The sequence below is a fragment of the Sorex araneus genome, chromosome 3 (assembly GCF_027595985.1).
Source record: "Sorex araneus isolate mSorAra2 chromosome 3, mSorAra2.pri, whole genome shotgun sequence".
Taxonomy (NCBI): Eukaryota; Metazoa; Chordata; class Mammalia; order Eulipotyphla; family Soricidae; genus Sorex; species Sorex araneus.
The window spans coordinates 150,630,595-150,702,683 of record NC_073304.1 but is presented as its reverse complement, the minus strand read 5'-3'; the positions used below and the strand labels follow the sequence as shown (position 1 = coordinate 150,702,683).

General features: G+C 40.7%; 1 protein-coding gene across 1 annotated transcript; it reads right to left on the bottom strand.

Annotated features, from left to right (window-relative positions):
* Positions 1 to 32,699: 32,699 nt before the first annotated feature.
* On the bottom strand, positions 32,700 to 45,447 carry LOC101551250 (filaggrin-2). Its single transcript, XM_055132154.1, has 3 exons — positions 45,310 to 45,447; positions 41,011 to 44,215; positions 32,700 to 37,818 (listed from the first exon to the last, which is right to left on the bottom strand). Exons 1-3 carry the CDS (start codon positions 45,445 to 45,447, stop codon positions 33,281 to 33,283), a joined length of 7,881 nt encoding a protein of 2,626 aa, XP_054988129.1. The 3' UTR covers positions 32,700 to 33,280.
* Between the last annotated feature and the right edge of the window lie 26,642 nt (positions 45,448 to 72,089).

Sequence of the window (72,089 nt, the reverse complement as noted above, 5' to 3'; positions counted from 1 at the left end):
TCGAACACCCATCCCTCCACCAGTGCTTGTATTCCACCACCAAGAACCACGGTACCACAGTAAACCTCCCACCCCACCCTGCCCTGCCCCCCCCCGTCCCCCACCCCATCTGTGTAGTTGGTAAGTTACAATAATAGTGAGGTTTTTGTTGTTGTTGTTGTTGTTGTTGTTGTTGTTGTATGTAATCAAGGTAAAAGTGTAGCTTGGTTTAAATTTCTTGTAGGAATCTAATCCTACATCCTTCTTTATTTGATCTGTCTTTGTCCTTTGAATGGCCTTGCTTTTCTAGGTCTCCAGGGCAGGAAATGTTTTTCCTTTATCCCTATGGGTCAAACTCTTTTGCTTCTCACTCAAGTGTGGTCTGTTTCTTTCACTTTACTTCCTTTTCATTTGAGATGACTAGCTTTGGGTGTGGCTTAACAATAATTTACATTGCAATGTGTAGCTTTGGGTTGAAGTTCCAGCACACCCCTAAAACAACAAAACAAACAAAAATAACAAAGGAACCAAATAGAGGAACTCTATTTGAGAGATAATAGATGGGGTAAATAGTAGCTAGAGAGATAATACTAGCTAGACAGATGGTGCTGGGGTAAAGCACTTGCCAGCTGGCCCTGGTTTAATTCCTGGTACATACATTCCCCCAAGCACCTCTAGGAGTAATCCTTAAGCACAGAGCCAAGAGTAAGCCCTGAGTATAACTAGGTGAGGCCAAAAAATAAAACAAAAACTAAAAAGGGGAAAGAAAAGGAAGGCCCAGAGAGGTAGTATATGTATAATTGCAATTAGATATTCATTTCATTATCTGAAGATATCATGCCATTTATACAATTATAAACAAAAATTTAGCAATTTTGTGGAATGTCTTAAGTTTTAGCTTTATTTGACTTGTAATAAAAATTTTCTAAAGTGAAAATAAAGGAAGACTTGTTTTCTTGCCATACTTATAATAGCAGTAAGATTCTCTAAGGATGAGAGAATAAGACCATATACATCTACACAGTGAAATACTATGCAGCTGTTAGAAATGATGAAGTCATGAAATTTGCTTATAAGTGGATCAACATGGAAACTATCATGTTAAGTGAAATGAGTCAGAAAGAGAGAGACAGACATAGGAGGATCACACTCATCTGTGGAATATAAAGTAACAGAATGGGAGACTAACAGCCAAGAGCAGTAGAGATAAGGACCAGGAGGTCTGCCTCACAGCTTGGAAACTGGCCTCACATGCTGGGGGAAAAGGCAGCTCAGATAAAGAAGGGAACACCAAGTAGAGGATGTTGAGAGGACCCATTCGGGTTGAAAGATGTGTGCTGAAAGTAGAGCGTAGACCAAACATGAAGGCCACTCAATACCTCTATTGCAAACTACAACACCCAAAAGGAGAGAGAACAAAAGGGAATTGCCTGCCACAGAGGCAGGGTGGGGTGGTGGGGGATAGGGTGGGGGTGGTGGGAGGGATACTGGGAACATTGGTGGAGGAGAATGGGCACTGGTGGAGGGATGGGTAAATGATCACTGTATGAGTGAAATGCAAACATGAAAGTTCAGAAGTTTGTAACTGTACATACAGTGATTCACTAACAAAATTTTTTTTTAAAAAAGAGGATAAGACCATGAACAATATTGAAATTATAATAAACAAGCACTTTGAAGTTAGATTTTTCCCAATTTTAGCCAATAGTAGTTGAATTTGTTTTTCCCATTAACAAGAAGAGATGAGTAGGTTTATATTTTCTCTTTCCTTCTCTGTTTTCTCCATTTCTAAAGAGGGAGGGGTGTGTTTGGGCTACAGCCCATGGTGCTCAAGCACTGTTTCTGGCTGTGTGCTTGAGGATCACTCCTGGCAGGGCTGGGGACCACATGGTGTGCCAGGGATCATTCAAGGCAAGTGTCCTACGCCCTGTATTAACTCTCCAGCCCTAATTGAACAGCACTGACTGCAGTAAAACATAAAGTCCTTTTTTGAGTCCCAATCGAACCTGCCATATGACTTCAGAAGCTTTATGCACCTATAGCACTGGTCCTGCCAGCTGAGGTATGGGGGGCACTTCCCCATTTTTGATGGATTTTTTTTTTTTACTTTGCTAGTTTCCTTTCCTGTATTCAAATTTCTCTCAGAAATTTGTTTGTGTCTTTATAATCTCTGATGTCATTATTTCCTGCTTTTTCTTCCTGCTTTCTAGACAGTTTCCAGTCACTGTCACTATCACCATCATCCCATTGCTCATCGATTTACTCGAGCGGGCACCAGTAATGTCTCTATTCCTCCCAGCCCTGAGATTTTAGCAGCCTCTCCTTACTCGTCTTTCCTAACAATTGGAGGCTCTTTCAGGGTCAGGGGAATAAGACCTATTGTTACTGTTTTTGGTATATCGAATAACCATGAATAGCTTGCCAGGCTCTTCTTGTGTGGGTGGAATACTCTTGGTAGCTTGCTGGGCTCTCTGAGAGGTAAAGGTCATTATTTAGATGTGTTAATTTTCTGTATTTTATATTTATTTATTTTTCATAGATAGTGCCTCTAGAAAATTTACATTCTTATTTAACTAAAAAACTCCTTTATTAGTGATTTTTTTATACCTTTGGTCAAAGGTGTTTTTCTTTACAGAACAGGAAGATGACACATCTCAAGAATGAGTTATGAGAATTACTAACATAAATTCTTACATATAGAAAATAAAATATTTTCAGCTTCAAAATGTTGATGTTTTATTTTATTGTTTTTCTTTGCTGTACACTGAATACAGTGATCTTCTGTCACTGAAAAAAAGTTTAAAAAATTTACTGTATTTTCTATTTTATTCAAAACTATATATAAATTTAGAGTATTTTGATAGAGATCAATAAACTTTCATTTTAATGTCATGCAATAATATGTATAAACCAAGGAGATACCTTGATCTGTCATAAAAGATATATTTATAAAGTCAGTATTTCAAATTATCTTTTTGTTACTAGAAATTTTGCACAGTGCCATTTTAAGATTTGATATGAGCAACTGGCCTGGTATGTTTTTTCTTTTTTTAAATATAAGAAACTTTCTTATAGTATGTGATATTAGAAAAACTTGAGGGTTTGGGAAAGGGAAAGAATTTCCTTAAGACTGTCTATCTACTAATAAGTGAATAAAGCTGCTTCCATGTGGGTAAGATAGACTAGAATGATGGGGATACTCATGGTCTAGGTTGTATGCATTTCACCCCAGTAGGGCCACAACTTAGTTAGATTTGGCTGACTGCTCAGATCTGCCTGAGAAAGGCTCAGATATAGAAGTTGCTGGAAGTTTCGCTTCAGAGAAAATAGAAATCCTGGGATTGTGTGTGTGTGTGTGCGTGCGTGTGTGTGTGTGCGTGCGTGTGTGTGTGTGTAATATTCCAATTTCTAAACATTGTTCATATATTATATAGTGTGGACCAATTTCATTCTGGCCAAGTGACACCCATTAGTAGACACTCACACTACCTGTGGTTTGTTAATCACTTTGAAGTTTTTGATCTCTTATAGAATGGCCTGGTGCCATTTTTTTTAAACAGGCATCATTATTTATAGTAGTACTAATATTAATATTTTAGGCATACAGTGTACCACACCCATCACTTTGCCAATATTTCTGCACCTGGATCTCTTTTTACCACTCACACCCCACCCATGACAAACTCAGTTCTATTGGCAAAGCTCTGGATTTGTTTATTTTGGTCATTATCGACTCCCTTGCATGGTTTCTTTATATTCCACATATAAGTGAGATCATTCAAAAGTTGTCCTTCTCCTTCTGACTCACTTAATTTAGCCTGACACCAACCAATTCCATAGACGTTGCAGTGTGTTAGGAAATGTACACTGGTGAAGGGACAGGTGTTGGAACATTATATGACTGAAACCCAATCATGAGCCACCCCGTAACTCTGTGTTTAACTGAGATTTAATTAAAAATACTAAATAAAGCATTTTTTAAAAAAGAAGTTACAGTAAAATTCAAGATTCCATCTTTTTGTACAGCTGAGTAGCATTCCATTGGGATCTATACCACTGTTTCTTTACTCATTGGTTGTTAAGTGTATGGGTTGTTTCAAGACCCTAGCTATTGTAAATAGTGCTGCAATAGGTGTGCATCTATCCTTTTCAATTCAATGTTTTTGTGTTCTTGGCATAGATCCTAAAGAGGGGAGGCACTGAGTGAATTTCAGGGAAACTCTACTTTGAATTTTTGAGAAGTCCTCATACTGTTTTCCACAGTGGCTTGACCACATGACAGTGCTCACAACAGTGATTGAGGGTTCATTCCTTTTCCATTGCATCCTTGCCAGGACAAGACTTCTTTTTGGGGGCTGGAGTGATAGTACAGCAGCAGGGCGTTTGCCTTGTATGTGGCTGACCCAGGTTTGATTCCCAGCATCTCATGTGGTACCCCGAGCACCGCCAGGAGTAAAGATTTCATTTTGGTTTGAAGATTATGAGCAGAAGTGCTCAGGGACTAGTCCTTGAGTATCCCAACAAGCAGTATTTCAGAGACAATACGATGCCTACTAGAGGACCTGGGACTCCCACATACAAAACATTCCTTCAACTCTTTGAACTTTCTTTGTCTCTGGCCTTATTTCTGCCTGGACTCTTAGATACAGGCTATTGTCACTGATGTGAGGCAACATCTTATTGCACTTCCCTAATAATGGCTGGATCCAAATTTAATACCATATTAATTATGTCTGGCAAAATGTATTCTCTCACCTGTTTCATTTTCCACTCCTGACAAAGTTGCTCTGTCTGTTGATGACTCAAGAGACTCAAGACAGAAATCAAATCTAACCAGCAACTTTTTCTCCCTTTGTTACTATATACCTTCTAGCCACAGATTTTTTTTTCAGAAGTGTGTCATATATCCAACCTATTTTTTGTAGTAGCTCCAATGTAATCTCTGCCATCTTGCCATCTCTCTCTCTCTCTCTCTCTCTCTCTCTCTCTCTCTCTCTCACTGTGTATGAGTGAGGGGGTCCAACATAGGGCCTCACACATGTAAGGCAAGCTATATACTTCTGAGTTACATCCCCAATGTAGATAGATGATGACCCTATCTGCCATCTTTCACACATATTATAGGAATCACCTTAAATATTATCTCTGTTACAAAAATATTTTTATAAAATTAACACATGTTTATATGATCTTTTAAGAAATTCCTTTGAGGATTCTTTATTGCTTATAGAAAAAGATTAAAATTCTTAGAAAGTCTTGTAAGGCTCATTGTGAGCCAGCCTCTGCCTGTTGCTTTGGCATTTTTTCTCACCGTGTGTCATATACAACTGTGTCTTATGCTGGATTATTCCGTGCTGTCATATATAGCTGTCTCTTATGCTGAATTATTCTGTGATGTCATATATAGCTTGTGTCGTGTATTGAATTATCTCATGTTTTCATATGCAGCTGTGTCTTATACTAAATTTTCCCTTGCTGTCACATACAGCTTGTGTATTATACTGAATCATGTTCATATTTCCTGATCTGCCCATGTTTTTTCCCTGTAACATTCTTCAGCACTTCTCTATCTCCCTCTTTCCCTTTGTTCCCCACCTCCCCCCCCACACACGCACATTCACACAAATGCCTAATATAAAAATATAAAGTTCCCCAAATAAATCTGGATCAATCTTGGATATTTCTGGCAATCCACTACAAAATTATTTTCTTTACTCTTCGTATTTATTTGAATGTTATTTCCTAATTTTAAGTCATGGTTAGTTGATCACTGCACTGCCCAGACAGTCCCATGATAGAACACTAGCCACAGTCTTCTGTGCTATTTTTTCATATGTTGTGTTCTCCCAGATGAAACTGTGAAATTTTAATGGGGATATTTCAAAATATCAAAATTTGATCTCTTCCAAATAATTCTTATAAAGTTATTTGTAACTTTAGTTTTAAATACAATGTCTATTGATTAAGAAATTATTGATTTCTTTCCAGTGAATCTATGAGTGTGAACTAGTGACCCTGCTATTACATTGCACCACCCATATCATCTGGATTATCTAGATATTGTCATCAGACTAATCAGAGGGGATACTTGATCAGCCTAGGCCACATTCTTTGTTTACTTGTTGAAGAAAAACTCGTTGAAGTAGAAATGTATTTTGTCACATATAGGTGGAGCTCAGTCATCTATTCTTACAGGCTTGTCTAGCTCAGCCTGACAAAACTTGTCAGGAAAGGTATTAAGAAAGTGAGGCTTGGGGCTGGAGTGATAGCACAGCGGGTAGGGCGTTTGCCTTGAACGTGGCCTACCCGGGTTTGATTCCCAGCATCCCATATGGTCCCCCAAGCACCACCAGGAGTAATTCCTGAGTGCAGAGCCAGGAGTAACCCCTGAGCATCGCTGGGTGTGACCCAAAAAGCAAAAAAAAAAAAAAAATAGAAAGTGAGGCTAGGATTTGGAGGGAAAGAGCACTTGGAATTAGGTGTACTGTTGCTGGAAAATAAAGGTTATTGGGTTTTGCCCCAGCTCCTCCAAATATTCAAATCATGATTTTATGCAGTGTACTTTAAGAAACAATATAACCTTTGTTCAGCCCCTGAAACTGCCCCATTTGGAAACAACTGCAGGTTGTATTGCGTTTTTAATGCCACTTGTGAAGTTGGTGACCCCCACAGGTATGTGAGGCAGAGAGCAGAGAGACACCACTTTCTTCCTATCTGCCTCTGCCATCTTGGGACCAGCTGGGTCTGCAATGAGCCCCTGTGCAGAGGTTGAGTCCTGCTAGTCCCACTAGGTGGCTGTCAAGCCACAGTTGGCACCCGCTTGACACTCAGCATGAGAGTTAGTCCCCACCACCTGATTTCTTGAGCCATAGACTCAGGCTGGAGTGAGGAATTGCTTTTTTGCTGGAAAAGAAAGCTGGTCTTAGGTCTTATTCAGGGTTTCCAGATCTTTGCCCTATCTCCGGAAAAGAATTTCAAGAGTAGGTGAGCAGTGAAATTAAAACAGATTTTATTTGGAAGATGTGAGGAAGGGGAGGGAGAGAAAAGGGAGATAGAGAGTGAAGTGCTTGAGAGAGTAAGAGGACTTCTCTGAAGGTGGAGAGAATCCCAGTATACATCTCAGGGAGGCAGATATGAACAGTACATGTGCTCAGCCACGTGGACACAAGCAGCACATGCGCACAAGCAGTATATATAAGCCTTTCCTTTGTTCAAGTTGACTTTTATAGGGTTTTTTTCCCAAGTTTCCCAACATGGGACTTCTAGCTACGACAGTTGCTAGGGTGGTTGTTAAGGAAGGTAGAGTTAGGATGGTCTTCTTTGAAACTCCTTTTCTTGACCTTTGTTTCCACTGGATCTTCTTTTGGAGGGTGGGTCCTGCTTTCCGTGGGTCCTGATGACCTTAAGGCTAGTGGTTGTTACTACTCCCCAGGAATTCTATTGTGATGGGAGGCCCTTCCCTAATTAGCTGTCTATAGCACTTGAATAAATTGCTTTGAGCAAGATGTTACTTTGTTTGTTTATTGGTTTGATTTTTTTTTTTTTGACAACACCCTCTCAAACAAGCACTTCAACAAACATCAGAGCAGATAGAATTTTTCCCTTGATAGATTGAGGAAGAAGAAAGGTTGAGTACAGGCTTGTTAAAGCCCTCTTGAAAAAACAGAGAGACAACTACTGACTGAGGCATGAAGAAGACTTAAACATTCAAATATTTTTAAACTACCTGTCTTTCTATCATAACAATGACCTATCAGTGTAAAAGGAGAAACATGAACTATTCTAGTGCAAAGCAAAGAAAGAAAATCAACAGTTGAGGCATGCTTTCTGGGCCGTGGCATTGAGTGGTCTGAAGAAAGGTACTAGCCTGGGCATTTGGGTGAGTGAGATATAACTTTCAATTGCTGCTATGCTGCTTTCCAGCAATGTGAATTTGAGTTAAAAAAATTAACTTCTAGGGGCTGCCCACTTCTAGCACAGCGGGTAGGGTGTTTGTCTTGAACGTGGCCTACCCGGGTTTGATTCCCAGCATCCCATATGGTCCCCCGAGCACCACCAGGAGTAATTCCTGAGTGCAGAGCCAGGAGTAACCCCTGTGCATCGCCAGGTGTGACCCAAAAAGAAAAAAAATTATTTTTTTTGACTCTCAGTTTTGTCTTTAAAGTGTGGATAAGTTTTTATTTGGAAGATTGTTGTAGGGAAAGTGAAACATATTAAGTAGACAAAATTAAATATTCAGTGTTTATATAAAGTCCAAAAGAAGTACTCTCTTAGTTTTTGTTGTGTTTTTTTTTTTTTTTAATTTCTAGCTCTTGAAGTCTGTAGCCTTGGGGACACTTTGCCTATACTAGCTTCTGAGCTCTCACGTTCCTTAGATCTTTTTGTTATAGAGGGGTTCTTGTTTGCTTGTTTTCAGCTGAAGCACATAATTTCGTTTGTATATTTGTCTGTATTTCCTCTTCTTTAATAGTGCCATTATAGGAAGCAGTTTCCAGTCTTTGTGTCTCTTTCTAGTAACCATAAGGCTTTAATCCTGGCGAAATTGGTAAAGCCATATATACCTCAAAATGATTTGGAACCAGAGGTTGATATTCCACTTTGCTCTTTTCCTGATCACTGTATTTTGTGGTAGAAAGTAGGAAGATACAAAATTTCATCAGTGTTTATCATGGAGAAATGAAAAGAGAAAGCAATGTGAAACAATTTAATATATATGAATGACATTTTAGAAGTTCACATATTTCCTTTGAAAAGTCCTATACTTTTCTGTGCTACATGGTTTTATAATGCAAAGAAAATATCATGGTCTCTTATTGGAATTCTTTGTAGTTGCAAGCAGAGCTTCATTCACTTTCATTTGTAGTGTGTTCTAAAGATCAGATAAGATATTGCTTAAAGCAGTTTTCAGTCTGGACTAGTAGCCTTAAGGAGGGAGGCACACCCAGTGGTGCTCGGGGTTTACTCAGTGCTTACTCCTTTGTGTTCTAGAATAAGTTCTAGCAGTTCTCAGGGAACCATATGTGGTACCCGCTATTAACTGAAGGTCAGCAGCATGCAAGACAGCCCCTTAGCCCCTGTACTAGTGGCCTCAAAGTCTGTGTTAGTAACCCTTTTATTCCTAACCCCAAGAAGTCTTTTTTTTGCCATTAAAAAAAATTAAACACCTTGTTTTACATGTTCATCATACAGTTGTTATGGGCATCCAGTGTTCCAATTTCAATCCCAGCACAAGAGTGACCTTCCCTCCACTATTGTCTCCATCTTCTCACCCATCCCCCAAGCCTGTCCTCTTAGCAGGCACACAAGAATTTCTTTTATATTGTTTTGTTACAGCTAAATGTCTAATGGAATTATCAAAAACACTTGTGAAAATTGTTACATCTCACCACAGGGTTCTGAAGCCCATGTCTGGGTTTACTCAGCTGTTTGTTGCTACTTGAGCCTTCTGTGTTGTTTTTTTTGTTTGTTTGTTGAGTTTAATTGACAGCTATGTTACCTTCGCATCTAATTCTTTGTGCTTTGACTGGGATACCAGTATTGTGGAAATTGGAGAGTTTTGTGATCTAGAAACTTCAGGGTGTGTAAAGCTGAGCTGATGGATGAGTCTGTAATGTGGGCAAGGCAACGTGGTGGATGGGTGAGGCTGTCCACCCCATTCCAAGAAGACTCCAGAGTTTCTAGCCTGAAAACCTGTGTACCTGGACTTTTTGCAGTTTGGTATCTGCAGAGATTAATCATGAGACAATTGAGATGGGCTGTAGGCATGGTAGCAGCTGTGGGATATGAATGCAACTTCAGGGCTTCGACAGGACAGGGACTTGACCTGCTCCCCTCTCCAGATGGCACTCCAGAATTTTCAGTATCTTTGAATTTTAGCATCTTGGCTTATATCCCCTCAGAGAGTAGGTAAGTAACATGTTGGTAGGTGAGTCAACATGGTGGCAGCTCTGGAGTGGATATACTGCTGGACTTGCATATGAATGACCCAGATCCCCAGGTTCAATATGTGTTGCATGAACATTTGTTCAGTTGGAGGCGCTAATACAAGGAACGCGAGAGAAATTATGTCATGGAGGGTCCAGGTTCTCTCAGACCTGTGACAAAGATAGAGAGCCCCGAAATCTCCTTTGATTACCATCCTACTGTTCATACTCTAAAGGGCTCAATACAGTGATGTCATCAAAAGAAGTTACAGAAAGAACATTGAGCCCGGCAAAGCATGTATTGTTTCCTTGTATCCGAAGGCCAGTGCATTTTGGCCTAAGGAAAGAGATACACAACCTAAACTGAAACATTTCTTGGGCTACAAGTATTTGGGTTTGCATCCCGAAGACAAACTGGGACTGCACCTGAAATCTACATCCCAAAGACAAACTGGGCAAGCATTTAAAATTTGGATCCCAAGTAGTAGGCTGGGCCAAAGCCTGGAATCTACATGTCAAGATCAGGCTGTGCTGCTGTGAGAGAAGGAAAAACTGACTCTTTCAATATTCTGAAATTTATGAAATTATTTACTGAAGGCAGCTTAAAGAAAAAAGATGTTCAGCTTCATCCAAACCAGTCAGGACACATGAGAAATCTTGCCCATTTTCATGGGTCCCTCTGTTCCTGCCCGTTGTGTGCTACAGTCTAAATGGGCTCATGCTGACAGCTCAGTACACCCCCAACAAATATGTAACGCTGCTGTCTGATCTCCTCCTGTATATGATGACCAGGTCCCATCCCTGTATCACTCTCTATCCCGTGGACTCTTTCTGGTCTGAAATTGTGTCCCTGGGCATTTCCTGGACTATACCCTAACTGTTCCCCTGACATGCTGTCCTGGCTTTCTTAGTTTCACGCCTACCACCATGTACTGCTGGGTGAGATCCCTGTGCTCTGTATCTGTCACTGGGCCTCTCTCAACTCTCCCCCAGCAGTTTCTGTCATTCTGTCCCTGCTTTCCTAGTCTCTGGCCACAGCCATGGTGCACATGGGTGTCCCTGCCTGGATGCCATCTGTCTGAGTGCACAAGTGTCCTATTTGACCCTGCAGTCTGCCTGGGCATATCCCAAGTAGCCTTTTTATAGAGCCAAAATTATTATTTGAGAGGAAGCTATCCACTGCAGGCTTGATTCATTTTCAGTCAAATCCAGCACTGTATCAATTTTTATCCTTTCTCATTTTTCTACTTTCTCTGGCTTGTAGCCCCATACAACTTTTATAATCACTTTTTATTGGATTAGTGGGAATAATACAAGTTATACTCAGAATGTTACTACATTATTTTAGGGTCCTATAGAGTTGTCAAAAGTCTGCATTCCAACAAATCAATCAATGTATGTAATGTCAAACAGACATTAAATTTCTCATATCCAAAGATTAACTTAATCTAGGGAAATTGGAGGAAGAAGAAACAAATTGGAGGAAGAAGTAACTTTATCTTTGTATCTCCTAATTTGAACACTCAGAGAACCTTCTCAATGACATACTCTCTTCTCTGACAGGACACACATGCTATGAAGAATACTTTGAAATCATTTGGTATCTTTGGCACAGAGCTGTCTTATCTGTAGGATACTGGCACACCTGTGTTAATAGAGAGGAAACTACTTGTACACACACCCCTTTGTCTCTTCCCATCTGAATAGCATATAAGAAGTTCAATTGTTCACTGGAGTGCCACTGGGAGGCGTCTCAGTTCCAAACCTTTTTCTTTGTGGTTCATACTCACTACCTGGATTTTATCTTTTCTTCCTTGGAAAGGGAATATATCATTCATTTTGAGTACTTTTAGAATATGGTACAATTGATAAGGAAAAATTTACTTAAATTAATTATTTTGTTTTTTTGGACTACACCCAATGGTGCTCAGGGTAACTCCTGGCTCTGCATTCAGGAATTACTTCTGGTGGGGTTTGGGGATCGTATGGGATGCTGGCGATCAAACCTAGATTGACTGAATGCAAGGCAAGTGACCTACTCCCTGTGCTATCACTCTAACCCCATATTTAATTAAAACAAATTACTGCAGATCTTAGCAGTCTGAAATATAAACCTCTTTATTTATTATATTTAAACTTCAAAAAAATTTGTTCCAGGATTATGGGAAATCATTAATTTACATGTAAATATAAGTGTACATATACATTAAAGTGCTCAGAAATAAATACAAATCAATATTGATTCAGGGTCTGGTGAAATTTTATTTCTATTGGTGTTTTTATTTTATTTTATTTTATTGAATCACCGTGAGAACAGTTACAAAGCTTTCAGGTTTAAGTCTCAGTCATACAAAGATCAAACACCCATCCTTTCACCAGTGCACATGTTCCACCACCAAGAACCCCAGTATACCCCCCTCCCACTCCTCACCCTGCCTGTGTGGCAGATGATTTTCACTTTACTCTCTCTTTACTTTGATTACATTCAATTTTCAACAGAAAACCCACTATTATTATTTGAAATTTTCCCCCAACAATCAGACCTGCCAAAAAGGCATCATTAGATAATCTGTTTTCTATTGCTGATAATGAAGAGTGTATGATGTCGCATAGCCATGACAGCGGCTGTGCAGTTTTAGAATTCTGGTATTTTAGTAATTAAATCCAGAGGTATTTTTGACAGCAGCCGCTGCATTCCAAGATTGGTTTGTGTGCCTCTGGGATCATGGCCATTCAGGAATGGAGGAACCGTTCGTGGGCAGCTGCTTGGGGTCTTGTTTGGGCAGGAAGCAGGTCTATTGGTGTTTAGAAGTTAAATAACATGAAATTTCAGAGGTTTGGAATAAATTGAAAATACTTCCTCCTCCTTCCCTAGCCGACTGGAAAGAACCTCGGGTTAAGAATCAGAAAATCTATGTCTAGGTAATACTAATGGCTTCAGTTAGCTGCTTGATACCAGCAAGTTAGTCTCTTTGGCCTCACTTAATGCAATAGAAATAGAATAAGAATGCATATAATATTTAAATTTACAATGATTCTCTTTATTGGTGGTGGTATGTGGAGGTTTGAAATCGAACCTTGGTGGTGCTCACAGACTACTCCTAGGTTTGTGCTCAGGATTCTCTTCTGATAGTAGTGTTTGGAGGACCCAGCTGGATTTGCCACATACAACCTCAAACTGTTGTGCTATCTCTCTGGGTCTCTAATGATTTTTCTGAAAATTAGCATTTATTTAATAAATGAATGAAGGGTATATTTGTATAGGTACTATTTTGAGTTAAGGGGTTACTCCTGGTTCTGCACTCAGGAATTACCCCTGGTGAAGTATGCAGAACCATATGGGATGCCAGACATTAAACCCAGGTTGACTGCTTGCAAGGTGAGCACCTCACCCGTTGTATTCTCACTCCAGCCCCAATAGGCAAAATTTTAAGTTTGGTTAATATAGTTTGGTTTCATGCATGAAGTGTTATTTACTTTGTAATTTAGATATATACATATATCACTATCCCACCCCCATGCCCTTGGCCCTGACCCTGTTACCTCCCATCTGCTTCTTCACCTCTTGATTTCTTTCCTTTCTTATCCTTCTCATTTCTATAATCTAGGGTCATGGGCAATCTAAGTATCACCCCTTTGATACCTTGTGTTCCTTTGTCCTGTTATTATACCACACATAAGTGAGTTAGTTTGGTATTTGTTCTTTTTCCTCTGGATTACTTAACCTAACATGGTATCTTACAGTTCCATTCAAGTTAAGCAAATTGCATGATTTCATCATTCCTTGATGCTAACTTACTACTCCATTGTGTATATATGCCATGGCTTGATTATTCACTGATCAATTGTTGGACACCTGTGTTGATTCCATATCATTGGTATTGTGCTAAGTGCTGCCATGAATAATGGTGTGCATATGTCTTTTTAAATGAATATTATTGTGGCTTGGGGTAGAAACCAAGAAGTATAATTACTGAGTCATATATCAGTTCAATTCTTTTAAAAAATTTTATTTTCGGTGCTGTTTTACAGACTATTCTTTGTAGGTCTTCATGCATAAAACATTCTGGCACCACTCCCTCCACCAGACTGTCAGCTTTCCTTTATTCTTGTGCTATTATCTCTTCTTCTCCTTTCCTCCCAGTACCATACTATTTTGATTACTAATCACTGTATCAATGTATCACTGTCAACCCATTGATCATCGATTTGCTTAAGTGCATGGCAGTAACACCTCCATTTGTTCTAACCCTGAGATTTTAGCAGCCTCTCTTTACTCGTTCTTTCCAGTGGTGCTGCATTGGAGGCTCTTTCAGGGTAAGGGGAATTAGACCCATCATTGTTACTGTATTTGGCATATCGAATACACCATGGAGAGCTTGCCAGGCTCTGCCATGCAGGCAGGATGCTTTCTGTACCTTGCCAGGTTCTCTGAGAGGGAGAACTAGGGTATAAGAGGTTGTGTGGCTGCAAATGTGGCATCATGCTTCTGGGAGCTTTGTTTTGTAGTCTCTGGATCTTGGCCATTGATGGGATTACATGGCTAGCTGGAGGCAGTTTGTGGGTGTGGCTGCCAAGCTACTGGAAAATGGGGAGTCTGGGTGGAGGAGGCCCAGTCCCAATCCGAGCAGGCTTGGAGATCTCAGCTGGTTCCTCTGCTGGTTCCTTCATGTATGAGGCTTGTCTGAACGTGTGGAGAGGGGCCTTGAGCATGGCTGTGGCTGGGTTCTGAAGGTCTTAGGCTGCCAGAGTTCTGCTTGGGGCAGGGAGGGAAACTCTGAGGGGCCCCAGTGAAGACAGCCAGACATGGGAGCAAGAGACTCTGCATCATTCTCTTCTGGAAGCATTGTTTTTTAGTCTATGGATCTTGGCCATTGATGGGATTACACAGCTCCGGGACAGTTTGTGGGTGTGGCTGCCAAGCTACTGGAAACACTATTTTCCCCAACTAAACTATCTTATCAAAGTCACAGATTAATTGACTATAAATCCAAGAGTTTGATTATGGAATACCATATTACTTGTGTATCCTATGTCAATACCACAGGGTGTGTTTGCTGTAGCTTTGTAGTAAGTTTTGAAACAGCATATTGTAGTAATAAATCAGTAGAAGGGCAATCCATTTTAATGTATTGGTCTCATATACATTACACTCAATATACATAATAGTTGTGTGTGTATGTGAGTGTATTCATCCATGTTGTTGCAAATTGACATGATAACATCTTTTTAAATAACTGAGTTATCACTTGTATCACTTGTCATCCCGTTGATCTTCAATTTGCTCGAGCTTCACCAGTAATGTCTCCATTTGTCCCTGTCACATGCTAGTGTAGCCCAATGATATCTGCTCACTCCAGGAACAGGAAGAGCCTCAAAACATTCATTCAGGGTTTTGACAAATAAGTCTGACCATCTCGTTGGTGGGCAGCCATGTGGTCTTTTGACATCCCATGGAATCCAGTCAGTAACAGCGCTAGTTCAGCGGTTGTCTCTGAATCTCATTACATGTCTGGCCCATCTGATTTTGATACCTTGGCAAACGAGACGGCATCCCTGATTCTTGACCGTCGATGGTGGTTAGAACTCCGGATTCCTTCTCTCACTTGAATGAAACGTGATACTACAAGCATAGCTCTTTCGATTCCTTTTTGGGATACCCGGATAGCGTTCTCATACTGTTTTTGTAGGACACAAGTCTCTGAGGCATGTGTTAGTGCAACAAGAATGGTGGAGTTGAACAAAGCAGTAACAATTAAAACAGCATGGTACTGGAACAAAGGCAGAGCCGTAGACCAATGGAACAGGGTGGAATACCCTTACACACAACCCCAAATGTATGATCATCTAATCTTTGATAAGGGAGCAAGAGATGTGAAGTGGAGCAAGGAAAGCCTCTTTAACAAATGGTGCTGGCACAACTGGACAACCACATGCAAAAAAAATGGGCGTAGACCTTGACCTGACACCATGCACAAAAGTCAGATCAAAATGGATTAAAGACCTCAACATTAGACCACAAACCATAAGGTACATTGAAGACAAGGTCGGCAAAACCCTCCACGATATTGAAGATAAAGGTATCTTCAAAGGTGACACAGAACTAAGCAATCTAGTAAAAACAGAGATCAACAAATGGGACTACATTAAACTAAAAAGCTTTTGCACCGCAAAAGATACAGTGACCAGAACCCAAAGACTATCTACAGAATGGGAAAGGATATTTACACAATACCCATCAGATAAGGGGTTGATATCAATGGTATATAAAGCACTGGTTGAACTCTACAAGAAGAAAACATCCAACCCCATCAAAAAATGGGGCGAAGAAATGAACAGAAACTTTACCAAAGAAGAAATACGAATGGCCAAAAGGCACATGAAAAAGTGCTCTACATCACTAATCATCAGAGAGATGCAGATCAAAACAACCACAAGATACCACCTCACACCACAGAGACTAGCGCACATCCAAAAGAACAAAAGCAACCGCTGTTGGAGAGGATGTGGCGAGAAAGGGACCCTTCTACACTGCTGGTGGGAATGCCCACTGGTTCAGCCCTTCTGGAAAACAATATGGACGATTCTCAAAAAATTAGAAATTGAGCTACCATTTGACCCAGCAATACCACTGCTGGGAATATATCCCAGAGAGGCAAAAAAGTATAATCGAAATGGCATCTGCACATGTATGTTCATCACAGCACTGTTTACAATAGCCAGAATCTGGAAAAAACCCGAATGCCCTAGAACGGATGACTGGTTAAGGAAACTTTGGTACATCTATACAATGGAATACTATGCAGCTGTTAGAAAAAAGGAGGTCACAATTTTTTTATTTAAGTGGATCGGCATGAAAAGTTTCATGCTAAGTGAAATGAGTCAGAAAGAGAGAAACAGACATAGAAAGATTGCACTCATCTATGACATATAGAATAACAGAGTGGGAGACTAACACCCAAGAATTGTAGAAACAACTACCAGGAGGTTGACTCCATGGCTAGGAGGCTGGCCTCACATTCTGGGGAAAGGGCAACTCAGAGAAGGGATCACCAACTATAATGTAGTCGAAGGCCATGTGGGAGAAGGGAGTTGCGGGCTGAATGAGGGCTAGAGACTGAGCACAGTAGCCACTCAACACCTTTATTGCAAACCACAATAGCTAATTAGAGGGAGAGAACAGAAGGGAATGCCCTGCCACAGTGACAGGGTGGGGTGGGGGGGAGATGGGATTGGGGAGGATGGGAGGGATGCTGAGTTTACTGGTGGTGGAATATGGGCACTGGTGAAGGGATGGGTTCCCGAACTTTGTATGGGGGAAGCATAAGCACAGATGTGTATAAATCCGTAACTGTACCCTCATGGTGATTCATTAATTAAAAATAAATAAATTTATTTAAAAAAAAAAAGAATGGTGGAGTTGAAAAGATGTGCCCAGAGCCACAGGTTCTTTGTCCTCTTAACCACTTCTTCGATGCTCTTGAAAGCGTTTCATGTTGCTCTCTTCCACCTGCACAGTATTCGCACCAAGTTGTTCCTCATGTTGAATTCTCGACCCAGCTACACATAGCTGCTGCATTTGGAGATGTTAGTTCCATTGAGAGCAAATGGAACATCAGGGGCTAGTTCATTTTTCACGAACATCGTCTTGCTGAGGTTCAGCTGCAGTCCAACATTTCCACACTCGTGGTCAAGTTGGCCAGCATTTCTGCCACTTGGCTAATGTTTGGTGTTATGAGAACGATGTCATCAGAGAAGCGGATGTGGAATAGTTGCCAACCGTCTATTTTCACTCCCATTCCTTCCCATTCCAGTCGTAGCATGATGTTTTTGAGGGTGGCACTGAAGAGTTTTGGTGAAATGGTATCACCCTGCCAAACCCCTCCAATGATCACTTCCTTGTAGAATGGGGAGATCCTGGTGGTGAATCTGTGACACAGCTCGCGGAGGATCTTGATATACTGAGTTTGAATGCCCTGTTTGGCTAGGGCTTCGATGATCACTTCAATCTCAACAGAACTGAAGGCCTTCTATAATCAATGAATATTAGACAGAGAGGCATCTTGAACTCTCGTGAAACTTCAATGAGTTTGGTCACTGTGTGGATATGGTCGATCGTGCTGAATCCTTTTCAGAACCCAGCTTACTCGCATGGTTGTCCTTTGTCTAGTGTTCTGCTGATTCTATTCAGGATCACTTGAGTGAACAATTTGTAGATGACAATAACATGTCGATTGGGCGATAGTTGCCGAAGTTGTGGATAGTTGCCCTTCTTTCTGCTGGTTTTCCATTGGTATAGAACCTTGCATACAGACAAGTATTGTGTGAAGAGCGGAGCCAGTGTATTGATGAGTACTGGCGGCAGATTCTTCAGGTGTTTGGGCCTGACCTTGTCTGGACTGGGTGCTGTTCGTGTCTTTACCAACAGAATGGCATGTCGGATTTTGGAAGGGAGGACGTTGGGAATGACATATCCATTCTGCAGAATTTGGTATGTGGGCAGGTGGACATGGCTGTCGAAGAGATCCAAGTAGAAATCATGAATAATCCTCTCCATTGCCCTTCTGGAAGATGTGATAGATCCATCAGGACGTAGGAGGGCAGTCATCTTGGTCTTGTAGTTGGTGAAGGACAGGCGAGCATTGTGAATACTTTTCCTGGCTTCTGCCACATTGGCCAACACTGCTGCTCTTCTCTCTTTGAGCTCTTCCTTTATCATTTTCTGCACATCTTTGCGAGCTTGGACATTAGCTTGTGGTTGCCTAAGGCTTGTGCCAAACCATGTTGGTGAATGAGCTTGAGAGTTTCCGAAGACAGGTGTCTGTTTGTGGCTTTCCCACTCTCAGCATTCCTCGCGCTGTCATGGAGGTGCTGAACCAGTCGATTGTATTCCTCATCGATGTTGTTAATGATGGCATCTTCCCACGTTGCCGCAATAGTGCCAAAGAGCTCCCAGTTGATGGTCATTCTTGGAGTTCTCTTCTTAAACTTAAGCTTTGCAGACCTTTCTCCCCGCTCTGTGAAGTAGAATTTTGCACGAAGGAGACGGTAGTCTGATCCCGTTTGGAATTTTGGGACAACAGTGACATTGATCAGGCAAAACCTTCGATTGAATATGATGTGGTCAGTTTTGTTCTGGAACTGTCCACTGGGAGACTCCCATGTCCAATGTTTAGATTCAGCCTTCTGGAACTGTGAGTTACCATGGATGGTTTTGGTCGACATGATGAACTCAGATAGTCTTTCACCCTGTTCACTCCATTCTAGGCCATGGGACCCAATGTGGAGTTCTTCGGGCAACTTCTCAGTCCTATTTTGGCATTAAAATCACCAACAATGATCTTGTAGAAGGTGTGGTCTTCTTTATAGAACTTCTCCAGCTCCATGTAGAAGTTCTCAATTTCTTCTTCATCGTAGTTCGATGTTGGTATGTAGACGATGAAGACAGAAACTACCAGCAGTGAGCCACATGTATTCAAGTGTAATCATCCAATTTAGGGTGTTAGGCATTTGAATGAATCAATACCTCCACTACCCAGCCACTGCCATGCTCCAGGCTACTTTCTGGACACTCAGGCTGAACCTTACTCATGAGTGAAGCCCCATAGAACCAGGTAAACTAGGTAAAGCAGAACTTTGCTAACTTGGACTTCAGGCTCAACGAGACCCAGAAATAACATCCTCTGTCTGCCTCCTCCAATCTCCAGTGCCCCGCCCCAGGGATCAAACCCAGATGACCCACCCTACGAGAGCCAGATAAATACTTCACCTGCAGACTTCCACTTCCTCCATTACCCAGCCACCACCACACTCCAGGCTGCTTTCCAGACACAGTATAAGACACTAAATATACATTTTTCATAATTTCGCACCATATTTGATGGGCTTCAAATATGGTGTGAACCATAGGAGCACCTGTAAGGGCGATTGGAGGCTGCCCTAAAAGCCTCCATCCCTCTCGGAGAGCCTGGCAACTTATTGAGAGTAACCTGCCTGCAAGGCAGAGCCTAGCAAGCTACCTGTGGTGGATTCGATATGCCAAAAACTTTAACGCAATGGGCCTTATTTGCCTGACACTGAAAGAGCCCCCAATACAGCAGCGTTAAGAAGGATGAGCAAGGAGAGGCTGATAAAATCTCAGGGATAAACTAGACTGCCAAAATGAAGAAAGACTAAAATGACTGTCTGTACTTTCAACGCACGTATGCTGGCATCAGAAGCGTCCATAGAGGACCTGATGGTACAAGTGCAGAAGATCAAGTACGACATCATTGGTCTGACTGAAACAAGAAGGCATCAATCACATCACGCCATTTTTGACACTCTCCTGGAGAACTGTTCCTCAGAACATGCAACATCAGAGGCATCAGTGGTGTCGGTGTCCTTGTCAACATGAACTTATCCATGAACTGAGTTATATTCCATTGAATATATTCCACAAGTTTGGTTTTGTGTATGTGTATGGGGGTGGGGGTTGGCTCACAACATGCATGCTCAAGAGATATTACTGGTTCTGTGATTAGGAGTGATCCCTGTTGATGCTCAGGGTACCATAAGTGATATCAGTGATTTAAACCTGTGTTGGCAGGATGCAATGCAGTTACCTCTATCTTTCTGGCCCACACCTTTCAAAGTGGGGAGCAGTGAGGAGAGTTCTCAGTCAGTGCTTAGAAGACCCAAGGACCCCACCAACAATCCAGAAATTCTCAGCCAATGCTATCAGTGGTTCAATGTGAGGGCCCCAGGATGCAGTGCTGCTCAAGCCCCGAGATGCTAGTGATTTACCTAGACCACTCCAGCAGTGCTGGGGGCTCCCAGGCCCCCACCTGGAAATGTTCAGGGATCTCTAGGGCTACACCTAGTGATGTTCACGGGACTATGGGGTGCTAGGAATTATGCGCAGATCTGTGCCCTAACTGTTCTACTATGTCCTGGCCTTCATACAACAATTTCTTTAGCTGTGTGTTGATGAATATTTGATTCTGTGTTTTGGTTATTGTGAATAAGGTTGTTATGATTATAGGGGTATATATATATGTGTGTGTGTGTGTGTGAATCACTGTATCACTGTCTTCCTGTTGCTCATCAATTTGCTTGAGCAGGCACCCGTAACGTCTCCATTGTGAGACTTGTTGTTAGTGTTTTTGGCATATTGAATACACCATGCAGGCAGGATACTCGTTAGCTTGCTGGGACAGAGGAATCGAACCTGGGTCAGCTGTGTGCAAGGCAAATACCCTACCCGCTGTGCTATCGCTTGTGGGGGCTGGACAGAGCACTGATATATATATATATATATATATATATATATATATATATATGTATATATATACATATATGTACATATGTATATATATTCTTTTAAATGTGTTTTCATATCTTTCAAGCAGATTCCTAGGAATAATATTGAGGGATCATGTGATATTTCAATTTTAGGTTTTTGAGGAATCTCCATATACTTTCCACAAGGCAGTACATATTTGCTCCTAAAAATAGTTCCTGTTTCTTCATATCCTCACCAACATTTGTAGTTTATAGTCTTTTTTTATCGCCATTCTAATAGATATGGGATAACCTCATTGTGGTTTTCATTTGCAAGACAAACACACTGCAGTACTATTGCTTTGGTCCCTGAATTTCTTTAATGATTGAAGTTGAGCAATTTTTCATCTATTTGTTGACCATATATATGTTTTCCTAAAAAAAAATCAAAAAACAGATCCTTTGTTCAATTTTAAAAGTTATGTTGTTTGCTTTCTTTTTTCCCTGTTGAGTAGTGTGGATTCTTTACATATTCAGAATATCAACCTCAACAATATTCTGATATATGATGTCTCTATATATCTATATCTATATCTATATCTATATCTATATCTATATCTATATCTATATCTATATCTATATCTATATGCGGCCGAAGACTTCCGGAGCCTAGACACAGCCATGCTCAAGGCCCCTCTCCACACATTCGGATGAGCGTCACGCATAAAGGAACCAGCAGAGGAACCCAGGTGTGTGGGACCCGGGGCTGGGATGTCCAAGGCTGCTCGGATTGGGACTGGGCCTGCTCCACCCAGATTTCCCATTTCCCAGTAAGTAGGTGGTCACACCCAGAGACTGCCTCCGGCGTCGTGTAATCCTGTCAACGGCCAGCATCCAAAGACTTAAAAGCAAGCTCCCAGAAGAGAGTGGCCACTTTGCGGCCGTTCGATGTCTTATAGCTTACTTCTCCCTCTGGGAGATCCTGGCAAACTACTGGGATTTTCCTGCCCACATGGGAGAGCCTCACAAGGTCCCCATGGTGTATTAATATGCCAAAACCAGTAACAAGCTGGGTCTCATTCCCCTGACCCTATAAGAGCCTCCAGTTTCAGGGCTTGGACAAATGGAGATGTTACTGAGACTGCTCGAGAAATTCGATGATCAATGGGATGATGATGATGATGATGATGATGTCTATATAACATATGTATTACTGTATCACTGTCATCCCATTGCTCATCTATTTGCTTGAGCGGGCACCAGTAATATCTCCATTGTGAGACTTGTTACTGGTTTTGGCATATTGAGTATGCCACAGGTAGCTTGCCAGGCTCTGCCATGCAGGCGGGATACTCTCGGTAGCTTGCTGGGCTCTCTGAGAGGGGCAGAGGAAACTAACATCAAAAGAAGTGAAAACAAAAACAAGACAAACTGCAAATTAGAATCTATTTATACATCATATACATATGTTGGGCTGGAGTGATAGCACAGCGAGTAGGGCATTTGCCTTGCACGCGGCCCACCCAGGTTCAATTTGATTACTAAAGCTTTATAAAATAGCTCAAAGTTGGGGAGAGCGAAAATTCCCCATCTTCTTTCCTAGCATTGCTTTATCTGGGGTGGTGATAATGGTAGTAGTAATTATTCCATATAAATTTTAACAGTGTTTGATCTATGTCTTTTTAATACTTTGGGCAAGGTTGTAATTTTGAATAGGGGATGTTTTTCCATTTCCTTATGTCCTTTTATTTCATGTGTTTTTAAATATTTTGTTTGTTTCATTGTATTTTGGGCCACACCTGGCAGTGCTCAGGGCTCTGTGCTCAGGAATTACTTCTAAAGGGCTTGGGGGGCCAGGGTTGCTGAGGATTGAACCCAAATAAATCCATAAAAGGCAAACACGCTATCTGCTATACTATCATTGCAGCCCCAAGTGTTGTTTTATTTCTTTCAGTAGTGTTTTGTTGATGGAGACGTTACTGGTGCCTGCTCAAGCAATTTGATGAACAACAGGACAACAGTGACAGCAACATCGACAGTGTTTTGTTGTTGTTGTTGTTGTTGTTGTTTTCTTTGTATGTCTTTCACCTCTTTTGTTAATATTATTCCTGGTTACTTGGTTTTCTGAGGCACAGTTGTGAATGGTGTTTTTAAAAATTTCTCGCTCCCACCATATTAGTTGCATATAGGAAAGCCATAGATTTTTGTGCATTGATTTTATACCATGGAATTTTATTGTACAAGTCTGATTTTTCTATGAATTTCTTGTAAAGTCTTTAGTTTTTCCTAAATATAGTGTCATGTGGCCTGCATATTGTGACTTTGACTTCTTTTCTGATCTGTATTCCAGGGATCAATGTGCCTTGCTTTTGGTGTATGATCTATGATCTTATTTTTTTAATTTACTTTACTTTATTTATTTTTTAAGTTTTTTAGTTTTTTTATTTTTTAGTGAATCACCATGAGGCACAGTTAAAGACTTACAAACTTTTGTGTTTACATTTTAGTCATACAATGATGGAGTACCCACCCATCCACCAGTGCCCATTCTCCACCATCAATGTTCCCAGTATCACCCGCCCCCCACCTATGTGGCAGGCACATTCCCTTTTACCCTCTTCTTTAGGGTGTTGTGGTCTGCAGTGCAAGTATTGAATGGCCATCATCTATAGTCTTTCAGCACTGATAGCATAATTTTTTTTTTTTTTTTGCTTTTTGGGTCATCACACCCGGCGATGCACAGGGAACAGGGGTTATTCCTGGCTCTGCACTCAGGAATTACTCCTGGCGGTGCTCAGGGGACCATACGGGATGCTGGGAATTGAAGCTGGGTTGGCCACGTGCAAGGCAAACGCCCTACCCGCTGCGCTATTGCTCCAGCCCCTGATAGCATAATTTTTAATTAATTATTTTTTTAATTGAATCACCATGAGAACAGTTACAAAGCTTTCCAGTCTAAGTCTTGGTCATACAATGATCAGACACCCATCCCCTCACCAGTGCATACTCTCCACCATCAAGAACCCCAGTATGCCCCCCATCCTAACCTTCCCCCCCCACCTACGTGGCAGATGATTTCCACCTTACTCTCTCTCCGCTTTGATCACATTCAATATTTCGACAAAAGGTTCAACATTATTATTTGGAATTTTCCCCAACATTCAGACCTGTCAAAAGGCATCATTAGATAATTTGTTTTCTATTGCTGATATGAAGAGCATTTTGGATTTCTGAAATTTTAGTAATAAGTCTGGAGGGATTTCTGCCAAAAGCCACTGGATTCTGAGATTGTTCTGTGTGCCTCTGGGATCATGGCCATTCAGGAGCCAGGAGCCGTTCGTGGGCGGCAACTCAGGGCTTCGTTGGGGGCAGGGAGAGGGGCCGGTTCCACCCCCCATCCCATGAGGCCCCACATGTCATGTCACTGCAGTTTCATAACTGGCTGTCCAATAGGCTCTGAAAAGGTGGCAGTCACTGCACTGCTGCAGAGAAAAGGCAGAAGGGACAAACACCTTTCCCCACCCAGGATGGCTGGTGCCATAGTTTAATGCTCAGTCCGGATGCATTTCTGCCAGAAACTGCTGGTTTCCAAGATTTTTTTGTTTGCCTCTGGGATCATGGATGTTCAGGAGCCAGAAGCCGTTCATGGGAGGCAACTCGGGGCCTCATCGGGGTGGGGAGAGGGGCCGGTTCCACCCCCCCATCCCTAGAGGCCCTATGTGTCACTGCTCTCTCTCTAGTTTTGGGCAGGGGCAGACGCTAGATCATTTATTTTCCATTGCTCACTTTGTATGTCCGGAAAGGTTGCGCGGCCACATAAGTAGCCGCGAGCTTTGGAGGAATAGTCCTGTGGCCACGTACTGGAGTGATGAGTAGAAGCTCATGGTCACCAGGATTCCATCTGGAGAAGGCGGGGAGACTGCACCTGCTCCATCTGGGGGTCCTGGAGATATTGGCTCGGTATGGAGTCCGGAGAATTCTCCAGTGTTGTGCCCACTGGGTTTCTTCACTGCTGAGTGCAGCAAGATGCCATAGCATAATTTTTTTTTAATTTTATCAAAAACTTTTACTTTGAGATACCTTGGATAGCATAATTTTTAATTACCTCCTAAGACCTTCTTCCTCCAGATCTTGTAGCTGGTAAACCACAGCCTGACTTTGAAAAATGACGGTACTCAGGAGAAACAGTGAGTAGTCAGAATCAAGATGGGCTTCTGTTATAGGACCCTCACCAAGTAAATTCGTTATTTCAGTTTACTCCCTTTGGGCTTTGTCCTTCTTGGTCTTGGTCCTCTTCTTGAGGGCCTCGAGTGCAAGCGCTTCCACTTCATGGCGAGACCGGTAACCACCCGGCGCGCCTGCACACTGAAGTGACAGGGGGGGCGGGGGAGGCTCCGGCTCCCGCCAGGGCCCCAACTCAAGCCCGCACACACCCTGCCCCCAGCCTGGGGCCCCATGTTGTATGATATTTTTGATAAATGTCGGATTTGGTTTGCTAACATTTTGTTGAAAATCTTTTCATTTATGTTTATCAGGTAGAGGTCTGTAATTTTCTCTTTTGGCGGTGTCTCTGTTACCAAATACTGCTTGGTAATATCTGTCTTATAGAAAGTGGGAGGATTCCTGTGTTTTCAGCTTTCTGAAAGAGTGTGAAGAGTCTGAAATCCTTCATTTAAGGTTTGGAGGAGCTCACGTCGAGTCCACCTGATCCTGGGATTTTGTATTTGGGGAGAGTTTTGATTAGCATTTCAATTAATTTCCTTGATAGTAAGTGGCCTATTCAGGTGCTTTGTTTCCACTTGATTCAAATTTGGAAGGTTTTAAGAATCCAGAATATTCTCACTTCTCTGAGTAATGTCCATAATTGTTTCCACGGGAGTTGTACCGGACAATAATCCTATCAACCTATCAACGGTGCATAAGCTTTCCTATTTCACCACATATCAAGCACAAACTGCTCTCAGGGTAATTGTTGCTTTTTTGTGTTTAATGTGACATTTTTGCTGGTGTAACATGATACCTTATTTTGATTTGCATCACCCTGATAATAAGTAATAACACACACTTTTTCATGTGCGTGTTGATGGGCCATCTGTCTTCTTCAGAGAAGTATCTGTTATTTTCTTGTATCCATTCTTGAAAGAGTTTTTGGAATTTGTGTTTTTTACCTTTGTGCTTTATGTATCTTGGATATTAACCCTTTATTTGATGTTTTGAGTACAAATATTATCTCTCATTCTATTGAGTGTCATTTAGTTTTAGTCTATTTCTTATGGCAGACAGAAACCTTTTAATTTTATGGGATTCAATTTTTAAATTTTTGTTTCTATTGCATTTTACAGGGGAGTGATATCATTGAAATCACCTTTGAGGTCCAGATTTTTGAGAATTCTACTATATTTTCATTTATCCTATAATTTTAGAGCATTCTGCTATATTTTCATTCATCCTCTATTTTCCCTAGTGTATTTTTTAGGTTCTGGTCTAATTTCAGGGTCTTAGTTCCATTTTAAATTGACATATATTTTTAAAATTTTTATTGAGCCACCATGAGATACAGTTAGGAGTTTTCATGTTTGATATTCAGCTATACAATGATTGATCACCCATCCCTCCACCAGTGCAAACTTTCCACCACCAATATCCCCATTATTCCCTCCACTTCCATCCCAGTCCTTACCCTGCCTCTACGGCAGACAATTGCTCAGATACTCTCTCTCTAGTTTGGATCATTATATTTTGCTTGGATATTCCCACCACCATCATTCAAGTCTGCCTTCCAGGGGCAGATGCTAGGTCATTTATTTTCCATTGCTCATTTTGCATATTCGGAGGAATAGTCCTGATACCCACATACTGGAGTGATGCTTGTAGAGAAGCTCATGGTTGCCAGGATTCCTTCTGGAGAAAGTGGGGAGACTACACCTGCTCCATCTGGGGTGTCCCGGTGATATTGGCTTGGTATCAGCCCGGAGAATTCTCCAGTGTTGTGGTGCCCGCCTGGACTCTTAACTGCTGTGTGTGGCAAGATGGCACTGGGGGCAGGTTGAGGGCATGATTTCTGGCTTCAGGGGTGGACAGGGAGCTGGGATGGACTGTCTGGTTCCAGTTCCACCATGTGGTTTGCAGGAATAGTCCTGATACCCACATACCAGAGCCATGCTTGTAGAAGCTCATGGTCACCAGGATTCCTTCTGGATAATACGTAAATTGACATATTTTTAAGGTGTAATACATAGATCTAGTTTCATTGTTTTACAAGTGCTTGTCCAATTTCCTCAACACCTTTTATTAAGGAGACTATCTTTTGAGTGTGTGTGTCAGTTGTTTGGGGGCCACAGTAGTGGTGCTCAGGGCTTATTCCTGGATCTGCACTCAATTATCACTCTTGGCAGCCTTAGGGGACTGAATGGGGTGCCAGGGATCGAACATAGGTAGTTTGTATGCAAGGCAAATACAATATCCACTATACTGTGGCCCTTAAGGAGTTTATCTTTACTCCACTTCATGAATCCAGCTCCATTGTTAGAAATAATTGACCATAGATCTGGTAACATAAATAATAGCCTTAAAATATTAAAAGATAGATAGAATATGTTCTGAAATTGATCAGAAGAATTAATTTATATACTATATGACTCAGAACAATTATTTTATATTTCCTTTCCCAGTTGAGTCTTGTAATCTTATTGGTAAATTTATCTTTAAGTTGGATTCCAAAGTGATTGTGGAAAAGGTAGCTTGAATTTGTTAAAGAAGAGAAGAGGCAGACAGAGAAGGAAAAAACTCAAGGTGGTGGGGGCAAATAATGGGTTAACAGACTTCAGTTATGCTGGTGATATGGATGAATGGCATAGCCATATATCCAAAATACAGATTGAGCAGAACTGAAAACATGAGCTCTAAGCAGCAACCACTGAAACTTTGTAATGTGCCTGTAAAGTTGACAGGTGGAGGTGGGAAGGGAATCTAGAAACACTGGTGGAGGGATTGGTGTCAAATTATTGTATGCCTAAAATTGAACTATCAGTAACTTTGTAAATCATGGCTCTTTAATAAAAATTTTAAAAAATAATTTAAAAGAAAATATGATGAAATAAAATTTTCTAATTGAGAGAATACTAGGGTTTTTTTGGTTACTTACATGTTTTTCTTTAAATCTTTTATTCTGTAAATTGAGGATACTATCTTTATTCCTTTTATTAAGGCATTGTTATTTGTAGTTTTTAATAGTTGAATTTCAGGCATACGATGTTTCAGCACCAATCCTTGCCAACAGTGTTAACTTTCTTCCACTAATGTCCCAAATTTCCCAGTCAGCTTCCTTGGCAGGAACTTTATTTTACTTAAGTTATTGTAATTTGTATCTCATCATTTCAGTTTTATTGGTTCTATGGTTCAGATACATAGATACACCACATCTCTACACAGCCAGTATGTCCATGGCCCCTGACCCTTACTTCCCCCTAAATCTCTTTCCTTCCCTGTCCTTCTCATCATGTTATCTAGGGATCAGGTATCTAGGTATCTAATCTAAGTATCACCCTCTTTTATTATTATTTTAATTGTTGAATCACCATGAGATAAACAGTTATAAAGTTGTTCATGATTTAGTTTCAGTCATAGAATGTTCCAATATCTGTCCCATTACTAATATACATTTCCTACCACCAATGTCCCTAGTTTCCTGCCTGCCATAACCCCATCTCTCAATCCAATAAAAATACTAATATTACTAATTCTTCTTCTTCTTGCTCCTGGTCCTCCTCGTCCTCCTCCTCCTCCTTTCCCTCCTCCTCCTCCTCCTCCTCCTCCTCCTCCTCCTCCTCCTCCTCCTCCTCCTCCTCCTCTTCTTCTTCTTCTTCTTCTTCTTCTTCTTCTTCTTCTTCTCTTCCTCCTCCTCCCCCTCCTTCTCCTTCTTCTCCTCCTCCTCCTCTTCCTCTTTCTCCTTCTTCTCCTTCTCCTTCCTCCTCCTCCTCCTCCTCTTCCTCCTTCACCTCCTCCTCCTTCTCTCTCTTTCTCTCCCCACACCCCTTTTCTTGGGCATTATGGTTTACAATACATGTGCTGACAGGTTATCATGTATATCCCTTGATCTACTTTCAGCACTCAGTTCTTGTTCAGAGTGATAATTTCCAACTATCATTGTTGTAGTGGTCTATCCTAACTGCTCCTCCACCTGCTCCCACTTGTGGCAAGTTTCCAACCATGGACTAGTCCTCCTGGCACTTGTTTCTACTGTCCATGGGTATTAGTCTCATATTACTCTTTTTCATTTTCTACAGATGAGTGAAATCATTCTATGTCTGTCTCTTCTTTTGACCCATTTCACTCAGCATGCTACTCTTCCTGTCCATCCATTTATATGCAAATTTAATGACTTTGTTTTTCCTGGTGGCATAGTATTCCATCGTGTAGATGTAAGGTGTCTCCTTTTTCTTTACTTTTTTTTTTAATCAGTGAAACTCTTCTTTTGCTGCAAGCAGTTTCTAAGATATCTTTAGCAATAACAGTTGAAGATTTTTAGTTTAAAAACACTTAAAACCTCCCACACTAGCATAACTTTTAGTGATTCCTTTGTTGAATTTCTTTTCCTTCCTTCCTTCCTTCCTTCCTTCCTTCCTTCCTTCCTTCCTTCCTTCCTTCCTTCCTTCCTTCCTTCCTTCCTTCTTTCTTTCTTTCTTTCTTTCTTTCTTTCTTTCTTTCTTTCTTTCTTTCTTTCTCTCTTTCATTCATTCTTTTTTCTCTTTTCCTAAAAGTCACTCACAATAATTTGTTACATTCATATTTCAACACTAATCCCATCACCATTACATCTTCCCACCAAAATTATTTTGAATTTTTCTGCCACTACTCAAGTCTGCCCCAAAGGCAGATGCTAAGTAATTTATATTGTATTGCTTGTTATAAATAACCCACTTAAAAGGTCCAAAAAGTTTTCCTTAGAGAAAAGTGTGTGAAAATTGTTGTATCTCACCTTGGAGTCATTAAGTCCCTGTATAACAGATCACTAACCACTAACATGTTGTTACAGCTTGAGACTTGTGTGTTTATATATATGTGTGTGTATATATATGTATATATAATTTTTTTATCAAGATCAGTAGCCTTCTACTTTACACCCCATCAGATGTTGTGTGCCCTTCTTGATATATCAGTGCCATAAAGTATGAGATATCACACAGCTGCGAAAGTGGCCACATGCTCCAGGATTTCTGAAATTTTAAATAGGATGCTAGAGCTGGAGTTAAATTTTTAATTGGATGGTGATTTGGGGTCTGGAGGCATCTCTGCAGCATGCTGCTCTCTTCCAAGATTTATTTGTGAGTCTCAGGACCATGGCCCTTAATGAGCTTATACTGCACCCAGAGGCAGTATGTCTTTGTGACTGCCAGGCACCTGGAAGCACAGGGGGACGGAGGGAGGGAGCTCATTACCAACTCCATGTGAGCCTGGAGGTTTCAGTCACAAAACCTGCACTCCTGGGGTTTTCAGCAGATTCGTTCTCATACGTAAGGGGTTTGTCCTGAGTCTCTAAAGATCGGTTCTGAGCATGGGGGCGATTGGGTTCTGGAGTTTGTAACTGCCTGCGTTCTCTTGGGGAAGGCAGAGGGATTCACCCAAGGTACCCTGCTGATGAAGTCAGCCTGGAGTGAGATGAGGAAACATCTCTGCAGCATGTAGCTCTCTTCTGAGATTTTTTGTTTTGCTTTTTGGATCACACCTGGCAAGCATAGGGGTCACTCCTGGCTTTGCCCTCAGGAATTACTCCTGGTGGTGCTCAGGGGACCATATGGGATGCTGGGAATCGAACCCGGGTCAGCCATGTACAAGGCAAACACCCTCCCCAATGTACTATCGCTCCAGCCCCACTCTCTTCTGAGATTTATTTGTGAATCTTTCATTTTTTGGAAACTTGCTACAAATGTGTGGGTGTGTGTGAGTGGGAAGAGTAGTTAGGATAGAGAGGGGACCACTATGACAATAATAGTTGGAAATGATTACTCTGGACAGGAGCTGAGTTGAAAGTAGGTAAAATTAGATAGACATGGTAACTTTTTATATCTTTATTGCAAACCATAATGCCCGAAAGGAAAGAGAGAGAGAGAAGTACCTGCCATAGAGATGGGGAGGGGGTGTGGGAGGGAAACTGGGGACATTGGTGGTAGGAAATGTGCACTGGTGAAGAGATGGGTATTGGAACATTATATAACTGAAACCCAATCATGAACAACTTTGTAACTGTGTATCTCACTGTGATTCAATTAAAAAAATAAAAAATAGGTATCTCCCTCTGAATGCCTTGCATTTCCTTGTCTTTATATTCTATATACCATAGATAAATCAAATCATGCAGTACTTATATTTCTACTTATGATTTTGCTTACCATGGTGTCTCCCATCCAGTTGCAGTGAACTGCATTATTTCAAAGGATATGATCTTTAAAGTCCTTAGTTGCTCTTACATTCTGGACAGTTTCATTGCATACAATGTAACTAAACTTTTGTTGTTTTGTAAGAGGGGTTAACCTGACTGTGCTTGGTTATTTAGCTCTGTGCTTGGGAGTTATTCCACTGGTACTCAGGGAGCCACGTGGTGCTTTTTTTTCCTTTAGGGTCACACCCAGCGATGAACAGGGGTTACTCCTGGCTCTGCACTCAGGAATTACTCCTGGTGGTGCTCAGGGGACCATATGGGATGCTGGGGATCAAACCTGGGTCGGCTGCGTGAAAGGCAAATGCCTTACCCGCTGTGCTATCGCTCCAGCCCTGTGGTGCTGAGTTTTGACCAAAATCTCCCACATATGGAGCGTTCATCAGTCCATTGAACTATCTCTCTGAGCCTAGAAGAAAGCTTTCTTTTTATTAACATCTTCATGTCTTTTGTACATACTTTCTTATATCTTCATATACCTTTCCTCAATCAAAGTAACTCATATTTTTTCCCTCTAGGCAGGGATATGGGCTGGAACGCCCACATGGCAGAGCCTGGCAAGCTACCCATGGTGTATTGGATATGCCAAGTAACAACAAGTCTCACAATGGAGGTTACTGGTGCCTGCTCAAGCAAATCAATGAGCAGCAGGACAACAGTGCTACAGGCAGGGATATATATCTTTTCTCTTTGATTGGAAACTTCAGGACTAACTATTATATTCCACTCCCATTAGCCTGCGTTGGTAAGAGTATTTTGATTACTATAGTTGAGAGAGAAAATCCATGGCACATAAGTCTTATTTCCAGAGTTTGAATGATCTCAGTCAATAACCATTTGACTATGTTTTCTATAATAATCTTGAGTTGATCTTGATATCAAATCTTTCACATAAAGCAATTTTTCCTATAAAGGCTTTGGACAGTGACTCCATTGAGGACATAAGATGTGGTTGAATTTTGCCTTATTTGGGCGCCTTTTATTGGCATCTAAATGTTTCAGTGTCATATAAATAAATGTCTAGAGGTACAATAAAAAGATGTGCATATGACACTCTTGCAGGGACATGTGTTTGTGAAAATGAAAGAAAAGAAGCTACATACATTGATGAACATTTTATTATCAATTTGTATGCAATACAATTTTCTGGATTTATAATTAGCATGTTTTATGAAAAATAAAAGTAACGGTACAACATTACAAAGGTGCTACAAAAATGCAATTATTATGAAACTTTAGTATGATAATATCCTTTGCTCAGAATATGGAATTTATTACATTGTTATTAGAGAAATTTTGGCTCTTAAATCATGTGTCAGCTCCATGGATAGCCTGGTTAATAATCACTTTAAAATATCTGGAAAAATCAACCTGATTCCCAGAAAATATTTTAAGTGTTCATTTCATTCCAAAGCACCAAATCACTTTGTTGTACAGTTACAAATATAAATCAAATATAAATCGATTATTATTCATTTCATTAATTCAACATTTTCTAATCAAAGAGTGATTATGAGTTTTATGAAAACCTTGCACCAAACAAAAGCTTTAAAGTTAAAAGAATAGAGATATACCTCCACTCCCAAAAGAAAGGAATTGCATTGTCTAGTTTTATTCCCATGTTAGATATTTCATTTTGTCTTAGTGAGCTAGTTTGTTGTCTATTGGTTTCAAATTGTTGTTATTCAAAGTAATAGTACTTCTGTTCTTGGACATATTCATAGAGTGGAGTGTTACTATCCAAATGAACAGAATCCCATTCTTTTCTCTGCTTTTCATGACAATGTATGCCTTTATGCTTATCACCAATATCCTGACTATACTTTCCAATGCTCTCTGAAAGATTTGATGCTATTTCTTGCTTTTGCTTTCCACCACTCCACACTGTTGTACTTACTGATGAATACCTATGCTTATGATCTTCTATTCCTGTGGGGTCTAGGCTCTGAGTAGTTTGACTAGATATGGAGTCTTGATTTCTATGTCTGTTGTCACTTGCCTGTGCAGAACTTTTTCTTGATTCATCACAGAAAAATGCTTGTCTTCCATCTGACTTAAATACAGATTGACCCTTGTCCTCAGATTGGCCAATACTTGATCCTTCTCTTGCTAAATTTGTGCTGTATCTTAACTGTTCATGGGAAGATACAAACCCCAAATACTGTTGGATGGCTCCATAACTAGAATTGGGTCTTCCTTTTGTCTCAGTTGCTTCTGATCCAGTTAGGTAAAAACTTGGAACGGACTGTTTCTGACCTGAAACACGCTGACTTGTGACTCTATCTGATGACCTCAATGGACTAGGATTGCGACTGTTGGCTCTGCTGCCAGATGAAGGTATATAACCATGTTGTCCATAGTCATACTCGGCTCTTCCATAGCTACCATGTCTCCAGCTTTGACCCGATCCTTGTGTATGTCCTCCACTAGACTCGCTGTGATTAGTCCCCTTACCGACACCTGTGCCCGAGCTGGAATTTGTGGACTGCCCATAACCAGAAGTAGAATGTCTGGAGGAATCCGGAGAATATTCATGAGTATTTCTCTGATTACCTTTTACAGAAGAACTGGATTCTCCATGTTCAAATTGTGTTTCTTTCTGAGGGGATCGAGAGTGTCCATGAGGACTACCAGAATGCTGGCTACTGTACTGGGAGTCATTGTGTGTAGATACATTTCTATCAATACTACTGGAACTGGAATGAGTGTACTGCCGACGACCAGACTGGAAATTTCTAGAGGAGTCTCCATACTGTCCATGAATAGATCCCTGTCTATCTTCCACCAAAGATCCTGACTCTCCATGTTGAGATGCTGTCTGTCTGTGAGTTGATTCTGAGTGTCCTTTAGAAACCCTGGAATGTCCCTCAGTCTCACTAGAGTCACTCTGAGTAGAGCCTCTCCGAACTACTGGGCTCGAGCTAGAATGGGACGGTTGGCCATGACCAGTCTGGGCATGTCTGGAAGTGTCTCCAGACTGTCTCTGACTAGTTCCCTGTCTCCCTTTCACTGAGGAACCTGACTCGCTGTGTTGAGATCCTTTTTGTCTGTGAGTTGATCCTGAATTACTGGGAGAAACCCCTGAATGTCCCTCCGTGTCACTAGACTCACTCTGAGTAGAACCTCTCCGACCTCCTGTGTTAGAGCTAGAATGGGACGATTGACCATGACCTGCATGGGCATGTGTGGAAGTGTCTCCAGCCTGTCCATGACTTGATCCCTGTCTCCCTTTCACTGAAGATCCTGACTCTCCATGTTGAGATCCTGTCTGTCTGTGAGTTGATCCTGTTTGTCCCTTAGAATTCCCAGCATATCTCTCACTGTCACTGGACTCACTCCTTGTAGATCCTTTTCGGCCACTAGTACTAGAGCTTGAATGGGAAGATTCGCTATGACCAGTCTGGATATGTCTGGAAGTGTCTCCGGACTGTCCATGACTAGATCCCTGTCTTCCTTTCACTGAAGAGCCTGACTCGCTGTGTTGAGATCCTGTCTGTCTGTGAGTTGATCCTGAGTGTCTGTGAGAAACCCCGGAATGTCCCTCCGTGTCACTAGACTCACTCTGAGTAGAACCTCTCCGACCTCCTGTGCTCGAGCTGGAATGAGAAGTTTGGCTATGACCAGTCTGGGTATGTCTGGAAGTGTCTCCAGACTGTCCATGACTAGTTCCCTGTCTCCCTTTCACTGAAGAGCCTGACTCGCTGTGTTGAGATCCTGTCTGTCTGTGAGTTGATCCTGAATGTCCTTTAGAAAACCCGGAATGACCCTCAGCGTCACTAGACTCACTCTGTGTAGAACCTCTCCGACTTCCTGTGCTCGAGCTAGAATGAGAAGTTTGGCTATGACCAGTCTGGGTATGTCTGGAAGTGTCTCCAGACTGTCCATGACTAGTTCCCTGTCTCCCTTTCACTGAAGAGCCTGACTCGCTGTGTTGAGATCCTGTCTGTCTGTGAGTTGATCCTGAATGTCCTTTAGAAAACCCGGAATGACCCTCAGTGTCACTAGACTCACTCTGAGTAGAACCTCTCCGACCTCCTGTGCTCGAGCTGGAATGAGAAGTTTGGCTATGACCAGTCTGGGTATGTCTGGAAGTGTCTCCAGACTGTCCATGACTACTTCCCTGTCTCCCTTTCACTGAAGAGCCTGACTCGCTGTGTTGAGATCCTGTCTGTCTGTGAGTTGATCCTGAATGTCCTTTAGAAAACCCGGAATGACCCTCAGTGTCACTAGACTCACTCTGAGTAGAACCTCTCCGACCTCCTGTGCTCGAACTGGAATGAGAAGTTTGGCTATGACCAGTCTGTGTATGTCTGGAAGTGTCTCCAGCCTGTCCATGACTTGATCCCTGTCTCCCTTTCACTGAAGAGCCTGACTCGCTGTGTTGAGATCCTGTCTGTCTGTGAGTTGATCCAGTTTGTCCCTTAGAATTCCCAGCATATCTCTCACTGTCACTGGACTCACTTCTTGTAGATCCTTTTCGGCCACTAGTACTAGAGCTTGAATGGGAAGATTGGCCATGACCAGTCTGGATATGTCTGGAAGTGTCTCCAGACTGTCCATGACTAGATCCCTGTCTTCCTTTCACTGAAGAGCCTGACTCGCTGTGTTGAGATCCTGTCTGTCTGTGAGTTGATCCTGAATGTCCTTTAGAAAACCCGGAATGACCCTCAGTGTCACTAGACTCACTCTGTGTAGAACCTCTCCGACTTCCTGTGCTCGAGCTGGAATGAGAAGTTTGGCTATGACCAGTTTGAGCATGTCTGGAAGTGTCTCCAGACTGTCCATGACCAGATCCCTGTCTCCCTTTCACTGAAGAGCCTGACTCGCTGTGTTGAGATCCTGTCTGTCTGTGAGTTGATCCTGAGTGTCTGTGAGAAACCCCGGAATGTCCCTCCGTGTCACTAGACTCACTCTGAGTAGAACCTCTCCGACCTCCTGTGCTCGAGCTGGAATGAGAAGTTTGGCTATGACCAGTCTGGGTATGTCTGGAAGTGTCTCCAGACTGTCCATGACTAGTTCCCTGTCTCCCTTTCACTGAAGAGCCTGACTCGCTGTGTTGAGATCCTGTCTGTCTGTGAGTTGATCCTGAATGTCCTTTAGAAAACCCGGAATGACCCTCAGTGTCACTAGACTCACTCTGAGTAGAACCTCTCCTACCTCCTGTGCTCGAGCTGGAATGAGAAGTTTGGCTATGACCAGTCTGGGTATGTCTGGAAGTGTCTCCAGACTGTCCATGACTAGTTCCCTGTCTCCCTTTCACTGAAGAGCCTGACTCGCTGTGTTGAGATCCTGTCTGTCTGTGAGTTGATCCTGAATGTCCTTTAGAAAACCCGGAATGACCCTCAGTGTCACTAGACTCACTCTGACTAGAACCTCTCCGACTTCCTGTGCTCGAGCTAGAATGAGAAGTTTGGCTATGACCAGTTTGAGCATGTCTGGAAGTGTCTCCAGACTGTCCATGACCAGATCCCTGTCTCCCTTTCACTGAAGAGCCTGACTCTCTATGTTGAGATCCTGTCTGTCTGTGAGTCGATCCTGATTGTCCCTTAGAATTCCCAGTATGTCTCTCACTGTCACTGGACTCACTCCTTGTAGAACCTTTTCGGCCAGTAGTACTAGAGCTTGAATGGGAAGATTGGCCATGACCAGTCTGGATATGTCTGGAAGTGTCTCCAGACTGTCCATGACTAGTTCCCTGTCTCCCTTTCACTGAAGAGCCTGACTCGCTGTGTTGAGATCCTGTCTGTCTGTGAGTTGATCCTGAATGTCCTTTAGAAAACCCGGAATGACCCTCAGTGTCACTAGACTCACTCTGACTAGAACCTCTCCGACCTCCTGTGCTCGAGCTGGAATGAGAGGTTTGGCTATGACCAGTCTGGGTATGTCTGGAAGTGTCTCCAGACTGTCCATGACCAGATCCCTGTCTCCCTTTCACTGAAGAGCCTGACTCGCTGTGTTGAGATCCTGTCTGTCTGTGAGTTGATCCAGTTTGTCCCTTAGAATTCCCAGCATATCTCTCACTGTCACTGGACTCACTTCTTGTAGATCCTTTTCGGCCACTAGTACTAGAGCTTGAATGGGAAGATTCGCTATGACCAGTCTGGATATGTCTGGAAGTGTCTCCAGACTGTCCATGACTAGATCCCTGTCTTCCTTTCACTGAAGAGCCTGACTCGCTGTGTTGAGATCCTGTCTGTCTGTGAGTTGATCCTGATTGTCCTTTAGAAAACCCGGAATGACCCTCAGTGTCACTAGACTCACTCTGTGTAGAACCTCTCCGACTTCCTGTGCTCGAGCTGGAATGAGAAGTTTGGCTATGACCAGTTTGAGCATGTCTGGAAGTGTCTCCAGACTGTCCATGACCAGATCCCTGTCTCCCTTTCACTGAAGAGCCTGACTCGCTGTGTTGAGATCCTGTCTGTCTGTGAGTTGATCCTGAGTGTCTGTGAGAAACCCCGGAATGTCCCTCCGTGTCACTAGACTCACTCTGAGTAGAACCTCTCCGACCTCCTGTGCTCGAGCTGGAATGAGAAGTTTGGCTATGACCAGTCTGGGTATGTCTGGAAGTGTCTCCAGACTGTCCATGACTAGTTCCCTGTCTCCCTTTCACTGAAGAGCCTGACTCTCTATGTTGAGATCCTGTCTGTCTGTGAGTTGATCCTGAGTGTCCTTTAGAAAACCCGGAATGACCCTCAGTGTCACTAGACTCACTCTGTGTAGAACCTCTCCGACCTCCTGTGCTCGAGCTGGAATGAGAGGTTTGGCTATGACCAGTTTGAGCATGTCTTGAACTGTCTCCAGACTGTCCATGACTTGATCCCTGTCTCCCTTTCACTGAAGATCCAGACTCTCTATGTTGAGATACTGTCTGTCTGTGAGTCGATCCTGTTTGTCCCTTAGAATTCCCAGTATATCTCTCACTGTCACTGGACTCGCTCCTTGTAGAACCTTTTTGGCCAGTAGTACTAGAGCTTGAATGAGAGGATTGGCCATGACCAGTCTGGATATGTCTGGAAGTGTCTCCAGACTGTCCATGACTAGATCCCTGTCTCCCTCTCACTGAAGAGCCTGACTCACTGTGTTGAGATCCTGTCTGTCTGTCAGTTGATCCTGAGTGTCTGTGAGAAACCCCGGAATGTCCCTCCGTGTCACTAGACTCACTCTGAGTAGAACCTCTCCTACCTCCTGTGCTCGAGCTGGAATGGGACGATTGGCCATGACCTGCCTGGGCATGTGTGGAAGTGTCTCCAGCCTGTCCATGACTTGATCCCTGTCTCCCTTTCACTGAAGACCCTGACTCTCCATGTTGAGATCCTGTCTGTCTGTGAGTCGATCCTGATTGTCCCTTAGAATTCCCAGTATATCTTTCACTGTCACGGGACTCACTCCTTGTAGATCCTTTTCGGCCACTAGTACTAGAGCTTGAATGGGAAGATTGGCCATGACCAGTCTGGATATGTCTGGAAGTGTCTCCAGACTGTCCATGACTAGATCCCTGTCTTCCTTTCACTGAAGAGCCTGACTCGCTGTGTTGAGATCCTGTCTGTCTGTGAGTTGATCCTGAATGTCCTTTAGAAAACCCGGAATGACCCTCAGTGTCACTAGACTCACTCTGTGTAGAACCTCTCCGACTTCCTGTGCTCGAGCTGGAATGAGAAGTTTGGCTATGACCAGTTTGAGCATGTCTGGAAGTGTCTCCAGACTGTCCATGACCAGATCCCTGTCTCCCTTTCACTGAAGAGCCTGACTCGCTGTGTTGAGATCCTGTCTGTCTGTGAGTTGATCCTGAGTGTCTGTGAGAAACCCCGGAATGTCCCTCCGTGTCACTAGACTCACTCTGAGTAGAACCTCTCCAACCTCCTGTGCTCGAGCTAGAATGAGAAGTTTGGCTATGACCAGTCTGGGTATGTCTGGAAGTGTCTCCAGACTGTCCATGACTAGTTCCCTGTCTCCCTTTCACTGAAGAGCCTGACTCGCTGTGTTGAGATCCTGTCTGTCTGTGAGTTGATCCTGAATGTCCTTTAGAAAACCCGGAATGACCCTCAGTGTCACTAGACTCACTCTGTGTAGAACCTCTCCGACCTCCTGTGCTTGAGCTGGAATGAGAAGTTTGGCTATGACCAGTCTGGGTATGTCTGGAAGTGTCTCCAGACTGTCCTTGATTAGTTCCCTGTCTCCCTTTCACTGAAGAGCCTGACTCGCTGTGTTGAGGTCCTGTCTGTCTGTGAGTTGATCCTGAATGTCCTTTAGAAAACCCGGAATGACCCTCAGTGTCACTAGACTCACTCTGTGTAGAACCTCTCCGACTTCCTGTGCTCGAGCTGGAATGAGAAGTTTGGCTATGACCAGTTTGAGCATGTCTTGAACTGTCTCCAGCCTGTCCATGACTTGATCCCTGTCTCCCTTTCACTGAAGATCCTGACTCTCCATGTTGAGATCCTGTCTGTCTGTGAGTCGATCCTGTTTGTCCCTTAGAATTCCCAGTATATCTCTCACTGTCACTGGACTCACTCCTTGTAGAACCTTTTCGGCCACTAGTACTAGAACTTGAATGGGAAGATTGGCCATGACCAGTCTGGATATGTCTGGAAGTGTCTCCAGACTGTCCATGACTAGATCCCTGTCTTCCTTTCACTGAAGAGCCTGACTCACTGTGTTGAGATCCTGTCTGCCTGTGAGTTGATCCTGAGTGTCCCTTAGAAAACCCAGAATGTCCCTCTGTGTCACTAGACTCACTCTGAGTAGAACCTCTCTGACCTCCTGTGCTCGAGCTGGAATGGGAAGAATGGCTATGACCTGCCTGGACATGTCTGGAAGTGTCTCCAACCTGTCCATGACTTGATCCCTGTCTCCCTTTCACTGAAGATCCTGACTCTCCATGTTGAGATCCTGTCTGTCTGTGAGTCGATCCTGTTTGTCCCTTAGAATTCCCAGTATATCTCTCACTGTCACTGGACTCACTCCTTGTAGATCCTTTTCGGCCACTAGTACTAGAGCTTGAATGGGAAGATTGGCCATGACCAGTCTGGATATGTCTGGAAGTGTCTCCAGACTGTCCATGACTAGATCCCTGTCTCCCTCTCACTGAAGAGCCTGACTCACTGTGTTGAGATCCTGTCTGTCTGTGAGTTGATCCTGAGTGTCCCTTAGAAAACCCAGAATGTCCCTCCGTGTCACTAGACTCACTCTGAGTAGAAAATCTCCGACCTCCTGTGCTCGAGCTGGAATGGGAAGAATGGCTATGACCTGCCTGGACATGTCTGGAAGTGTCTCCAGCCTGTCCCTGACTAGATCCCTGTCTCCCTTTCACTTGAGATCCTAACTCTCCATGTTGAGATCCCGTCTGTTTGTACGTCGATCCTGAGTGTCCTTGAGAAATCCCAGAATGTCCCTCACTGTTACTTGACTCACTCTGCGTAGATCCTCTTGAGCCGGTAGTACTAGAACTTGAATATTTAGATTGTCTGCTACTGGTCTGGGAATATTCATCAGTGTCTCCCAATTGACCATTTGTACATTCTTTTCTATCTTTAACTGTTGATTCACTCTTTCCATTTTCAGATTTATTCTGTCTTTTAGGGGATCTAGAGCCTGAGGATTGACCCAAACTTGATTCCTTTTGGCCAAGTCCAGAAGACTGGCCTAAGCCTGATCCTGACTGCCTAGAGCCAGATAACTGTTTTGAACTTGATTCATGTTGACTAGTGCCAGAAGAGTGACCTGATCCAGACCCATTATTTCTAGAACTGGAAGATTGACTTGAGCCAGACCCATGTCCAGAACGAGAAGATTCACCTGAGCTTGACTCATGTTGGCCACTTCCCGAAGTCTGACCTGAGCTAGACATATGTTTACCAGAGCCAGAGGACTGACCTGATCCAGACCTATGTTTAGAGCCAGAGGACTGACCTGAGCTGGACCCATGTTGTCCAGAACCAAAGGACTGACCTGAACTGGACCCATGTTGTCCAGAGCCAGAAGACTGACCTGAGCTAGACCCATGTTGTCCAGAGCCAGAAGACTGACCTGAGCTAGACCCATGTTGTCCAGAGCCAGAGGACTGACCTGAGCTAGACCCATGTTGTCCAGAGCCAGAAGACTGACCTGAGCTAGACCCATGTTGTCCAGAGCCAGAGGACTGACCTGAGCTAGACCCATGTTTTCCAGAGCCAGAGAACTGACCTGAGCTAGACCCATGTTGTCCAGAGCCGGAAGACTGACCTGAGCTAGACCCATGTTGTCCAGAGCCAGAGGACTGACCTGAGCTAGACCCATGTTTTCCAGAGCCAGAGGACTGACCTGAGCTAGACCCATGTTTTCCAGGGCCAGAGGACTGACCTGAGCTAGACCCATGTTGTCCAGAGCCAGAGGACTGACCTGAGCTAGACCCATGTTGTCCAGAGCCAGAGGACTGACCTGAGCTAGACCTATGTTGTCCAGAACCGGAGGACTGACTTGAGCTAGACCCATGTTGTCCAGAGCCAGAAGACTGACCTGAGCTAGACCCATGTTGTCCAGAGCCAGAGGACTGACCTGAGCTAGACCTATGTTGTCCAGAACCGGAGGACTGACTTGAGCTAGACCCATGTTGTCCAGAGCCAGAAGACTGACCTGAGCTAGACCCATGTTGTCCAGAGCCAGAGGACTGACCTGAGCTAGACCTATGTTGTCCAGAACCGGAGGACTGACTTGAGCTAGACCCATGTTTTCCAGAGCCAGAGGACTGACCTGAGCTAGACCCATGTTGTCCAGAGCCAGAAGACTGACCTGAGCTAGACCCATGTTGTCCAGAACCAGAGGACTGACCTGAGCTAGACCCATGTTGTCCAGAGCCAGAGGACTGGCCTGAGCTAGACCCATGTTGTCCAGAGCCGGAGGACTGACCTGAACCAGACCCATGTTGTCCAGAACCGGAGGACTGACCTGAGCTAGACCCATGTTTTCCAGAGCCGGAGGACTGACCTGAGCTAGACCCATGTTTTCCAGAGCCGGAGGACTGACCTGAGCTAGACCCGTGTTGTCCAGAGCTAGAGGACTGCTCTGATCCAGAACCATGTTGTCCAGAACCAGAGGACTGTCCTGACCTGGATCCATGTTGTCCAGAGCCAGAGGACTGACCTGAACTGGACCCATGTTGTCCAGAGCCAGAGGACTTCCCTGATTCAGACCCATGTTTTCCAGAACCAGAGGACTGCCCTGAGCTAGACCCGTGTTGTCCAGAGCTAGAGGACTGCTCTGATCCAGAACCATGTTGTCCAGAACCAGAGGACTGCCCTGATCCAGACCCATGTTGTCCAGAACCAGAGGACTGACCTGAGCTAGACCCATGTTGTCCAGAGCCAGAGGACTGCCCTGAACTTGACCCATGTTGTCCAGAGCCAGAAGACTGGCCTGATCCTGACTCATGTTGTCCAGAACAAGAGGACTGACCTGAGCCAGACCTATGTTGTCCTGAGCCAGAGGACTGACCTGAGCCAGACCCTTGTTGGCAACATTTTGAAAATTCATTTGAACAAGACTGTTTTTGATGAGAATTTGTAGAGTGTCCACAGGAACCAGATCCAAATTGACCAGAACTGGAAGATTGTCTTGTTCCAGAACCATATTGTCCACAGCAAGATGACTGAGTTGAACCTGACCCCTGTTGTCCTCCACAGTTCTGTGGTTGACCACACATTCTAGACCCATTTCCTCTTTGACTAGAAGACTGACTACAGGAACTAGACTCATATTGACCATGTCCACAGCATTGACTTCTTGAGTTACATCCATGACTTTGTCCTCCACTACTTCCTGATTGACAACTTGACTGAATACCGCTTGATTGTTTTCCTTGCCCTCCAAACGTACCTGCCTGATAAGAACTAGAAGCATTTTGTGGCCTCCCACATCCACACGAATTGCCAGAACCACCGGCAGAGCTTTGCTTTCCATTATCTGCTGAATCTTTAGAGCTGGAGCCAGGCTTTTTTCCTCCACTCTTTCTTGACTCAGTAGAATTTGATTCCTGATTGTTATTCTCCAATTCCCGTGACAATCCATCATTACCTTTCCTTCCCTCACTCTTAGATTCTGATCCAGATTCATATTCCTCTCCAGATTTCCTAGAGGGTCTAACATAGGACTTGTTACTTCTTTCCTCCAGATCTCTGGAGTTGGAACCATGATTTTCTTTTCTACTATTCCATGAGTGACCAGAGCTAGACACATGGTGTCTTTTCTCAAAACCCTCTTGGCTCTCTGAGCTAGATGAATCACCTTGCCTTCCCCGTCTCTTGGAGACAGACCCATGTTTCTGTTTCACACTTCCCCTTAAGCCCTCAGAATTGTGACCATGCTCCTCTCCTTCACTCCAACTTGAATATCTGTAACCTGAGTTTTGTCCTGCTGTATCCTCTTCTTCCTCTTCTGTTTCACTTTCTTGCTCTTGATGCCGGCGACCATGCTTACGCTTCTTTGACCCTGAAGCTTTGCAGTATTCTTTGCCAAGAACTTTGTTGCAGGCCATTGCCAACTTGAATACCATGAGAAGAAATTCGGTAAAGTCCAATCGCCGATCATGATCTCGATCCAACATATGCATGATGATATCCACTGTGTCTGGATCATCTGGGTTCTACATACAAGCAATATATCAAAAGAAACCTAGTTATCCTAATCCACATACTCAGCTAAAATATTCAGGGCTGCATCATTATAGATCTTTGACATTAGGTGTTTTTAATCCAATTAAAAAATTGTTTAGGGGCTGGAGAGACAGTATAGCAGATAGGGATCTTTCCTGCACGTGATTGACTCAGGTTCAATCCCTGGCACTACATATGGTCCCCACTCACACCAAGCCCTACCAATAGTGATCTCTAAGTTCAGAGCCAGGAAGAAGCCTGAGTAGGCCTCTGTGTATGGCCTCTCTCAAAAAAGAAAATCAGTCTAGGCTAAGTGTAAAGAGCTAAAGGAAACAGACTATTGGGATTCCTGGAAAAATCAATTCAAGAATCTACCTAATCTAGAATGCTAGGTACTCATATAGCATACAAGTTTGGTAATTTCTATATTTTACTGTTACACAAATTAAGAACATACAAGCTAGTATGCTATGAACTATAATCTTTAATTTGAGTTCTATATAGATGGAAAAAGTGCTTGTATTTTGTTTTCAATTTTGGTCATCTTGGTTTTGTCTATACTCTTGTAGATTATTTCAATGCCTACTTTCACCACCTTTTTAATAGAGTAATATATTTATTCATATCCTGGCACAAATTTGTTTTCTGCTATTTTTTTAGCAGGGAAAACCTGGGGGCATGGAGTCTATGTAGTGGGAATACACAAAAAGCAAGGGAAAATAATCAGTTTTTAAAAAATAGATATTTCCTCCACAGATATTCTTTGCAATGTTTCCACAAGCTCTGCTCATGGATTTTTCTCAAAGGCCAGTGAGACTGCACTTTTGGGGTGGTGTGTGTGGCGGGGAGAGGGTTTTGGAAGTTTGGGCCACGCTATGCTCAGGGTCTACTTCTGGCTCTGTGCTCAGAGATCACTCCTGGAGTGTGGTGCCAGGGATTGAACACCTGTAGCCTGCATGCAAGGCAAATGTCTCATCTGCTTTACTTTCTTTCTGGGACTATGTTATTTTCACTTAATATTTGTTCAAATAACAGAGAATTTACTGAGCACTAGTGGTTTCTCATCCTGGAGCATGGTACTTACCTTCAAAATTGGACGAAACTCTTTCTCAAGTAGTTCCTTTAACTCATCCTTGCTTAAAGTGCCACACTCTCCATCTTGCCTGGTGTATTTGTAGAAGACATCGATGACAGTGACAACACTTCTCAAGAGATCTGTCATCTTCTTGCAAGTTTAAAGTGAACCTGAAGAGAAAATTAAAATGGCCTTATTATTCATTTTCTTTACTTTATAAGCAGCTCTGATTTTAGTAGTTACTGTTTCCCAAATATCTTGTCCTTTTTATGTTTTTTTTCTTTCTTTTCCTTTTTAAATATAAAATACTTTGACAACTAAGCAGGGATAATGAGATGAGATGCACCTTTTATGTAGTGTGAGCTAACTTTATTATTTTCTTAAATTTACTTAGTCAAAATCATCTTGTTATACTGTTGGCTGGGATAGATCTTAGATCTTCATATACTGGATAAATAATTTTTTCACGTGATAGCTTATTATACTTTGTGTACTGTGGTGTTTGTGTGTTGTTCAGGAACATCCAAAATTTCCAGTCTCTATTGCTAGTTTCACTGTTTTGTGTCAAAAACAGCAGTTTCTCTCATGCTTACCTACAGCCATTCTGGACAACATAAGTTAAAGTTAACATTATTAAAAACTCCATAGAATTAGAAATGGACCTAGTCAACCAACATTATCTTTTCAGAGTAAGAGATTGTCCTATCTTAATCTCAACATTAACCAAACTCTGTTTATTTTCATTTATGTTATAAAAAATAATAAGGTTAGCTTGCATTACATAAAGGTGTATCTCATCCCATATCCCTGCTTATTTGTCAAAATTTTTTAATGTTTAAAAAGGAAAAGATATTTGGGAAACAGTAATTACTAAAATCAGGGAATCAGAAATGCAAGCAGTGATTTGACTAGTGGACAGTTTGAGTTTTAGAAACTGACATGGAACAAGAAAAGGGCTTTGTAACAGTGCTGGCAGATAAGCCAGAATAGATAGCACAGAAAAGATTAAGGAAAGAGTCTGGAATGGCCAGTAGAAGGCAAATTTCTATTTTCAGTATTCTCCACAATAATAGTTTTACTTTCAAAAGGTCAGAGAGTAAAAAAAAAAGAAAAAATGAAAAGAAAGACCAAATACCAAGTAACTTTGCCTTAGTTCATACTCATGTATTTCTGCTATGATAGAAATAGCCATTAATACAGCTGGATAAATTGTCTCTCACCTGGTTCACCAAAGGAACAAGTAGGATAAAGCCTTATGAAGCTTGCAGGGTGAGAATGGATTGAGAGAGTGGCCCTTATATAGGTTATGGATGCTGCCCTCTGTGGGATGGACTGACTCACTTCCTCATATTTACCTTCTTACTTCTTCACATTCTATCTGAGATGATTGCCGAATGGCTGGTACCTACCCACCTTCCCTATATTACAGGAGACTTTGTCAGGGTCATATGCTTGTGTAAAGCAGAGACTGTGTCAGAAGGCCTTTTGTTGTACATCCTCTTTATCTAGAGCTCACAAAAACTGAACAATACTTGGTTCATGTGGAATAATTACTTACTTAATTAAAAATTAGGCTTATCTATTAATTTTTTTCAATAATAACAACTACCATGTATTTGGAACTTATAATGTGCTAGAAACTGTGCTGAGTAATTTTTATGTATCATCTCAATAAGCTTTCGCCAAAAAATCTCTAGGACATTTTTATAATTTATCTAATTTTCAGATGAAGAATCAGGGTCTGAGAGCATAAGAATTCTCTTTAAGGTCACACAGTTCTTAGATGGAGAAATTAAAATTCCAACCTGTCTCTCTATCATAATTTCCTTTTTCTAAGACATTACCTCCTTGCATTAACTGGATGTGCCTAGTAACTAAAGATTTTTGCACTGTTTGAGTTTTACTAGGTTCACCAAAACACACAAAAATATGAAAGAAGAATATAAAGGATTCTCTTGGCCAGGAAAAGAGAAATATATATTCACTGATAGGAAGGCTTGTTTCTAGGCTAGAAAAGTATGCTAAAAATAGAAAATTCATGTTTTCAGAAAAATTCATGTTGAATTTAGAGAAAACTTTATTTTAGCATCCTGTCATTACAGTGAACCTAGTCATACTCCTGGTAAAAAGCCATTTCTATACATGAAATATGCCAGATATCACACATGAAGAAAGCAATGGTAATTAGAAAACTCTGTGGGCTCAAAGAGTCAACTTTTCTATACTTTGCAGTCAGAGGGTGCTGCTGAGGTTGCTGAAGATAACAACTCTCATTGATTAAGTGCTTACTGTTTTTTAGACATGAAAGTATTACAAGCTTATCTACTTATTCTTCACAAAAAATCCTGTAAGGTGTGTATTGTTGTCATTCTTATTTTATAACTAATCAAATAAAATATAGAAATGCCACAATTTATCCAAAATAATAACTCCAAAGTTACAGCACTAACAACTTCTCCCTCTCTAGTGCTAACATCTAGCTCTTGTTCTCACATGTATCGCATACATATACTTGATAATATTTGGGTGCTGTGGATTTACTTATGCATTCTTGAGATGACTACTGTGTTTGGAGGAATTTCAAGCTGATAGATTTTTTTTTCTTTTTGGGTCATATTCAGCAATGCACAGGAATTGTACAGGAATTACTCCTGGTGTTGCTCAGGGGACCATATGGGATGCTGGGAATTGAACTCGGGTTGGCTGCATGCAAGGCAAATGCCCTACCCGCTGTGCTATCACCCCAGCCTCTGAGATACATTTTTTTTTTGCTTTTCAGGTCACACCCAGCGATGCACAGGGCTTACTCCTGGCTCTACACTCAGGAATTACTCCTGGCGGTGCTGGGGGACCATATGGGATGCTGGGAATCAAACCTGGGTCAGCCGCATGCAAGGCAAACGCCCTACCCACTGTGCTATCACTCCAGCCCCCTGAGATACATTTTTAAGGTCATCTTTGCATAGCACCTCCAGGATTCTAAAAGAACTTGAAACTAGGTCCATAATATATCTCTCAGAACTACTCCACTGTATGTATTCATTGTATTCATTCAAAAAGATATGTTCAGATCTTTTTTCTTTTTTTTAACTTTCTAATAGATTAAAAGTATGTACTCAAAAAAGTACATACTTTTATAATGGATAAAATGGATATTATATTTTATAATGGATAAAAGTACGGAAATTAGGAATTGAAATATTTGAGTTCAGATCTCAGCTGTATCTTCCTTGTTGTGTTCCTTGGGTCTCAATTTTCCTATTTTTATGATGCTAATAATAGCACCTACCTCATGGTGGATATTATTTAAGATAAAGGTGAAATTAGTACCTGCTGGGTATATAATAGATGTTTAGTAGAATATATATCATTGTCATATCTTTAAAAATATTTCATAGCATTTAGTAGACTTTTATACATATAATACACCCATTCATGTTTGGAAAAAAACAATTAGGGATCTTTAATAATCCTAGATATTATTTCTACATCAAAAGCATTGCCTCAAAAAATAAGACCTGCTTCTTTAAAAAATAGTTTTATTGATAGGTAACTCACATACCCTAAAATCTAATCTTTCAAAGTGTACAGTTCAGTGGTTTTAGTATAGTCACAGTTGTACAATTAAGTCATAATTATAGGGTGTGTATCCTTATGTTTCCTCACTTCTAAAAGCCTCAATTTTCCCTTGTAATAACTACAGGTATTATTAGTGTAAGGATACAAGTGGAAATATAATTCAGCTTCTATTATGGAAAATAGTTGTGGTTCTAGTAGGGACCAAATCAATATTTGGGAAGGCATCAAAATGATGGTTTCTCAGAATGGATTTGATGACATGTGCAGAGACTTTGCCTACCTAAGTTCTGTGATACTGTTTAATTTAATGAGATCGAAACCTATAGTTGAGAGTAAAGGCACTTTTAACCATATTTTTAACCATCTCTGGGCTGGGCCTACTTCTACCTCATTTAACTCATTTCATCAACTTCTGCTCACAGACTCATCTTGCTTTCTCAGGACTACCAAACTCTTTTATTTTAGCCCATTTGGTGAAGCTTGTGCACCATTGGACACGGGATGGTCTAGAGGAGAGAGCTGTATTTTCTAAAGATTTTTAAAAAAAAAAACTCTAATTGTATTCACAAATGTTCCTGCTTTTGATCTTTTCACTAAGTTTCAGCTGAACTTTGATTCCGCATCTCATCCTATTCAAACAGGTATTTTTTTCAAGTTAGTTTGCTTTAGTTTATTGTTATGTTCAAAGGAAAGTATCTTTGGGTCAAAGTCAGTCTGTCCCCGGGGGCTGGAGCGATAGCACAGCGGGTAGGGCGTTTGCCTTGCACGCGGCCGACCCGGGTTCGAATCCCAGCATCCCATATGGTCCCCTGAGCACCGCCAGGAGTAATTCCTGAGTGTAGAACCAGGAGTAACCCCTGTGCATCGCCGGGTGTGACCCAAAAAGCAAAAAAAAAAAAAAAAAAAAAAAAAAAGTCAGTCTGTCCCCAGCATAAGGACTAAACAGGGCTGAAGCTATCGTCTCGGGAGCAAGGCACTTGTCTTATATACCATTTGCCCTGGCTTGATCTCTGACACTGTGGGGTTGTGGTTCCTTGAGCATGGTCAAGCGTCACCTCACCTCTCTAATTTCTCACCACTGACACATAAACAACAATGAGAACATTAAACATTTTCTCTGTGCTGGAATTTTAGGTCTTTAATTTAGGATTTCTCAATGAACCCAACATCAAACTTGTATCTGAGAATTTATCAAGAAACTCTGATACATAGTAAATGTCTCTTTTAATTAAAAGGTCACCTAAAGAGATGTTTTTGGCTCACATTTTGTTTTAGTAGAAGGAATGTTGACTTGTAGTAAAGATTATTTTTAATTCTAGTTTCCCATTAATCATACTTATAATAACCCTGGGCAAGTTTCTAAGTCTGAATCTCTATTTCCACTTCTGTGAAATGAAGGCAGTGTCAGGCAGGTAATATTAGATGAGATAATCCTGATATAATGTTGAGCACATGGGAAGAATTTAGTGTATTTTCTTTACTTTCTCTCATATCCTCAAGATTGATTTAATTGTAGAAGGTTATCACTATGATTTGGGTGTGCTGGTTCCTGGAGAGATGATTTTTAACTCACTTCTTTCCTGGCAGTCTGTATAATCACAGTATCTCCTGGCAATCAGACACCACCTGTGTTGAATTCTTACCATACAGCCTCCAAAAGGAACTTACAAGTTCTTTTATGAAAAGGCTGTGCAAACTATGGAAACTAGCTCCACCATCTGAATACATTATCCCCACCTCTAGATCCCATATACATACGTATCTCAAGCTCTATGTACTGAAGAATCTCACCTATTGATCCACCATGCTTTCAGAATGTAATGTGAAGCTTAAGTACCACTTTTCTTCAGATCAGAAATATGCCATCTGAGACTTCCAGATGCTTGTTGAAGTCTACTTGAGCTCATTTTTTAAAGGTTGATGGTCTTTGCAGTCTCACTACCAGTAACCTGGGATGATAATGTGGACAAGAAATTGCTCCTGGAAAGATTTGCACATGTACTGGCTAGGTAAAGGTGATTGACATAGGGAGAAACTCAGGTTACCATTAGATATTTTATGGGATTATTACTGAGGTAGATTATTTTTCCTCAAAAGAGGCTAAAGCTGGTACAATCAAAGTAATTTCCAGTAATGTCCTTGAAATTCTCTAAGTATCTGCTCAAAATGTTGGGTGTGGGGGAGTGGTCTTTCTTGAGAGTCTTACACCCTGTTGAATAATATTTGGAAGCTGAAAAGGCCATCATTTTAAGCCTGAATTTTATTTTCTTGAGTCACATTGTTTGGAACCAAATTTGGTAAATAAAGAAAATGAAACACAAGTTTTTAAAAAGAGAAGGGGAACTTACTGTAAATTCTGAATTCAGAGTAACCAGACAAATTTCTTTGGCCTATGTCTCTCAGCTATTCATTTTATTCCATGAATTGTGGCTTTTCTATCCCCTGACCATTTTCTTTCTGGACATGTTCTTTTAATAGTGAAGTAGTCCAAAATTATGAGAAGCTATCATTAAGCTAAATAAGGACTGAAGCATGGGTTAGGATATGGGGATTAAGAAAAATGTTGAAGATTCATGTTATCACACAAAGATGTACACTTATTATCAATCCTCTACACATACTCCCACACAAAGGTAACATGAGTTATAGAAGATCTATAGCGATCAAAGCCCAAATTTGTGATTCTGGAATTTTTCCATCAGTTATTTTCTTTTTTTGTTTTGGTGTTTGGTCCATAATTGGCTGTACTCAGGACTTATTCCTGACTGCACTCAGGGACTGAAGGACTATATGGAATCCTGGGGCTTGAATCCAGGTCAGCTGTATGCAAGGTAAATGCTTTGCAATCTGTATTATCTCTCTGGTCCTAGCTACCACTTATTTTCAATGATCTTGATATTTTACTGTTTAAAATAGAATTGAGGATTTGCCATTTAGGGTTTCCTAGGATACATGTATGTACATGCATTTAGCAAAAGATGTGAATCTCTGTCTAATTGAAATAATAATTTTTTTTCTATTGAACCATGCTGACATAGGTAATTTCTATACTTGTTTTCTACTGTGAAATAAGCTGCAGTGTTTATGTCATGTTTTCATGAGTTGTTACATTATTTTCAATCAATATTTTCTTTAAAAAATTTTTATTATAATTTTATAAAGTAGTTCACAATATTTGATTACATTTTATATTCGAACACCAATCCCACCACCATTACACCTTCCCACCACCATATTTGGATGCTTCCATCCTGAACCCCAACCCCTGCCCCAAAGCAGAACTGAAATAATTTATTTTGTATAGTTTGTTATGAATATATGCTGAAAATGCTCCAAAAAACTTTCCTTAGAGGAGAGTGTATGAAGATTGATGTATTTTTACCCAAGGGGCATTAAGCCCTTCTATAAGAGATTACTAATATGTTGTTAAGGTTGAGCCTTGCGTGCTTTTATATATATATACATACATATGCATATGTATACATACATATGTATGTATATATATATTTATAAAATCATATTTCCTTCTAAGATTGGTTGTCTTATACTTTAAACCCCATCAAATGTAGTGTGCTACTCTTGGAGTATGAGTTGTGTGAGGTATGAGATGTCCAGGAATAGGTATACTCATGGATGAGGTTTAGCCTGAATGTATGGAGAGCAGCCGTGAGCGAGCATGGTGGTTGTTGACTTCTGGAGGTTTTTGGCTGCCAGGGCTGGGTCCTCCCTTGGAGTGGGGAGGGGCATCACCCACCCTGCTCTGGGGTACCCCGAATGAAACAGCCTGGAGCGGGTCCAGAGGCATGGTTATGGCGTGTCATTTTATGCTCTCTTCCAAGAAAGAAGGAAAATCTCAATCAATATTTTCTTAGCTTAAAGACAATATCATCAATTTTATATTGGTCTCTAATTAAATCAGTTTACAAAAGAGTAAAGAACCATAATCTATTTATGTAGCTTTAGTTTCTTTAATTTTTTGTTTTTTCTGTTTTGTTTTTTTAAGGGGGCGGAGTGATAGCACAGCAGTTAGGGCGTTTGCCTTACACTCGGCCAACCTGGGTTCGATCCCTTCGTCCCTCTTGGAGAGCCCAGCAAGCCACAGAGAGTATCCTGCCCACACAGCAGAGCTTGGCAAACTACCCGTGACATATTCGATATGCCAAAAACAGTAACAACAAGTCTCACAATGGAGACGTTACTGGTGCCAGACGACAGTGCTATAGTGCAGTTTTTTAAGGAGGGGCACACCCAGTGATGCTCAGGGGACCATCTGGTATGCCAGGGATTGAACACGAGTCAGCTTCGTGTAAGACAAGTGCCTTACCTGCTGTATTATTGCTCTGACCCCAGTTTCTTTAATTTTTCTCCCCCACACACTTTATTTAAACATCATATTTAAAAAGTTATTTGTGATGATTGTTTTACAGGCATTCAGTATTCCAACACCAATCCTACCACCACTGTCACCTTCTTCCACTACTGTCTTCATTTTCCAAACTACCCTCCAAGTCTGCCTCTGTTGCAGGCCCACAATAATATTTTTTAAAAAATATTGCTTGATACCACTGAATGACTAATGGAATGATCAGAAAGTATTTCTGTAGAAGAAAATTTGTGAAAATTGTTGTATCTTACCATGTTTTATTATGTCCTTATCTGAGGGTTTACTAAGCAGTTTTTGTAAGTTTAGACTTCTGTGTTAACATTTTTATTAGTCAAGATTGGTTGGCTTGTAATCCAGTCTGGTTTGCCACTACTGGGATGTCAGTGTTGTTAAGTTTGGAAATGTTACTCCAGAAAATCCAGAATATTAAATTGGGTAGCCTGGCCACAGGCACGGCAGCATCTTTGGGGTGTGGGAGCAGCTACAGGGCCCTTTTAGGGCTGGGGCTGGCCCACCCTCTTTGAGATGTGGAGGTCTCAGCTGGGAACAAATGTCCAAGAAATTTTTTCAGTTAGTTGATGCCTTTCAAGGTTTATATATGAATCTTTGGAACAATATAAGCTCATCTACGTGAGGATGAGTTTACATGGCAGAGGCCGTGGAAGATGACGTGACTTCCAATGCTTCGGGAAGTATGGAATGGTGGGGGAATGTCGCCCACCCTGACTTTGAGAAGGCCGGGCATTTTTAGCGGCAAGACCCATCTACCTGAAGTTTGGCAGGTTAGGTTCTCTGAAGAGCTCAGTCCTGTGCTGGGGGAGTTCCACTGGAGGCATGGCACAATCTTTAGGTTGTGGAAGTAGCTGATGGGGCTTTGTTAGGGTGGGGACTGATCTGACTCCCTCCAAGATCACCCAGGAGGTTTCGCTCAATTTCTTTTGTTTTCATCAGAAAGATCTATGAGATTTTTGTTATTACTGTTATGACAAATTTAGATATGTCAGGAATGTATCACATCCATGCTCTAGGTAGTAAGATGAATGAAATTATATTAAGGTTGCTTCTGACTTTTTTAGAGGAGGCCATACTTGGCTATGGTCAGTGATTACTCTGGAAATAATGATTTTAACTAGGCACAAAATTGCTCAGTAATTCCCAATAAGGCTTTTTTTTTGGTGACTTCTGATGATGAGGGGAAAATCAGCACCAAGTTTACCTTGTGTTGCTTCTGATGATAACTTCAAACCATAAGAGGCAAATAGGGATATCTAGGGAAAACCAAAGCCAAGGTGTCTCTGAGTTATAGCTGATAGGTTTGGGTAATATTAATCTTGAATTTATTCACTTTTTCATTGTTGCCATTATATATGATAATTTTTCCCTTTAAAATTAATTGTTCATTATTATAATTAGTTACCCTCACCTATGCGCTAATTCCTTGCTTCTGGCACTATATATGCTTCAGTATTGGTCTTCTAGGACTAGTTAGTTTGAATCACCTTTGAATATTCAGACTATAAAATGAAGGATAGTAAAGTGGGACCTGAAAAACTATATTCACAGTGACTTACTTTTTCTTAAGTAGGAGGTTTTCTTCCTTAGGGACAGGTGTATTGAATTAGGGAGACTAGAATAATAGCTTAGCTAGATAATTGCAAAAAGGCAAATTGAGTAATTATTTTAAGTAACTATAATAGAGTGACTAAGTCTCGGAGATTGACAATGTTCTCTAGTCCAATTGCCCTGCCCATTGTACCAAGTTTTATTTAGGTGAAAGGAGAAGAATCTGAAACCTATTGGTCCAAGATCCTTGGCCTATACTTAGATTTTTTGGAAATTTTCCACTCACTTCTGAGATAGATGTGATTTGAGAGACAGATATATCCATGGAGGGTGAGACCTAAAACTTTTTCTCTAAAGAAGAATATCTTAGTTTAATATTCTACTAGGATTTTTCTCATACCTGTTTCCTAAGTGTGGTTTGCATAAAATAATTCAGGGTATATTCAGGGTAGAACTATTAAAGTAATATATTTCTTGGCCTCTATCTAAAATTAAAACAAAAGCCTATAGCAATCCTGTTTGGTTCAGAATTTAAGAACTTAAAACTTCAAATATTATAGGTCTGATCTGGAAGTTTACCTCTTCCACTCACTGGTTATATGGCTTAATATTTTTATAAATGTTGGGAGTTTTCTTTATAGGATTGCTATGAGGCGTAGAAGAATTAAGCCAAGTGCCTGGAACAAAAGAGCCATTCAATAAGATATAGATATTTACTTTTCTTTATTAAAATACTATGTTGGGTATGTGGTTGAAGTACTCTTATTATCTGTGTTTTATGGATGATACTGTCATCATGAATGTCACTCTTACAAATTTTTGTTTGTTTGTTCAGGAGACCACACCTGGCAGTGCTCATTGCTCATTTCTGGTTCTGTACTCGAGGATCATCCCTGGCAGTGCCAGGGACCTAACCAGGGTTGGCTGTGTGCAACCGAAGTGCCTTAAGCCCCATCCAATGTCTCTGGTCCTGACAAGTTTTATTTTGAAAGCTAAAACCCTATCAGACTTTGTTATTGGGATTGATTAGCATACCTGTGAATCTAATACTGTACCAAACAACTTGTAATTTGGTGTGCTCAGAAGAGAATTTTAATTCTTGTTCAGTTGGTTTATGGAGCACATGATTAAAGAAAATTAGGATGGCAATAATATTAATGTTGTATATTTGTTGCTGATGACAGTTCAGGAGATAGAATCCTGAGATCAGATTTATTTCTGCAGAATGCACTGATTATCTTCTTATTTCTCTTCAGTTTTGACCAGTATTTTGCAAGGCCTTGAGACTTAAGGGTTGGGAAATCTGGTGATTTTATCAGATTTTTTTTCTAATTTGTAACCTTTCTTATTCAAGTTATACTCTCCTTTTCTGATAATCTGTGTGATAATCTTTGGTTCTTAGGTAACTCATTACCACCAGGAAGACTGACTCTTCCCAAATCCATAAGTTATTTGGAAGTTTTATATAGAGAAAAATATTCCTATCTCTTCCCTCCCTCCCTACCTCCCTTCCTCCCTCCCTCCCTCCCTCTCTCTCTCTCTCTCTTTCTTTCTTTCTTTCTTTCTTTCTTTCTTTCTTTCTTTCTTTCTTTCTTTCTTTCTTTCTTTCTTTCTTTCTTTCTTTCTCTCTTTCATCTTTCTCTCTCTTTCTGTCTTTCATCTTTCTTTCTTTCTTTCTTTCTTTCTTTCTTTCTTTCTTTCTTTCTTTCTTTCTTTCTTTCTTTCTCTTTCTCTCTTTCTTTCTCTCTTTCTTTCATCTTTCTCTCTCTTTCTGTCTTTCATCTCTCTTTCTTTCTTTCTTTCTTTCTTTCTTTCTTTCTTTCTTTCTTTCTTTCTTTCTTTCTTTCTTTCTTTCTTTCTTTCTTTCTCTCTCTCTCTTTCTTTCTCTTTCTTTCTTTCTTTCTTTCTTTCTTTCTTTCTTTCTTTCTTTCTTTCTTTCTTTCTTTCTTTCTTTCTTTCTTTCTTTCTTTCTTTCTTTCTTTCTTTCTTCATTTTAGGGCCACACCTGGTGGTCCTCAAGTGTTACCTGTGGCTCTACACTTAGGAATCACTCTTGATGGTTCTTGGGGAACCATATAGGATAGCAGGGATCTAACCTGGGTCAGCCCCATGCAAGACAAATCCCCTACCCGCTGTACTATCATACTATTGCTATAGCTCCCCACACTCTCTCTCTCTCTCTCATCAAAAGAAGCTAGAGTCCCAGCAGTCTCTAATGTATTATGAGTGGATTATCCATTACCTCCTGTCCTTTTACCCCTAGAGTCTTAATAGATCACTCTGAGCAGTTCAGATTAGTCTGTATGTCAGGGAGACATTTGCTGCATATAGAAAGCTTTAGAAAATTCCACTCTCAGGGCTGGAGCAGTAGTGCAGCAGGTGCAGCAGATAGGGCACTTGTTTTCTATGCAGCAGATCTAGGTTCTATTCCTGAAACCCCATATAGCAGTCTGAAGTCTGCCAATAGTGATTCCTGAGCACCGAGCCAGGAGTAAGCCCTGAGATCCACCAGGTGTAACCCAAAAAACCAAAAAGTAATTAAAAAAATTCTACCTTGTGCAAAGCTGGCCTATGTAGTTCAGTTATTTCTTTCTTTTGCAAGCTTTTCAGGGCTGCCAATGACTGGAGTCAAGTTGAATAGAACCCAATCCAAAGTAGATCTTTATGTAATGTAAAACCAGAGGCAGGTTGAGTCAGGTACATACCAGCTGAGCTCAAGTGCTGCCTGCTGTTGGACTGGTTCCCTCACCAATTAGTTCCACAGCCCAGCAATCTGGGGTTTAGACTGAGCTATCTGTCGAGCAACCTTGTGAATGATAAGGCAATTTGGATCTCTATTTTGAGAATGATAGTGAGGGAGGGAGCAATACACACCCTTTGTCTATTCATTTTAATATATATCTTGTGGCACTTCCCTAAAAATCCAGAGATTGACTGCTGTAACCCACATCTTCACTGAGATTTTGGTAAAAGACAGTTGGAGAAAAAGAGTACCATATGATATAATAATTCACACACCCAAAAATGTTTACAGGAACAGATTTTTGCTGAACCATTAAAAAGTAAAAAAGTATTAGATATAACACATGGTGTTCATTCTCTAGACAAGACCTCAGTAATAGGAGTTCTAACTCCAAACATTTTGTGAAAATAGAAAAGATTAAAATGTATATATAAATACATATTACATATAAGTATACATATGATATAAACTGTACTTATGTACAAAGATAAATATAGAATAGTGAAAAAAAACCACTAGATCATCCTTGACTTTTTACTTCTTCTGATAAACTCAAAGGTAAGCTGTCAGAAGACCCCTTGATGATTCCTTCAGATTGTAACCCAGATCTTCAGTCCTCACCATTTTCACTACTACTATCCTAATTCAACTGCCATCCTTTCTTGCTTTACTCTTAACTTCCTCAGTGATACACTTGCTTCTATGGTTCATTGATCACACAGTACAGTGAAACATTTTAATTAATTAATTTTTTAATTGTCGGGACACAGCTGGCAGTGCTCAAGAGCTACTCCTGACTGTGTGTTCAGATCCACTCCCAGTGATATTTGGGAGACCATGTAATACCTGGGGGGTCTCCTGCAAGCAAAGAAAGCACTCTAGCTAGTTACACTATCTCTCTGGTCCCAGAGTAAATATCTCTAGCTTCATATCCTGCTGTTTCACTATACTCTTTGCCCTACTAACATTGACTTCCTTGTATTCCATGGACATACCAATATACACCCATCTCAGAATTTCTTCTTTCTGGTGTGCTCCTTTGCAGCTACTGTTCCACTAGCTCTAGTATTTACATTTACTTATCCCTTTGGGGTTTTCACTTTTAGCCAACATGAAGTAAAACAGATCACAATATTCTCCCACTTTCATCAGTTAAAATATAATTTTTAAAATAAATAGCATTTTTTTCACTCATAGGGCAATAAAAAATGAGAGAGATAAGTAAAATGAGCTCACAAATGGTCCTAAAACTTAAAACTTCCAGGCTGCAATACCAGATAGGAAACCTAAAAAGGGTAAATTCATCAAAAATCTATTACAATTTAAGAATTTTATGGATCCATACTAAATAGACCTACAAGAAGAAATAGTAATTTTCAGTCAGAAATTTCAAAACTTCTCACTCAATTTGTGATAAAACAGAAAAAAAATCAGGTAAGAGAAGAAATTTTTTTTTTTGCTTTTTGGGTCACACCTGGCAATGCACATGTGTTACTCCTGGCTTTACACTCAGGAATTACTCCTGGTGGTGCACAGGGAACCATATGAGATGCTGGGAATCAAACCCAGGTCAGCCACGTGCAAGGCAAACACCCTACCTGCTGTACTATTGCTCCAGCACCCAGGTAAGAAAATAATTTAAAGAATACTTTAAACCACTTAACCTAAGTGACATTTATAGTAGAATTTTTAAGTTCTCATGAAACATTTTCAAGGGTGACTAAATTATGGGTCTTAGAACAGGTGTCAATAAGTTAAAATTATTTAAATCTTTAGAGTATGTTCTCCAAACACAATAAAGTTAAATTAGAAACTAACAAGAGATATCTAGAAACTTTCAAATATCTAGAAGTTAAAACCCATTTCAAAGGACAAATCTGAGAAAAAATTAGGAAATATTTTGAACTGAGTAAAAATTATATGCACATATTATATACAGTGAGTTGTAGTTAAAGCAATGCTTGAAGAAAAATTTATAGCAGTGAAATGTTTATATTAAGAAAGGTCTTGTGGGGCTGGAGCAATAGCACAGTGGGTAGGGCATTTGCCTTGCATGCAGCTGACCCGGGTTCAATTCCCAGCATCCCATATGGTCTCCTGAGTACCGCCAGGAGTAATTCCTGAGTGCAGAGCCAGGAGTAACCCCTGTGCATCGCCAGGTGTGACCCCCCCAAAAAAAGGTCTACTATCAATGACTTAACTTTCCTTTAACAAACTAGAGGTAAAGAACAGCAAGTTATACCCAAAGTAAGAAAATTAAGTTCATATAGATAAAGAGAATAGGTTGATGAAATAAAAAACCACAGGGTGGAGAGATAGCTCAAAGGGTTAGTGTGCATGAGAAAGAGAGAAATAAGGAGAGAGATGAAAGATAACACAGAGGGGCCGGAGCGATAGCACAGCGGGTAAGGCGTTTGCCTTGCATGCGGCCGACCCGGGTTCGATCCTTGGCATCCCATATGGTCCCCCAAGCACCGCCAGGAGTAATTCCTGAGTGCAAAGCCAGGAGTAATCCCTGAGCATCGCTGGGTGTGACCCCCAAAAAAAAGCAAAAAAAAAAAAAAGATAACACAGAATTTTAATATCAATAATGAGAGGAACCCTACAAGAGTCTATAGACCAAATCAGAAAATACTACCAACAACTTTATGCTAATATTTTCAACAACGTATATAAAATGGTAAGTTATAAACTACTAAAGTTTACCCCCAAGTAAATGGATAATGTGATTTGCCTTATATTTGTCATATAAGTTCAGTATACAATAGTTACGTCTTCCAACAATGACAAAAGATGTTGTTCAGCCATAGAGCACATGCTTTGCATTTATCTGGGTCTTATTTGGCCACAACCAACTAACAAACAAACAAATAAATCATCCCTACAGATAAAACTATAGTCCTTGATAGATGACTTCTTTGGTGAATTTTTTCTAAACATTTAAGGAAGAAATAGTACTAATTCTACATAAAATCCTTCATAAAATAGGGGAGTAGGGAATAAGTCTAAATTCATTCTATGAGTCCAACAGTATCCTGTTATGAAACCAATTAAAGCCATTTTAAGAAAAAAAATGTGCAGACTAAACCGTCACTGTCATCCCCTTATTTCATCGATTTCCTTGAGTGGGCACCAGTAGCGTCTCCAGTATAAGACTTGTTGTTATTGTTTTTGGCATATCGAATACACCATGGGTAGCTTGCCAGGCTCTGCCATACAGGCAAAATACTCTCAGTAGCTTGCCAGGCTCTCTGAGAGGGGCGGAGGAATTGAACCCGGGTCGGCCGCATGCAAGGCAAACGCCCTACTGCTGTGCTATTGCTCCAGCCCACTAAACATTCATCATAAACATAGAAGTCAAAATTATTTTTTATTTTTTCCCAGTGTAAGGATTGAAATAAATAAATATGGTGCATCGACGCAATGAAATGCTATGCAGCTGCCAGGAAAAGTTAAGTCATGAAATTTGCTTATGGACATGGAGAATATCATGTTGAGTAGTGAAATGAGTCAGAGTGAGAAGAACATACATAGACTGATTGCACTCATTTGTGGATTATATATATGTATATATATTAAAAAACAAATACTAATGCCCAAGTATAGTAGAAATGAGGGCAAGGTTGGAAGCTTGCCACAACTGATGGTGATGGAGGGTAGGGGAGTGCAATTAGGACATAGATGAGACCACTCTGTCAGTGATAATTGGAAATGATCACTCTGGACAAGAACTGAGTGCTGAAAGGAGGTAAAGGGATATACATGATAACCTTCAGTACCTGTACTGCAAACCATAATGCCTAAAAGGAAATAGAAAGAGAAAGAAGAGGAAAAGGAAGAGGAGGAGGAGGAGGAGGAGGAGGAAGAGGAAGACTGTCTGCCATAGAGGCAGGCTTGGGGGCTTGAGGGGGGTGGCAGGAAGGAAACTGGGGACACTGGTGCTGAGATATGTGCACAGGTGAAGGGATGGGTGTTGGAACATTGTATGACTAAAACCAAATTATGAACAACTTTGTAACTGTAAATCTCAGGGTGATTCAATTTAAAAAAGGAAGGAAGGAAAGAAAGAGAAAGGAAGGAAGGAGGGAGGGAGGGGAGGAGGAGGAAGGGAAGAGAGGGAAGAAGGGAGGAAGGAAGGAAGGAAGGAAGGAAGGAAGGAAGGAAGGAAGGAAGGAAGGAAGGAAGGAAGGAAGGAAGGAAGGAAGGAAGGAAGGAAGGAAGGAAGGCTAAAAAAGAAAGAAGAAAGATTGGGGCTAGGAATGCAGCTTAGTAATAAAATATCTGCCTCATATGTAGAAGACCATGAGTTAAACTCCCGGGAACAGGTACACAGCAATTGCATCCAGATAACCCAAAAAAGGACAATAAGAACAACAAAAGGGAGAGGGAAAATTAAAACAATTTGTTAAATCACTAAACAGTATAATAAGACTGTAATATGCATGATTAAGAGAGGCTTATTCTGAATGTCAAACTCACTGAGCATTCAAAAGCAATCATGATAATGTTTCATATAAAATATGAAAATGAAAACTATTATCAATCATCCTAACTGATACAGAAACATTTGGTGAAACTTAACATCAATTTTTCTATTTTTAAAATCTCTTGGCTAAATTGGAATAGAAGGAAACCTTTTTATTTAACCTGATGGAAACGTCCCTACAACCAGCATCTTATTTAATAATAAATTATAATGTAAGCAATACCACAGCAGTTGGGCGTTCGCCTTTCACACGGCTGACCCGAATTCGATTCCTCCGCCCCTCTTGGAGAGCGCGGCAAGCTACGGAGAGTATCCAGCCTGTGCGGCAGAGCCTGGCAAGCTACCGGTACGTATTGGATATGCCAAAAACATAACAATAAGTCTCTCAATGAGAGACGTTACTGGTGCCCGCTTGAACAAATCGATGAGCAACGGGATGACAGTGACAGTGACAGTAATAATAAATAATAAATTGGAAGCAGGTCAGGGGATATCCTAAGGCTACATATGGGAGAGGAAAAACTAAACTTTATTTGCAGGTGATATGACCACAAATGTTGAAAATTGCAAAGAAACTATCAAGAAAAAAACTTATTACAGATTCTAATGAATTTATCAAGGTCCCAGAATATAAAGCAATATTATTTATAATTATTATGAATTATTTATATTTACATGTACTATTAATAAAATTGAGTTAAAAGTGTCATTAGAACATCAAATAAGATTTAAATATTAGGCATCATCATCATCATCATCATCATCATCATCATCACAAAATCCCATTAATTGTCGATTTCTCGAGTGGGGTCAGTAACCTCTCCATTCATCCTTTCCCTAAGATCTTAGAAGTCTCTCTAGATTAGGCCTTCCCAATGATGTCTGTCGATGTCGCACTGGAGGCTCTTTCAGGGTCAAGGGAATGAGATCCAGCTTGCTACTGCATTTAGCATATGAATACACCATGGGAAGCTTGCAAGGCTGTCCCATGTGGGCAGGAAACTCTCAGAAGCTTGCCAGTTTCTCCCAGAGAGAGAAGTAGGCTACAAGATATCGAGCGGCATAATATTTTAAAATATTTTCAAGGTATGTACATTGAAAGCTATTATCATAGTAAAAAGAAGTCAAGGGAACACCTATATTCATTGAGTCTAGTCTTTCAAGATTCAATATTGTTATCAATTTCTCCACAGTGTTGTATGATTTAGCAATATTCCAATTAAAAGGCTATTAGATTTTTTGTGTGTATGTGTGAAAATGAGTTTATTCTAAACTTTATAGAGACAGGCAGAGAAACTAGAATAGACAAATTGAAAAGTAGCAGAATTGGAAAACTCATGTTAATTGATTTCAAGATTTACTATAAAGGCATAGTAATCAAGTGGCTTGTTGACAAACTTAGCCAAATAGGGTAACGGAATAGAGTTGAAAATTTAAAGGTGACCCATTAGTTTTCAGCCAACTGAAGAAAGATAGCACCAAGGGATGATGCTGGAGTTGTTAGGATATCCATATGCAAAAAAAAAGTAAAAATAATTTTAAAACCTTTTATTCAAACTGCACACATATGTGAAAAACCACAAAATGGATTGTTGACATTAATATCAAATCTAAATGATTACAAATTTTAGAAGAAAACACGGGAAAAAATCGAATCCTTGAATTAAGCAATATTGATGGTGGTGGTGGGATTGGGGGGGTACATTTGGCCATGCTCAGGGCTTACTCCTAGTGGGGCTCGGGCGATCATATGCAGTTCTAGGAACTGAACTGGAACTGGCTGCACATAAAGCAATCATCTTACCCACTGTGCTATCCCTCCAATATTTAAGCAAAATTTATTAGACTAATTTCTTAGACATGGCAACAAAAGTCTAAGTAAGGTCTATGAAAGAAGAAAAGATAAAGCTTCTTTAATATTTGCAGTTTTTCTTTTAAGAATGTTCTTTAAATGACATAGTAAATTACAGACTGGAAGAAAGTGTTTTGTAAATCACATATCTCATAAAAAGTTTAATAGACATTTAAATGGAGAAGATCTACTAATGACAAATGATCATATAAAATGATGTTTAGCAACCTTTGTAATTAGAAAAGTACAAGTTGAAACTACACCAGCACATACAGCTTTTGATCTGGTAATTCCAAGTGTTAACTTGTAAGCGGAATAGCTACTTTGAATCCTTGGGATGAAATAATGGAACAGTTAATTTGGAAACTAACAGTTTCTTAGAAAGCTAAATGTATATGCACTGTCTGGGCAAGCAATACCATTCCAAAATATTTATATAAATGAAATAAAATATACATTCATCCAAAACCTGCATGTAAATGTTTGTAGAAACTTTCACTGTGCTATCCAAAGACTGGAAAAAATTGACATGTACATCTGTACAATTATCCACTTAAACAATAACTGTTGTATGCTTATATATACAACAAAATTGGTAAATCTCAAAAAACATTTTGCTATTCAAGGAGGCTCAAAAGACCATATAATTCTATTGATATGACATTTTGGAAAAAGCAGAGTTTTGGGAGCAAATGATATCAGCTGTTTCCAGAACCTAGAGTTGTATGCATTTGGCAGTATTTTTTTTCAAAGGAACTATTCCCTATCCTGATTGTGGCAATGGTCATATTGTTTTTGCATTTGTAAAAATTTGTGTAGCTATGCACTAAAGATTAAGTTTTAATTGAAGTAAATAAATATATGTAAGTCTTAATAAATACAAAATAAGGAAAAATAATTTATTCATAGCAAGACCTTTCATGGTCATTTTATTTAGTAGCAGTTCCCCTTTCAAGAACTCTTATTTTTATTTCCTTTTGTTTTTTTTTCATGACTCTTATTACCCATCATATATATATGATGGATATATATAATTTACTTAGCATATATAGTTTACTTAGCTGTTGATGAAAATTCTCTCTCCCCACACTGCTATTTAAGTTCTACGAGGGTGGAGCTTTATCTTCTTTATTTACTGTGGTACTACAATTACCTACAGTGATGACTAGCACATCAGAGGTATTCAAAATATTTTTGCATAGGTCAATAAATAACTGAATGAATGACTTAGATTCAGGAGATCTGTCTTTGCTTCCATCCCTTCCTGATTCTTTTTCCAAGTTGAATCATATAACTCTCTTGACCTAGCTATCTCATTTATAAAATGAAGTGATAATAAATGCCTTACTGATCTCAAGGGTTTGTGAGGGTAAAATAAAAACAATGATAAAAGGTTATCATAGGCAACACATTGTTAACACTTTAAAATTCATACAATGATTAATTTTTTGTTACTCAGCTCTTCTTTTTTAAACTTATGTAGCATTAATATTCTCATATATAAAACTTGACTAGGCCAGAGTGATAGTACAGCAGGTGAGACATTTGCCTTTCACGTGATCAACCTGGGTTGGATCCCCAGCACCACATATGGTCCCCAGTGCCCCACCAGGAGTGATCCCTGAGTGCAGAGCCAGGGAAAGCCCTTAGCACAGCTGGGTGTCACCCAAAAAACATAAACAAAAGCAAAAGTTGAACAACTTGACCATTAGCATTAGATTGATCACTTGTTAAATATTTTGACAGTCCAACAAAATTTTATTCAGAGTTCTATATAATATATTTAGAATCGTTTCTGATTCAGTCTTGGGAGATAGTAAAATGAGTAGGGCACTTGCCTTGCATACTTTGCACACTGCTGACTCAGGTTCGACCTTCGGCATCCTGTGGTTCCCAGAACTAGCCAGGAGTGATCCCTGAGCACAGTGCCAGGAGTAAGCCTTGAGTAATGCCATGTGTGACACAAAAACAAAATAAAATTATTTCTTATTAAACATAATTTATGCTTTTATTTTTTCAATTTAGAGATCAACCTGTGCAAAGATTCCAAGGTGGAATGTACCTGGCCAGTCAGGAAGCAACCAGAAGGCCTGTGTTGCTGGTGCCACAAAGTGGGTTTGGTGGGCGAGAACTCAGAGTGTGTAGTCCACATCTCTAGGGCTTAAATTTTCAGTTTTACTCTAAGTGAGATGCTGAAGTAATGTCAGGACAGAGAAGTGATCTGATTTCCTTTAAAGGTTTATATTGACATATTGAATTCAGGTAAAATATTATTTTAAATATAATTACACTTGATCAACTATATCCTTATTTCTATAAATAAAGAAACAAATCAGCTGTTGTTTAGAAAATATGGTAACTTTACTTCTAATCATCTAACTTGTTGATATAAGTGCTGAAGAAATGCTTAGTGACTGGTGGATTTGATTCTTTTATGAAGAGAACTGAAAGCTGACTAGATTTCCTGAAGAATCTAAGATCATCATGTTTCAATCTTTTGGCACATGGGTAGAGCTGGGACCTTTTCCAGCTGGAAGGCTTAGTTGTGAGAGAGCCATGTTAAATGACATCATTGAATTGGGCTGCTGTATCGTGAAGGCCCTCCCAGTTTTAGGGTTGTTGTGCTGATTCACTAACACCATCACGAGCACTTGACACAGAACCTGGAGATGTCCGTGAACATGCCAGAGTCCAGGCCAGAGCCAGTTGCTCTCAGCACAGATCATGGCCCTGACCAGCAAACTCCACTGTTTTCATGGTCTCCGCTGTCTTGCTCATTGAGCTTCAGCTGGGTTCTCCACTACTGACTTTCTCTTAGTGTCTGGGAAATTTTATTTACCAAGAAAATTTAGACCTTGAGGATACTGATAAATGCCTCACCAAAATGAAATTTTCTTTGCTGAAAAGCATAAGGACTAACATGGACTATCTTTGAATTTAATTCTTCTTTCTGCTACTTGACTATACCAAGCAAACCGCTTTGAACAAAAGCTTCCTCAAATATAAAATTTATATTTACTCTGTTGTTAATACCAAATTTTTTAATTAAGCATGAGCTAGGCATTGCATTAGGTGCTGGGAAAATAATGGTCAATGAGTAGATCTGATCTTGTCTTCAGAGTATTTACAGTATAAGATTTAGTACTAATCCATAGCAGTGTTTTTTGTTGTTGTTAGTTCTTGGACCACATCTGATGGTATTCAGGTTTTGCTCCTGGATCTGTGCTCAGGTACAATTCCTGGAAGTACTCAAGGAATAATATGAGGTGCTTGGGATTGGGACCAGGGTTGCAGCCAAGCAGCCACATGAAAGGTTATCTTATCTCCTGTACAATTTATCCAGCTGCTTCATAGTGTTATTCTAAGAATAAAAAAAAAATGTGTATAGTAGATAGCTTGGGATAATGTCCCCTACTGCTTATTTTTATAAGAATTTCCCAACCCCTTTCACATCCTTTCTGAAGTCATTTGGTCTAGATTATACACCTGCTAAAGCTAGATCAATAAATATATTTCCTGGAATTCAGTATCTGCTGTGTGACCCCAGCCTCAGGCTATTACAGCACCTTACCAATATTTTTATTATAGCCTCTAGATTCATTTCTAATTTCTAACTTCCAGAAATATTAGAGAAAAATGTGTGTGTTGTTTTAAAGCACTAAACCTGTGGTAATTTGTTGCAGTGACAAGAGGAAATACATAAGTAACCACTGACAGTCTGTGTTATTGTTGGTACTGTCATCCAACTAAATGGCGAAGTTCCCATCTGCTCACTCCTTGAATCCTGTGCATACTGATGTATAACCCCAGCCAATATTTGGGTAATAATAGATAATATTTGTTTGATAATTTGAGCATTTAACAATAATTTAATAATAATTAACGTTATTAATATAAATATTTATATTTATCTATATAAATATATTCACATAAATATTTATATTTATAAATATATTTATTTATATTTATAAATCTCAGTAACACTGATGTAGACACAATAATACTATAATTATTTTATGTTTGTTCTGTATTCTAGAAATGCAAATTTCCAAAATAAAAAGACCTCATGATCTGCATCAAAACTGCCCCGAGTTCAAAAAATAATATTTTGTTATTTCTCCATCAGAAAGGTCAGCTCAGCATGGAATAAGTTATCTGTTCATGGGAAAGATGAACCAGTAGAAATGGGGGGAAAAGTTAGTAAGAATTTTTTAGGTCCTAATATGAAGTCTCTCAGCAAACAAATACAGTGTATTAACGTTTTAGTTGGCACGTTTTGTCAACTTATGTGTAATATTTCAACACTAGGTACCTACTTGTCAATATACCTTAATCAAACAATTTTTTACACACAAATAACTACGTTTTTGGTTTTTCATAATATTTGCCACTTCCTTCATCTGTATCTCTTATATAACTATTCTTAAAATAAGAGACTGACTATACTAGACAATCTATTTTCAGGACAATAAAATATTATTTTGACTTTTTTTTTGAAAACCTCTTTTGTATTATTTCACTTAAAGAGGGCAGAATTAGAAGAGCTGTGCTGGTCTATGCTCAGTGCATGGAGATAAAATAGCTATCCCAGTGATGTATGCAGGCAGGAAACTCTATTAGAAATTGGAGTATAGGTAAATCGAAAATGAATAAATGAATCAAAAGCTGATAGGAGCATGGTGATAATTAATATGAAGGAAAATATGCAGGATAAAAAGGATTAGAATGTTGTGTGAGGGGCCAAGTGATAGTTCAGTGGGTAGTATGCTTGCCTTGAACACAGTCTGTCTGGGTTTGATCCCTTATATCGTATGTGTTCTCCTGAGCGCCACCAAGAGTGATCCCTGAGTACAAAACTAGGAGTAAACTCAGTGCTTCTGGGTGTGCCCCCCTTCCCCGCATTTTAATTTATTTATTTATTGCTTTTGGAGTCACACCTGGCGATGCACATACTCCTGGCTCTGCACTCAGGAATCACTCCTGGAGGTGCTCAGAAGACTAGATGGGATGCTGGGAATTGAACCCTATCCACTGCATACAAGACAAACACCCTACCCGATGTTCTATGGCTCCAGCCCCCGCAAGTTTGAAAAAGGAAGTTGTGTGTGAAGGCAGGGGATTCAGAGAAGGGCTATCTCACAAGGTGGCATTCAGGATGGGCAAGAAGCCATGCTTGCAGGAGGAGTTTTCTAAGCAGAAAAAAAAAATCAAAGACTTCTGGTAGTAGATGCTTGGTACATTTAAAAAACAGCAAGAGACCAACATGGCTCGAGTTGAATAAGCAAGAGAAGTCAGAAAAGCAGGTGAAGTGAGGAGGTGGTGATCAGATCCTGGCTCACAGATAGTGCACATTCACACTTTCTATACGTTGGGTAGGAAATTCTGCCTATCACAAGCTGCAAGCTGAACCAGGCACAAATAAAAAAGGCTATTTAAAAATATTTGTTGAGTTTCAGAATGAGATGAAGATAAAGAATATATCTAGCAAACCTAGGCTAAAAACATTCTTATCATTCTATCACATGATAGTGTCAAGAATAAAGAACTTTAAATGCAGTGCTCCTTTATTCTTCACTGTTATTATCTATGTTTCATAGGTAATTTAGACTATAAGAAGTTTTCCTCAAGTGAAACCAAAATTTGACTTTGAACTTTCTAACAGTCTATAATCTTGATAACAGCAGTAAGTATAGCCTCTTTGTTCAATTTCAGTGACAGACTTAACTGCTCAAGAGGATAGAGACCCCCAAGTTCTGTGCAATTCAAGCCGTACAGTGTGACTAAAACTATTTTTAGGGCTTATCTCTTAAGCTAGACCAAGTTGGGTCTTTAAATTCTGGTGCATCCTGGTAATTCACCAAACTTCATGTATGCAGCTGACTTTGGAGCCTGTACTGCTGAGGCATGGCTCCTACCACCTTCTTGCTATCCCAACAACTGTCTGTGATCAGATTGAATCATTACTTAGGAAGGTGTTAAAGAAGATCCAGTCAGGGTCAGCCCCATGATGTGTCCAAATCCTATACCCATTGCCTATTTCCCTATTGATTAACACTTCCAAGAATGCAAGGGTTTTGTTTGAGTTAACACAGCATCCAATTATGTGGGATGTTGTGGGAATGAGACACCCAAGAAGCTTGCTCTCAAGAATGCAGGAAACATCTTAGACTTACAGGATCTAAGAATCCAAAGTATTAGTCTGAGGTGTCCCCAGATGTTTTTCAAAAAAACACTGCCAAGGAAGATAAAGTTGAATGGAGGTCAGAATAATTATATTTTCTTTCTTTTTCCATTTCAAAAAGGGTGGGTCAGGTATGTCAACACTGAAGACTTGTGGACACATCTGTTGTTGATCAGAAAAACAGAGGCACTATGAATTTAGTGGGAATAAGAGGTTTAATGTAGGAATCATAGATTTTTGTAAACATGAGGAGTGTGAGGCGCTGAGAGAGTAAAGCTCTCCAAAGGATTTGAGATAAAAACAAAAACATGGGGCCAGAGTGATAGTACATTGGTTCAGTCTTTGCCTTGCACACAGCCAAGCTGGATTCAATCCCCAGTATCCCATGTGGTACCCTGAGCCCCTTCGGAAGAAATTCCTGAGTGTAGAGGCAGGAGTAAACCCTGAACATTGCTGGCATGGCCCCAAAACAAACAAAACAGAACAACCAAAGCACACTCCTAAATCACAGGACCTATCCTACCTTGATCACCTAAGAAATAGTCACTTCCTCTATGCTTCTGCCTTCCAAATTTTATAAGTCTCTTTCATTGGTAACTGCCATCTGAATCTCTATTGGAGGGGGTTATAAGCATGTAGTTGGTGTTGTTGCCAAGTTAGTGGTAAATTTGCTATAAAACCTCCAAACCTGCAAGCATTGGGGCTAAGGAGATAGCTCAAAGGACTAGAGTGCATGCCTGGAATGAACAAGGCCTGTTTTATTCTCAGCCCTGAATGGTCCCCAAGCATCACTTGGGGTGTAATCTTGATGGCCCCTGAATGAGCATCACTGCATTGCTACGCTTGAGCATCGAACTGTCTAGTCCACCCATTCAGCCAAAGTGTGGTTGAGAGTGTTCCAAGTCTTGCTGGGCACTGCTTAGGACTCCTGCTACACAACTGACTAGAAGACGGCCAAGAAGCAAGTGGTGCTGAGAGAAACCAGCGGCTCTCACCAGCACTCTTCAGAATCCCCCTTTTGCATCAGTCTGATCATCTATGCTGTCCTAGTCTCCACACTAGAATAAATAACTCTATTCCAGCTTCATCTGAACATGTTTTTCCACCCCCAGTACCAGTTCTAAACTACTATCACTTTAACCACACTGTAACATAAGCACCCCAGTGTTTCTATACTTTGAGAGGAAATAACATTTCTTCATTTCTTGTGGCACTTTTAGGTACTAATCTTCTCCTGCATCTCTCTCTTTTTTTTTTTTCTTTTTGGATCACACCTGGCAATGCACAGGGGTTACACCTGGCTTTGCACTCAGGAATTACTCCAGGCAGTGCTCAGGGGACCATATGGGATGCTGGGAACCAAACCTGGGTCGGCTGTGTGCAAGGCAAACACCCTACCTGCTGTGCTATTGCTCCAGCCCCATCCTGCATCTCTTCATCTCTTGTAGTGGGGAAAACATCTTTGTCTCTAGTGGTCTAAGGCTAATTCTGATGTACTAGATCCCATCGCATTCTGAAATTCCTCTCTCTATCAAACTTCCTCTTTCTCTTTGTTTCTTCATGCTTTCTACATATTTCCCTTTCCCTTAGATAAGCCTGGGCCCAGCTGTCTGACATCTTAAAATTAATATCTTCTTTGATCTCATTTCATTTTCATCCAGAATAAAGCTTCTTTCAAAACTAATATTCCTTTGACTTTTTTCCCTTTGAATTTTTTTTTTTTTTTTGCTTTTTGGGTCACACCTGGCGATGCACAGGGGTTACTCCTGGCTTTGCACTCAGGAATTACCCCTGGCCGTGCTCAGGGGACCATATGGGATGCTGGGATTTGAACCCGGGTCGGCCGCGTGCAAGGCAAACGCCCTACCCGCTGTGCTATCTCTCCAGCCCCTCCCTTTGAATTTTACTGTATCTAATTATAGTATCACTGTATATATTTTACGATAGTATTAAGGTCAAACCCACCCTGGTTACTGAAGTCATTGGTCATTTTTCAGTTCT

Excerpts from the sequence above, each read along its gene's own strand:
- LOC101551250 (XM_055132154.1), bottom strand. The coding sequence starts at position 45,447 with ATGACAGATCTCTTGAGAAGTGTTGTCACTGTCATCGATGTCTTCTAC. Across the intron at positions 44,216-45,309 it reads AGTTTCGTCCAATTTTGAAG|AACCCAGATGATCCAGACAC; the intron begins GTAAGTACCATG and ends GCTTGTATGTAG. Across the intron at positions 37,819-41,010 it reads CTCAAGAGGATCTACGCAGA|GACAATCAGGATCAACTCAC; the intron begins GTGAGTCAAGTA and ends GGTTTTCTAAAG.